Raw genomic sequence first — 71,515 nt, 5'->3', positions numbered from 1 at the left:
TTGTTTTTTAAAAATAAAAACTAAATTTTTGTTACCAATTTAAATGTGGCACCAAACGAAACAGTGTTCCGGCATTCTCCTTTCTACTTATCTCTTATTTAATTCTCATTATACTATACACACTAATGATTCTAGAGAGGTTGTAATTAATGTGACAATTTAATTAAATAATTTAATGTTTACGGAAATAACTCGAAATTTTTAGGGACCTGATGTTTTTCAATTAACATTTTTAATATTGTATAAATACATGATGTGTCGCGAAAGTTGAGGCGGAGCAGTTGAATTCAAACTGCCATCTTTACTCGTCTACAAATAGGTATAGATGGAAACTTGTCTTTGGCTAATTCAGGTAAGTAACCAAAGACAAGTCAAGTACTCGTAAGTGAATCATCGTGTAACCCCTGCCATTATAGTTATCATTTCCTTTATATTTTATTCGACTTTTTTCCCTCGTTTTCCCCTTTTTTACCTTACTGGCTTCTTTTTGACAAATAAGTAAATATTTTATGTATTATAAGTATATTCTATTATATTTCTTATGTTATATGTGAATGAATTAAGTTTATCTTATTTAATTTATCTATTTTTGTAATTTATGTTTATTATTTAAAAAAAAATGTTGTATACACACTAGATTCTTCTTAACTACGAGCCTTTGTTGGGTTGTCTGGTAGATCGCTATTTATAGGCGGCCTTATCGCTTTTAAGGCCGCCTATTCAAACTTTACTTTATTTCTTTGAATAGTGTTTTATAAAGTGTATTAAATTGATTGATTTATTTAAGTTGTAAATACATCTTCAACTTTCGCGACGCATTCTATATTCTATTTCCAGTGCTGCCATTACGTATGTGTTTCCACTGTTAAATGTAATTTAGTAGAATTTTTTAAAGGTTTTGTCATTCTCATTTTTTTTTAATAGGAAATTAGGTTTAAATATATTGTATACGATAACATTTGTAAATTAGAACTTAAACTTGAGGCCTATAAAGTTAAGGTCACGGATGCGAATAATAACGTTCCATCAAATGTATTATATATAAAGACACTTAAATAAAAATATAAATCCATTCAAACACAACCATGTTGTCCAAGAGACGTTTTTTCAGGTCACAAAATACATATTGATTGGTCCAGTTTATAAGACGATGGTTTGGCTTTAGCCCGGTTGTCCGAGCACGAATTAGTTGATCACTAGTTAACCAATAGAGATTAAAATTAGTCAATGGATTGGCTTTGGATTCGACTGTTACCTTCATGGGCCAGACCCAATCATCCGCTGTGGAAGACTTGCTGAAACCGTCCCGTCTCGTCCCGGTCGTTAATTGACACACGCGTGGACTCGTATTGGTTGCATTGGTTTAATCCCCGTAAACCGCCTCAAGTCATAACAAACAAAGAATCTGTTTTGTACAAAAGAATTCTCAAGTAAAATATATAAGCCCTACTTTCTCCATAGATATGTAATTACAAGTGCCAATAATGAATAAATTAACTCATTTATAGACATTTTATATATAAAAAGACATTTTTTGTACGTTAAGCTATCTATGCATGCCCGTATATTTTAAGCTATTACCGAACGTGTTTTGCGGTCGGTTATGATTAGACTTAATTGTTTGTAATTTATAGGCGGAAAAATAATATACTTGTAAACATTTCCCTTTTTGTAAACTTAACAGTTAGTTTCTGATGCGACAATCATTGATCTAATCGACTAATCGATCAATAAAAATCGTGTTACCGATAGAGCGATTATTCAGTTTAAATAATGCAATTTGGGCAATAAACGCCGCTGATTGGCGTTTTAGAACTATATATTATTAGTTTATAGATTTCACAACACTTTCAGAAACTAGCCGTTATGAGTATTAAGCTAGAGACAGACTGGTATTACGTAAGCAACGTAAGCAATGCAACGTGGATTAATCGGTGTGCACATTTGTCACGTGTACTCAACGTAAATACACTTCAAACGCAGTCTTAATTGGTGTGTGACTAAAGGGTATATTGGGATAGCCTTCTAACATCCCTTACACCTTCGTATGGCGATCTGGATATTTATAAATAAATAAATATTTATAGTAGATTCTGGATATTGATAAGATTATCGTCTTATAAATATCCAGAATCCAAATTATACTCTTTATTTGTACACCACAATAAGTTCCCCAAAAAAAAAAAAGGCGACCAAGAATGTAGTTGGATATAAAAGGCAGCCTTATAGGATTAGGAAAGCTAAAACGAAATTCAAATTCTTATAGAAAAATATGTCTTTCACGTAGTGGCGTGCACAGAGTTTTTGACCAGGGTATGCATAAAGAAGTTAGGTGCCATAAAATGGAAAATCCTTCACATTTATGAGTCATACAAAAATTTTAGGGTATGCAGTGCTTTTGTGCATGTATGAAGTGCACGCCACTGCTTTCACGCGTATTTTGTCGTTCACATCGACGTACAAATGTTGAGGTAAATTAAAAAGCGTATCTTATAGCTTTAAACGAGCAATTCTTAGAATCTCGGAATCGGCACAAACGACTTTCATGAAATTTAGTATACAGGGGGTTTCGGGAGCGATACATCGATCTAGCTATGATTCATTTTTAGAAAATGTCATTTTATTCGTGTTTTCCGGTAATAACCGATTTTAGCAGACGAACTTGCACGGGTCATTTAGTTATGTATATGTGTCATCTCTTGTTTCAGTATAGGTAATTAGGTATATATAGAAAAACGTAAATGTGGGATACACTGTTTAAATCATACATACGAATACATAACTAACAATTAATGGTTAGGACTTCGGCTTTACTTTCGCTTCGCACTTCTAACTTTCCTAAGTTATGTTATCTCACACACACATATAGTAGGAAACTGCAACGCTTCCTACTAGATGACGCTACAGTCGCTATAAGACTGATGTGAAAGGCATTTACTAATTTTCGGCATCGACGGTAGGAGAGCCGTAGCTTAATTGGAAAAAGCGCTCAATCCACGATTGCCAGACGCAGGTTCAAATTCTGTCGATACCGAATTTTTTTATATGTATTTTAAATAAAAAAAAAAAAGATGAAATGTTGCAATTGCAAATGTTGCGTTTGTAAGATCAGTTTGGCTCTAGCTTTAAGATTAAAGTTTTCGAGCCTGATTTTTAGTTTTAAAATATTGCACGTGTATCAATTAGATCTGTAACTATTTTATATTGCGCACTAGATTGGGACTGACATAGTTGAGACTGGATTGTAATGCCTTATATACAAGGTAGAGGTTAGATTTGGTAATATAAGGAAAGTAAGGCGCGTTCTTAAGCGAAGTTGTAAAATCGTGTGGCTGTTTCAACCAAAACTGGAGTATAAGCCTGCCCGCGAGTAATATAATGTAAGAGTGCAGAGTTAAGTACTCTGCACTCTTACAGGAAAGTAAAATGGTTATAGCCAAAAACGAGAGTCGTGAAAAAACCTCATCCTACCAACAAAATGTTTTATTTTTCCACGATGAATTTAATTTTTTTCGATTTTAATATTTAATTTAACTGATCAAGAATTTATAAAGTATTTTCTGGTTGCAGCGGATTTCAAAAAATAAAGCGCTGTTAATAAAAATAACATAGTTTTCATCGTAAACTGAATTCTAATAATATACCATTTTCTTTATTTCACAGTTATTTCTATCAGTAGTTTGTTAATTATTAGTATTTATTTAAGAGTGTAAGTTACGCGGTATTGGACTCTAACCACAACGCAATGTTACGTGTAGGCAGTTTTGCAAACTTAAATCGGTAACGCCATCTAGCGTGATCCATTAGAACTATGATTGATATGTAATCTATTGTCTATAATTATTGTAATGTATAAAAGCGAATATTGGCCTGATACGTGTTCATTTTTAATGTGCGCCTCCCATTTTGAGGATTTTGGATATATTTTACAAAATTTTATGGCAATATTAAGCGTTAATAGTTAACTGACGACTTGTTAAGTTTTCTCATGTGTTGTCATTTCATTGGTCATGCGACGCAGCGGGATTTACCCTACCGCCCGGAGTTAGGAAAGTGTGGCTATCCACCGTAATTCCCTAACCCCGTGCCCCGGGGAGCACGTTAAGTCGTCGATTATACATTGGTTTTTCATACAACCTGCACAGGTTGCTTTGCATTGCTTATTGCAAATGCTATGTTTATTATAGACAAATAGAATCGTAATTAAAATCCCACTGCGTCTCGATATCTCATCTCATTTGTTGTTTCTAATGATGTGTGAAATCTTTGTTAAATGTATGTATGCAAAAAATAATTCTGGTATGTGAGTGTTACATAACCAACCTGAAGATTTAAAGTTAAAAAAATCCCAAATGTATTACTTAAAAGTTCTCTAATAAAATAGTACGCGTCCATGCGATGATCGTATCTATATTATGCTCTATTTTTCAGTCTTAGCAATTAGGTTGTTATCAAAACTTAAACGACACTGTAATACAACTGAGTCATAACTATATACGATTCGGTCGACCCAATACTAAAATCAACGTAGTCCGGTTGAATTTTTAAGGATTATTAGCCAATAAAACATGATTATTGCCAAATTACAAAAAAGATTATACTTAAATAAATATAAGTAGTTCCTTCCGAGAACATACCCATTTTATTAAATTTTAAAAATTAATATTTTACTTATCTGGCAACACTATGAACCTAGAGCTCTTGGTAAAAGCAAGAAGTAAAAATCATTCCAATAGCAAAAAAAATGTTGCCCTATGTATGTCTGTCTTGTACCTTATGCTATTTATTATAGAAGTTATATTTTATTTTGGAATGTTATGAAAACAAATTATTACGCTAAGATTAGCATCTGGCATTTTTGTTTTGAGTATCGTACACTGTGACGTCAAAGCAAAATAGACCTAAGTTGTTTGTCATTTTTCACTGTTTTCTCGTTTTTCAAGTGTGGTTGCTAGATTGGCCGTATTAATGCTTTAAAAAAAAAAAAACACTACTTTACCCCCGACGTTACAGATTATCTAAAGTTGAATGCGAGCTTGGGTTACGAACGTATAAACTTTGTATTTACGAGTCAATTTTTTCGGATAAAACCAAAATTGCATGCACAGATATAACGCAGAATGTTGTTCTAAAATATATAATTTAAAGAACCAGCTCTTAATACATCCATTTTGATTAACACCAATAAAGTATAACTTCAAAACTACAGTACATTAGCACACTAACAAATTTTGACGATTTTTTATGTGTATTGCTCAAAAGTATGTTAAACTTAAGGTCCCGTTTTTAAGGCTGAGATCTATAAAGCGTGATTAGCATCACCTCAGATAGAAGCTACAGTTAAAACAAGACAAACGTATATGTCTGATATTAGTCTGTCTTGTTTAACTCTTTCATTTTAGCTGAATTAAGTTAAAGTAGGTACGCTATATTCAGTCAGCCTAAAGACGAGGGTCGACCGAAGCGTCCTATCTTTTTTAGTTAGACGCGTAGCTTGCGTTGTGCGTACGTCCAATCATAAGACGCACGCAATACGCAAACCTGAGTGCCCAGTGTGCAATTTTCTACGTACGTTTACTTATTCGATACCGTAGAAGTTAACTACGGTTAATAAAGTATGGAAAAAGCGCCATCTAGTGTCAACTTTCTTTCCCAGGATTAAAACTAGATGTCGCTCTTTCGATAATATTTAAATCGTAACTACCGCACTATATAATCGTTGTTAACACTCGCGCGATAGAATTAGTAAACGTCGATAGAAAATCTAACAATTTGCACTCTGAACGCTTAGTTCAAATTTTGCTTGCTCGCAATCGAGAACTCGTTTTCGAGTAACTAAATACTTGAACATAAAAGTAAAATTGATATTATTTCATATGACATCAAATTTGCCTTCAATTCTTAAGCTAGTGAGGCAAAGGGCTTTCGGCAGAACGTCGTCGTCGTCGATCGTCGAATGAAAATCTAAAGTACCGGATTTGTCACTCTAAAACGATTGTCATTAGACTCATTTTATTTTGACGGTATAAAGCGGAATGCTGCTAAAAACGCAGGTTATAATGGCCTTTGCTTGAGAGAGGGCTATATTTTTGACACTGTTATAGTGTCCAATTAAGTTAGCGATTTGACGAGGTTCTGTGCGAAAGGTTTAATTTCCAATCGCTCACTATGTTTTATTAATTTATAAGTTAGTTTTATAGACTCTCGCATTTATTTTATTTAAGATATGGGCTCTCGAGTCCGTTTGAAATGAAGATATCTCAAGTGAATTGTATAAATTATGTCAATTCGGTGATTTCTATTATTTTTTAGCGGTTTTATTAATGAATGTAGGTATAGGACAGTTGTGTTTCGTCAAGGAATCAAAGTTTATGATCAAGTTCTTGGAGTTCTTGTCAGGGTCCTTCACCAATAAACATGATCTATATCGGTATAAATTTTGAGCTATATAGAGTTGACGAATTCGCACCCAATAGGGTAGCTTTTGAAGCGGTGATAGCGCATTGGATAGGAGCTCGACTTCACTTTCCGGGGGCCGAGTTTGAATCCCAGCACGCATATCTAACTTTTCTAAGTTATGTGCGTTTTAAGTAATTAAAATATCACTTGCTGCAACGGTGAAGGAAAACATCGTGAGGAAACCTGCATGCCTGAGAGATATGCATAATGTTCTCAAAGGTGTGTGGAGTCCACCAATCCGAACTGGACCAACTTGGTATACCACGGCCTTAACCCCTTCTCATTGTGGGAGGAGACCCGTGCTTTGTAGTGGGTCGGTAATGGGTTTTTGTGATGATGTGGGTAGTTTTGCCTTTTTATTACATCGTCACAATCATCATATCAACCGATTGACTTTCACTGTTGGACAGGTCTCTTGTAGAGACTTCCAAAATCCACGGTCATGGGCCGTCGGTTTTAGCGACTCCCAGAGATTTGCTTCATGTCGTATGTCCACCTCGTTAGTGTGTAGGTGGAATTAAATGGTGTGACTAGAGTACAATACGTTTGTTTGTTTTGAGTCCTTTTCGAATATCGAAACGTTGTAACTTCAAAGCAAAATGGACTTAATGCTACTCGTTTCAAAGTAGCAAATTCTGTAATCCTGCTTTTAATTTAAAAAGAGCGTTTGCTGTAGATGTGTTCCCGAATTCGAGCATTAAAAGGAAAGTGCATACCCTAAGGTTACAGAGATAGTCGAAACTGACTTGGATTAGGAACGTAGAGATTTTATACCACGTAACGCTTTTCTAAAGAACGCATCCATGTGCATTCAGTTTTAAGTAACCGACTATTTTTTCATAATGGATATAAATGTGTATAAAGGTTTAAAAAGTCTCTTGGCATAGTGAATTAAGAATTTGACTTTATTTATGTACAAAGTCTTTGAGCCCACTGAGTTGTTACTTGTTAGCCCGAATGATATTTAAAAATAATGATCCGAAATTTATTCTACCTACGTTTATTATTAAAACCGTGACATTAGTTATAAAAAGTTAGCGACTTTGTAATACCAACTTTATTTATTATGACAGAGCTATTATTATCTGTATGTTTTAGGCTATTAAATTTATATTTTTAAACTTATATAAGGTTTTCAGTTGAAAGCGAATTATATAATATTGATTTTTTTACTATGTAGTTTTATTACTTCAATTTTCATTTATCATCCCTATTTCCCGTATCATTGGGTACATGCTTCGTCTACTGCGGATAGATGGGCCTTAATGATTATTAATGACAACGACTAAGACACCGGGAGGCAACTTTGCATAGAGTCCATGTAGGACTGAAGTGTATCGAAAAAGCAGTCGTATTTATTTCAAAATACCCACGAACTCAATGTCATGAACATTGGTTTTTAATCAAATTTGTAAAAATCCTAATCAATTCAATAAATAAAAAAATGAAATAAAAATAATAACAATAAATAAAATATTAACCAATAAATGGTAAAATCCCTTTAAGGAGCACTGGGTTGGTGCACACACACACCAGGTGCCCAAGAGGGTATTTACCTTAGTTAGGAGATTCCTAATTTTTTATTATTTATATGTTTGGCCAATTTTAGTTTATAATATAGTAAATAAGATAATTGTTATTGTTGTAGCTACGGATTATTATCTGAATTAAACGTTATTATTATTATTATTAATGCAATATCTGGCAGATATCGATTTTTAGATATAACTTTAATTACTTCATGATATATATAATTTTAAACATCTAGTTAGTAGTTAGTGTTAATAACCCGGACCGCAGGCGGGGGTAAATAAAAATGGGAGTACCTACTATAAACTATTTTGTTGGCACCAATACTTACGTTCTTCTCAGTAAGGTTCAACAGTCGAAGCTTCTTTCTCCTTCGATCGCAATCCAATTCGAATGGTATTAATCAAAACATTTAATTTAGTCATTACCGCTTTGCCGTCTTTCATTTCGTGACCAGGTTACTTTTTACCATTTTGGTAAAGTATTCAGAACTTGTAATTTTGTTTTCACGGTATTACAAGGTCTGAGGAAAACAGCGTGACTAGTTACTGACTGGGGTAAATAAATAGAATAGAATAGAAAACTTTATTGGGCACAAAGAAACAAGTACAATTATAATGGTATACAAAAAGACGCATTAAACGATCCAAGCAATTGTTAAATGGGAAAACTTCTGCCCCTATACTAGGATTTAACCTGTATTATAGGAGGCAGTGCTCTTCAAGTGCAACACTTAAGAATAGGTACATAATTGTAATTATCTTTATGATAACAGTGAACCAATGTTTAGGTATAGTTTTAGGTTGATAAATAGCAATACAAAATGTTATTATAGTTGTATGTGTCTAGTGTGCATATGTTGGTATGTTGAATGTATTTTGTGTGTGTGTTTTTGTACGTGCGTCTGTGTTGTGAGAAATTTAAAGGAACGAATGTTATAGAATGAATGATAAATGAAGAATGTGTGATAAGCGTGTCTCAAAAAATATACCTTATAGCAAAGTTATTTCAAGGATTGTAATACTTAACTCTTCAGTTTCGTTATAGGACAATGTAAACAACATTGTCCTATAACGAAAGTTAAGTACTTAGTTACTTCTTTTTTGCATTTAATTTTGTTAAGAGCATAAACAAATACTAATTTATTAATTTTATTGTATACGTGTGATCCAAGAAAAAGGTTTTATATTTATGGGTTTGTGAACAAATATTGTGTTTTCTTCGTTTATCTAAAGTTTTTGGGTCAAAGGTTAAACTACAAATAGTTTCTATTTAATAAATAAAAAATAAATATACTACGCCATCTAGCCCCAAAGTGAGCGTAGCTTGTTTTCTGGATTTAAAGATGACTGATGAATATTTTTATGAATAATATAAATAAATACTTATAATACACATATAAACACCCGGACACTGAAAAACATTCATGATGATTTTCTCATAGCAATGGAAAAAATATGCATGAAAGCATAGAATAAGGAAAATACAGAAACCGTGTACACGACTAATATTGAAGAATCAAAAACCACTTTTCTTAATAGTGTTTCTCGAACAGGTTCTTTCTTCTTTCGATTTAGCAGTTGACAGTAATTATTTTACCAAATAATGTTCTAAACGTTTACCATAAAATGGCGAAAATGGGAAAAGTTTGTGAGCTAGCAACATTCAGCGTGTGTATAGTGAGACGCAAACTGGACACATGCAATAGTGGCTGAATGAGGGTTCTGTATTTTTTTAATAATTCTGTGTATGAAAGATTAAAAATTCAAAAATTCATTTTATTTTCAGTAGGTAAAGAAGTAGGCCTAGTTTATAAGCAATTTTAAAACGTCAAGTCAGTCTATTTGTAGTGACTACCACCGGTTCGAAAGGCAGATTCCACCGAGAAGAGCCGACAAGAAGCTCAGCAAGTTGCTCTTCTTCAACATCGTTTCATAGTTTACAATCTTTAGAATTTTTCTATCTTGTGAGAGATGAGAGCGGCCAAGGTAGATTGGAAGCAGCCATTAAGAATTATCATTAAGGACGCCCATCTAATGTTTAGTTACCTCGATGTATTAAATGTGCTTTTAGACATTGTTTAAATGTATGCTTTTTTATATTATTGGTAGGTCCAGAATAACCTTAAGAATCATGTTGCAAAAGCGTATACTCAACCCCACAAAGGAATTCTGCACTTTTCGCAGACGTTATGCAGATATCACTAATTTATGTCCGTTTCTAGTAAATCGATTGTTAATATCAGCTTTTGGTCTATAAAGAGTAATATTATGTCTCACAAAGACTATATTCATCATCATCATATCAACCCATTGCCGGCCCACTACTGGGCACGGTCTTCTCGCACGATGAGAAGGGGTTAAGGGGGTAAGGTAGTCTCCCCATGCGCATTAGGGGACTCCAAAAATTTTTGAGAATATTATGTAGAACTCACAGACGTGCAGGTTTCCTCACGATGTTTTGCTTCAGCGTTGAAGCAAGTGATATTTTAATTACTTAAAACGCACATTACTTAGAAAAGTCAGAGGTGCGTGCTTAGAACTCGGCCTCCCGAAAGTGCAGTCAAGCCCACTGGGCTATCGGCGCTTCTGGTATAACTATATTAATATAAATATATTGGTTTAGGTTTATATATATCGGTTGTAGGTACAGCTCTTTTCTGTAGTAGACCTAGTTACTTCTGTAGTAGAGTTATTATAACTGCAGATACTATAGAAAATAATACTGTAAAGTGTAAAGTATACGAAATAAACTTGATAAGCTGTCTAATTTTCCCGATTGCATGGGCAGCTGAGCTGAGTAAACTAGCTAGGCTTTCTAAATGGTTCCTTTCCCCAGTCCCAGGTTTATATGAAGACTCGCTTTGTCTAAATAACCTTTGACACACTTACCTATATTATCACTGATAGTAATCGTAAAAGCTCACCAAAACGAATTGGAGCAGCGTGGTGGAACCTACTCCTCATACCTCTCAAATAAGACACTGATGGGTAATGATGATACCTACCTAAAAGGTTTGAAAACATCGTATGGGTACGCAATGCCTAACATAATATGTGAGCTATATTTATACATCAACAACATAATTAAAGAAATATCTACCTATAAATTGACTGAGATGTATTTATTTATTTATTCAATTACAAGTCCATTACAATGTCGTATAGATTACATAATTGTTATATTTTTCAAAAAGAATGTCAATCTAATGTTTACATTTGAAATGGAACCCTGTGAGGGCGCTGTAACCAGGTTGAGAGGCGGACTTTTATTGTCAATATTAAATATTCTTATTCAGGAAGTCGTTTATTTTATAATAAGCTTTCTCCAGCAAGTAATGTTATAAGGATTTTGTAAATAAGTTTATAAACGACCAAGGACCAAGTTGTGTATGCGCATGCGCCGCAATGTATCCTGCCGGGGCATGTCTTGGAATTTTTTTTAAAAATTCGGGATGTTTTCATACAAATTTGCATTTATTACTTTTACATTAGTTTACGCCCGCCAACCTGAATTTTAGCAGCGTGGTATCTACAACCTGTTTCCTAAGACATTTTTTTTTATATAAGAGAGGAAATCCTTAACATGATTTTTTTTAGCAATTTTTGAGTAAATGCCCACCAACCTGACTTTTAGCAGCGTGGTCTCTACAATCTGTTTCCTAAGACATTTTATTTTTTTATATAAGAGAGGAAATCCTTGGGTACCCAGCGGGGCTAGGAAGCCCGACTTTTACTGCCTAAAAATGCGTTCTTGTTTGATCTTGTCTACTTATAATTATCAAAATTTTAAAAATCTTGCTATTTTCGCCAAAGAAATCAAAAACGCAATAGCAACGCATATCTCATGTTCAGAACATCACTAGCAAAGAAACTCACATGATAGCCAAAGTCTGCGGCTATATTTATAATTTATTGGGAAATGTTCACGATAACACAATAATTTGGCTGTTTGGCAGAGCAGCGCGGTCGAGCTAACTTAATTATTGGATTTTGTAAAACTGGGCCAGACAGGTCTCTTCTTTTTATAGTGATAACGATTTTTTATTTATTACCGAATGCTTGCGGTACAGTTTAGGTTTTTTTTATTTGTTCCATTACAAGTTCTACGTGTTAAAAAACTTGTAGAACTTTAAATTAAATTGTGAATTTACGTAATATATTATACATTACATGTGTATATATTTATATATATATATTTTACTACTTCCTAAAGTTTTTGGCCACACCCTCACTCGTTTTTCTCGCACGTCCGAAGGTTGGCTGGTAGAAAATGCTGGAGGATTAAGTCCGCTTTTTGTGAACCCGTTTTTATTTGTTTGTGCAATAAACTGAATAAATATATAGTGCTAAATTTATAGCCCTTGACTGCGTTGCACCTGGTGGTAAGTATATATGCAGTCTGACCAGTGGCGTGCATAGGGTTTTCGGTCAGGGTAGTGTTGCCCAAATTCAGTCTTGGTCTTGCAGTCTTGGTCTTGTTCTTGCGTTTTTGCAAGACCAAGACCAAGAACAAGACCGCGTATTTTTAGCAAGACCAAGACCAAGACTGACCGTGCAAGACTTGAGCAAGAACAAGACATAGCCTGCAAGACTCTTGCGTCTTGCAGCTAGGACTTAGCGCTATTTCACGGAGTAGTTAGGTGTAACAGTTCGGTGTATAGGTAGGTAGGTACGCTTAGGAATTCTATGAGACGCAAAAAACTATATCAAAGAATATGAAAAACTGGACCTATGCGCATTACGACTAATACCATAAACATAGCGAATAAAAAAATATCTATTAAAATCAAACTGAGTGCATGCATAGTTATGTTTTAACCATCGGCACTTTGATAATGCGGCATCAAAGGTTTTGTACTTACTTCTCAAAGAAATTTGCCGCTTTTCGGAAGTACATGGTTATGATACACGCGCCGGCGGCTTCTTTTGAAATCTAAAACAATCGTTGCCGCCGCGCCGAAATCATAACATTTGACACTATTCATGCAAAATAATTTCGAATTTTAAGAGTACCTACAGGTGTTCCAAAGAATAAATAAGTTTCAGAGTGCTTAGAATGAAAATGAATACATTATACTGATCACGCAAGTAGTATTATGATTAGGATAAAATGGTGAGGATAGGTAGTAGATGTCATAATAATTCATTCTAGTAAGTAATTATAATATTGATTACTTATATGGTTTTAAACTAATTACTTAGGTACTATTATTGTACATTTAGTCATTATATTTCTTAAGTTTTTACAAGAAAAAATAGCAAAAAAGTGTTCGAATATCTCTGAGAGAGATGATGAGAGTAAGTATTTACTAGCTGTGCCCGCGACTTCGTCCACGAGGAATAGTAACTTTGGAGGTATAGTGACGTTCAGGATTTATTTATTTATTTTAAAACTTCTGTCATCAAACATACAAACGAACTCTTCAGCTTTATAATATTAGTATAGATGCACGCCAAAACATTCACTTATATGTAAAGAATAGTGATTGGCACTAATTCTTTACATATATTTTATTCACGGGTCGCGTCTGTACAAGTAGGTAATATTTAGTGTGTGTTTGTACGCCGCACGCGGCATCGTTCGATTTGCGGCGGCATCCTTTTCATAGAGCCGGCACGTGGCGAGGCGGCGCGGTAAAAAGCAAGGAAACGTACTATAAATGAAGGAATTATTTTAATTCCAGTCATTTCCAATTGAGCTGTGCTTCGATTCTAACTTAATAATTGTTTTTACTAATTCTCGTTGTTTTCTAAAAACGTATCACGTGTACAATTTAATATGAGTGACGAAGATTCAAATTATTCTAGTCCGAGTAACGAGAGTTTGAGTCACAGATCTAAAAGACCCAAAAGCAAATTTGAGGAGTTTTTCGAAATAATTCATGCATCCCAAACTGCCTTGTGTAAATTGTGCCAACATAAAAAGATTGAAATAAAAATGAAAAACAGAAACACTTCAGGCTTAAGGAAACATCTAATGTCTTTCCACAAAAAGGAATCAGAAATATTTCTTCCTGTTAAACCAAAATTAAGTGGAGATATCACAAGCTTTTTAGTAACCGCTGGAAGAAGTGGACAGGTAAGAATATTTTTTTAACAGTTAAAAGAATTTTAACTCCGCGTAGCTATTCATGCGATACTTTCAAAAACGCCATTAACTTACGTAAGTATTTTTGAGTTAGTGGTGTTTTCATCTAGGGGTGCGACATATTAAGTATGCAATTATCGTCTTAAATATTTTTTATAAACACCCATATTTTCATTTAATCGGCCAGTAACAACTAAGTACTTTATTTTGGTAAATTACAGTACAGTGCAACCTTAATATAACAAATATCAATTTAACGATTTTCTCGATTTAACAACAACAAACCTCCTCCTCTTATACGCTCAAACCTAGTATGTTTTAAATAATAACACAAGATTTATTGTTTTGTTTCAGTCGGAAAACAGCAGTGACAACATCACGACAGCTACAGTTGATTGGGTGGTGAAAAAATATCTTCCCTTCTCATTTTTCGATGACGAAGCTACACAAGTATATTTTCGACGTATTTGCCCTAATATGGTGTTTCCTAAAAGGTCTACACTTAGAAGGAAAGTCAAAGAGCGATTTGAAGAGCTCCAATTGAATCTCAAGGAACGACTTCAACCATTATCATCTAAAATGTCGTTTACCATTGATGGGTGGACGTCAATTGCTGGTAGGAGTTACTACGGGGTTACTATTCATTATATAGACAACGAATGGAAGTATCGATCTGTAGTTCTTGATTTTATACCATCACGCGGTCGACATACTGGGGAAGATATTGCAACGATTTTCCAAGAATGTTTATTGGAATATGGCATAATTGATAAAATACAAGGTATCACGGTCGACAACGCAACTGCAAATACCAAATTTATGTATGAACTGGGCAAACAGCTGCCGCCACACTTTGATTCAGACAATCAACATTTCCGGTGCTTTGCTCACATTTTAAACCTTGGTGTACAAGATTTATTAGCATTACACTGTGAGTCTGACACTAACGCGCAAGATCAGCAGTACGAAGACTATGCAGACGAAACTGAGGATGAGGAAGATGAAGAATCTGCACCAAATATTGCTGACTCGCGTACATCTGTAACAAAGTTACGCAGTATTTCCAGTAAAATAAAAAGAAGTGAGATAGTGAAGAAGAAGTTTCAGTCTGCTTGTGAAGCAGCTGGCGTGCCATCAAATCTAAATGCCATTCTTGACTGTCCAACGAGATGGAATTCCACACATGATATGATTGGATTTGGTTTAAAAGTGAGAGCGGGCATTGACATATTGTGCAGTTCTGTCACCGAATTGAATGATTTTCAAATCACAGCTAATGAATGGCAGGTACTCGAAAAATTACATAAATTTCTAATAAACTTTAAACTTTTAAGTACAAAACTTGGTGGAGACAAATATGTTACGTTACCGCTAGTCATTGTATCATTTAATCTCCTGCTAGATAAAATTGAATCCATCGTAAAACAGTTAGATGAGAAACCTAATCGATCTGAAGTGGATGAAAGGCTCATTCTAGCTTTCCAAGCAGCTCGAGACAAAATGCTTAAACATTACAAGAAGAGCAACTGGATTTATTGTACTTCTTTAATTTTAGACCCAAGGCATAAGGCTCAGACTTTTGACCTGACAATGTGGGGGAAGCAACTTAAAACAGAAAGTCTGCGCAAGTTCAATGAACTTTATGAAGAATATAAAAGTCTACACTCACTGAACAAATCTCTGGAATTACCAGAAAAAGACAATAAAGTATGTGATGAAGATGAAGACGTAATAGACTTTGATAAACTCTATGAATGTCCCTCGACGTCATCTGGATCTTGTCTTCAAGGCTTAGTGATAGACGAGTTGGAGGAGTACCTGAGAAAACCAAGAACTGCCAGCTCGGAAGACATTTTAGATTGGTGGAGGACGCATGAGACAGAGTATCCGATTTTATCGAAAATGGCCCGTGATTTTCTCTCAATACCTGCAACTTCAGTACCTGCTGAGAGGTTATTTTCTAAAGCATCATTAGTAATTAGAAAACATAGAAATAGGTTAAGTGATGAGTCAGCCAGATGGTTACTTTGTATTAATTCTTGGTCAGAAGAATTGATATAAAGTATCATAACCTAATGATAAAGCTGTTGATTTGTGTTGTATTTTATTTTTTATTCAAATAAATGATAAATCGTAAAACTCTTTTATTAAATTTCTTATAAGTTGAGGGTTCAATCTCTTTCTAGACAGATAAGTATTGTTCTTTAAAATACAGTCAAGTTATTGTAATTAATTTGTTTTTTTACATGTTTTAGCAAATGTAAGCTTATAAATCATAAATGTTTATTAAGAAACAGTTACTTCCATGGAAAACGACATATAGGTCAGTTGATTTTTCGAATTTCTTATCAAATCTTCAGTTATTTATTAATCTGCTTGATCTTTACTATGGCTATGTTAATTCAAGCTCACAATGTTCCAATTCTAATACGTTTTTCTAAGATTTAAAGTAAACTTTAATAAATAGTAATAGACTAATAGGTAATTGCAAGACTTGCAAGACTCTTGCTGCAAGACCAAGACCAAGACCAAGACTGGGAGCGCAAGACCAAAACCAAGACCAAGACCAGGTGTATTGGCGCAAGACCAAGACCAAGACTGGCTAAGTCTCGTCTTGTTCTTGCATTTGGGCAACACTAGGTCAGGGTATGCATAAAAAAAAATAGGTACTGAACATGCTATTTTGATGTTACTGTATAATTTTATTTGTGAGTAGGTACCTAAGCTAACATTGTTTGTGATACCCATGTAGATCTTCTCATCATCTCCTATTTCCAGTAGGTATAGTAAGCTCTGAGACGACCGACTAGCGAGTTTTTAAAATTGTCTGCCATTGCGGCAATTACATTAAATAATGTTTTTTAGTGTAAACAATAAACAAGCATAGGTATTATTATAAATAAATAATGAAACAAAACATTGATCACTGCTATTCGCCTGTTTCTGTAAGTCAGTCAGAGCTCTTTTTACGTGCCGCTCCTTGTAGGTGCATTCCTTCCTTTACGAATAATCTCAATTAAACGTTAGTTAAGAATTAGCTCTAAACTTACCTACATTTTCCAAGCACACTGAACCATCAGATCACACGCCGAATATAAGAACTTTCTTACACTAAGAATATTCCTCACAATCATTTACAAACAATACACTGTCACAAAGGTTAATGTTAACAATAATAATTGTAACTATTTACAAACAACCGTACAGCAAACGAAAACACAGTAATTAATTCTAATTCGGTGAATATAAGTTGTTATGACAGAACAACTTATATTCAGCGATCGCCAGCGATAATGAGAATATCATAGTCAAAATATGTCCGTAATATTTTTTTAGTACACAAATGCTATTAAAAGTTGTCATTTGAAGAATATTACTTCATCAGTTACCAATGGCACCTGGTATACGTTAATAATTTATTTAACATAATTCGGCAACTTTTAATTTGGTTATTTTAATATACTTTTTGAACAAATTAGGTACTTATAAATTTCTAAAGACCTTGAATGTAATAAAATTCATTGATAAATTTTTTAACTACAAAAAAGAATTATTGCCGTTTTAAACAATAACAAACAAAGCAAATTACTTGTGCTTATAAAAAAACAAAGCATACATTTGGATTTCAAATTTCCGTAAGCAGTGCTTTTAAGATTTGCACACAAGCGAAACCCCTATACTGGAAACCTGGAAAACTCGCACACATAGAAAGAGCCAAATATTGTGTAAGCACGCACGCGATTATATCACTACACACCAGAACTTCCATGTGTGCTGGTGCACACAAGTAACGACAGATGCATTCAATCGCCGTGCTTCTATGGAGACCGCGGCGGCGCGGCGCATTAATTCGAGCGACGCATAAACGATTTGCCCGGCAATGGATACTTAATCGTGAAAACCCCAGCTAATTTTATGAGATTTAAATTATATTTAAAGCGTTACTTTTTATTTAGGGATACTGTTTACAACTCAAAATTAAAATATAGTCGAAATATTATGCAGTTTGTCTATTTTAGTTCTAAACCATGACACGGGACTTGTCCATTGATTTACAAAGAAGTGCGGCTGGTTTTAACTAGATGGCGCTTTTATAGTTTTCTATAAATTGTTTATTTTTTTTTCAATCTTTAAATTTTAAGTCGTCCTTATGGTCTGAGAGGCCCTGAGGTCAGGGTATGCACTGCTTATTTGCATCTATGAGATGCACGCCACTGAGTCTGACATAAGAGGGTCTAACTTGTTTCCGGTATGGCAGTTAGAGATCGCTTTTAAGCGATAAGGCCGCCTATTGTACCTTTTTTCCTTTATTTTAATTGTTTTTTTTCTAATGCTTGTTTTTTTTAATTTGTTGTACAATAAAGTGTATTTCATTTCATTCATTCATTCATTTCATTCAGTTATGTTAAACCCATATTCTCAATCGTTTAACCTCACGATATCGTACCGGAAAACTTAATCGCTTAGCAGCACGTCTTCATCAGTAGGTTGGTAACTAGCCTCCCATCAGACCAGATCCGTGAAAATTCTAAAATTATATTCCTAAATTTCCCCTGCCGGAAACGATCCTAGGACCTCGCACTTGGATTTACAGTGCCCACCGTTTCGCCATAGAGGTCCGTATATGTTTATATTATTATGATGAAAGGTGATGATATGATATGAATGATGATGATAACAGAAATAATAACAAAAAAAACAATAAGTAGTAAGGTAGAATTGGTTACTTTATCATTACAAAGGTTATCTCGCAGATAAAAGAATATACATAGATATTTAAGTGGTTATGGTAAACAGGACTGTTTATGTAAAAAAGTCTTATTTATAGTATCTTTTGTCATACAGCTTACTCTAATTGTGTATTAGGTTCATAGATGCTTTACGATTTGGATCGTTAGCTAAGACGGTGAGTGAAAAGAGCGTTTGGTTACTTAAGTCGGATAAAATAAAAGGCTGCTTGAAAATTGGGTACTAAGCCGTTGGGCCACTTCATACATGCACAAAAGTACTGCTTACATCAAAAAATTGTTGGTATTATTGTATTTTTAAACAACCAGTAACTTGTAGTTTTTCATTGCATGTATAATTTATTACACACATTGAAAATGAAGCTTATTTTACTATACCCCGCGAAAAGCAGGAGAATCTGTATGGTGTAATTTATAATTTCTTCCATCTTTATACTCCACACCAAGCAGATCTTCGGCAATGTACCCTCTACGCAAGTTTCGCTCCGATACCGCATCCTCAGATGTTGACTTTGAAAATTAGACTAATAGCATATTAGGCTTCATTTTCATAGAAGTTAACTTTTTTATTCCACTATAAGTTAGCACTTGACTGCAATCTGACAGTCTTAAATCGTAGCGGGCTAACCTATTAGGATGTATGGTAGTCATCGCTTAGCGGCACGCCGTTGTCGGTCAGTTGATAACTACCCACGGCCAAAGCCTCCCACAAGAAAAAAACTAAAATACGGCACTAGTTTGCTTAAATAACGATCCATAACGTATACCATAATGATCCAAGGCCTACACTAATAACATGGATCTGGATTAGTGTCTGTTATCACACCGTATAGTACGACAGCAAGCAGGGTAGGGTTTGGTCTTATCCTCCACCACGTAGCAAGGTGGTGCAGCAGCAATTGCCCCGCATCTGAAAAATATAACTTTTACTTCTTCTTGCTCGCGTTTTTTACTCTCTCTCTCTCTCTCTCTCATATCAACCCATAACCGGCCCAGTACAGTCCATGGGTCTCTTCGCACAATGAGAATTGTTTAGGCCCAGTGCGAATTGGTGGACTCCACACGCCTTTGGGAACATTATGGAAAACTCTCTGGCATGCAGGTTTCCTCACGATGTTTTCCTTCACCGTTGAAGCAAGTGATATTTTAATTACTAACGCATCTTTTACTCATAACTCAAGAGCGAAAACAGGGCGGTCAGTTCCCCAAATTAAGAGAAGTTCTGTAAAGAAATATGAAGAGTGGCAAAATCGCTACCTAAAGTTGGGAAAACTCAGAGAAGAACAAAATGGAGACGCCCTGCCCCTGTGCAACTCATGATGTGAAAATCAGATGAGTGAACTCGATTTTAAACGCGTCCATCTTAAAATAAAACCACACTCCAACATAATGTATAATTATGTTGAAGGTACCTTCATTTGTCCTTACTGCGCTCGATCTTTCAGTGCAAAGATAGAATACATCAGTCATATTAGGCTAGGCACACGAGTGAAGCCTTTTTAACAATGCAAGAAGTGTGCAGTTGGTGTATGAATGTTTCACAATATCATAAACGGTGATAGTTCAGTGGTTACGACTTCGGTTTCACTTTCGGTGGGCCGAGTTCACATCCCGACACGCATCTAAGCTTTTCTAATTTATGTGCGTTTGTTAAGCAATTAAAATAATAATATTATATTATTGCAATATTATATTATTATTTACTTTCGGAGCCTTTTTTACATCGTAATCCACACTTTGGTTTACTTACGAGACAAACTGCACCAATGTTTTCCCGCAGCTGTATTCCATACAAGAACTCTTCGAGGGCGCCGATTTACCAAACGGTATTACTGTATCGAGCTCTGCAATGTAGCATCCTTCGATCTCCGCTAAAAAAAAGAAAAATAAAGAATCCTTCGAAGAAGAAAGAAAAATATATAAAAACAAATATTGTTATAACTTTTTATTGAACGCTTGTTCTTGTTATTGTGTGACTTGACACAATTCTAATATCGAAATATACTCGTATGTCTAATATCATTGAAAGTACTATTTATAAATCTTCTATGCCTACCGAAATTATTTGGAAAAAAAAAATTAAGGGTATTTATATAATATCAAAATATCAGTGTTTTTACAATAATAAGAAACCTAACGTCCTTTTAAACAAAAAAATATTTTTAAATTTTTGTCTAGTCTGTCGGTCCGTCTGTTAGTTTAGGTTAATCTCCAAAACGTCTGCATCAATTTAGAGGGGACATTTACAGGCAGGTTGAGGATTAAACAACGGGTAATGAAGGTTACTTTTTATTTCAGTAGATATTACTCTATGCACATACATTATCAACATACGTGCTTTTAATTCTGCTAATTTTTTTATGTGACTGATTATGTCTAGGGGATTTCGAGTGCATTAGTGATTGAAAATAACAGGGACTCACCAAATTTCTTCGGTTTCTCCTCCAGGGGGGCCAACCCAACGGCCGCGTAGGCGACGCAAACCAACGTCACGAAAACAACCGTTTGCTTCAACATGTTAAATGTAAATAGTTACTAATCTCTATGTACTTACTTTCGTTATACTTGGCCGTCTGACCTCGTTATCAGTACCCCTAGTTATAAGATTTATAAGTTCGCAATAGTTTAATCGCTTTCGATCATCGAAACATTTTAATTAGTGAGGACATTTTAACTAATCTACCTTGTTTAAAAGCTCAACGGTGATTGGCCGTTTGTGTATAGAGCTTAATTTTTTTTGCGTTGACCAAATTAATAAAGGTTATTGCTTGTTTTTAGTCCATTTAAGAATATTCTGTGTGTTTTAAATTTCATATTATAAGCAAAGTAAATTAGGACGTCTGGTGATCCAAGAGCTGGCGCTTATTTAGTACAACAGGTAAGTCTAGAATTTCAAAGCGGCAATAGCGCCAGCATTTTGGGTGCAATGTCCATAAGTGAACAGTTAGACGGCTTATATTTATTGTAAATATTAATGTTAGCTTGTAATTGTTAATGTGTGTTTACTAATTGGAATTATATAAAGCAATGAAGATATAATTGTAAGAACAACAATTATTCATTGTAAAGTCAACATCTCCTGAGAATGCTGCGGTTTCGGAGCGAAACGTGCGTAGAGGGTACATTGCCGAAGATGCTGCTGCTGTTCGGTGTGGAGTATAAGGATTGAAGAAAATTTAAATTACACCACACAGATTCTCCTGCTTTTCGCGGAGTATAGCAAATTAAGCTTAATTTTCATATATCACAGATTTCCGCAAAGTAACGCCTGCTTCTATCTATCAAATCTATCCAATAATTGTAAGAAGTTCAGAAATCCAGTTAATATGAAATTGTTATTTTAGTGATCTAAAGTATCTTTGCGGAAAATGCATGTTGTGTTTACTTTTATATGATTTTACATACACTGTGTATGCTCGAACATTTAATGCATATTACAAAGCTTATGTAAAAATCGCTAATAAATAAATAAATTACTTTAAAAAGCAACATCACCTCTCGTTATGATTCTCGTTGGTATTGAACTTTTTGTCTTTTATTGATTTATATGCAATTCACAATTCATGAGGCATCTCCCTCTATACATCAATGCATTAACGACTCTAAAACTAGATGAATTATGTCGTTTCGTTTTTCGAACACGATTCCCTGGTTGCGACCGTGCAAAACATAAACTAAGGGATAATATTTAGATACGTAAGAGAGTATTTCAATTTGTTTTCTTGGTAACCGTCTTCCAAAACACGAGGGGCCTTATTAAGAAAATTGTCATCACGTTGGAGTAAATTATGCCGTCAGATGAATTGTGACAAAACACCGAATTAACTATTTGGATGTAAGGCCGCGTTTTTAATGAACCCCGAGAAGTTTATGTGTGGTGTGACTACGTATCTTGTCTTTTAGGTCCTATTGGCGCAGTGGCAGCTACCCTGCTTTCTGAGTCCAAGGCCGTGGGTTCGATTCCCACAACTGGAAAATGTCTGTGTATATTTATGTATATTATATATAAATTATTCATTCAGTAACTTTAGTGCCAAGCTACGCTTGTGTTATGGCGATGTATTACTCTGGGGTTAGATGGCGATGTGTGTATTGTTCTAGTATACTTATTTATTTATATAATTATTTTTATAAAATAAAGCTTTATACGTACTGTAAATGCCATGTGATTAACTAAAAAAACATTTAAAATTGATATATTTGGTACTTAGAGTGTTGGAAACATTAAATTTAATAATGTTTTATTTACACTTTGAAGCGTGCTGTCAGAATTAAACACGGTTTATTTTATGTGGTTAATTATTTCTCGCTTAACTGTTTAACAAAGGTTATCGCTAACAACTAAGATTTAAACATTGTAGGCATTCGGAGTTTTAGCGATAAGCCACAGTTGTAGCTAATAAATAATATATAATATTCAAGATTCATTTGTTTCAAGTAATTCCTACTTATAAAACATCAAGTCTGTTACAAGTAACTCCGAAAATTATATTCAATCAAATCCCTAATCTTGGCATCGATTATGAAACCTGTGATTATCAAAATGCGTACTATATCATCGCTTAATACACGACAGGGCTTCAAAATTCAGAATTAATTTATTTCAAGTAGGCCTAATATAAGCACTTTTGAAACGTCAAGTCTGTCTGTTTGTGGTGACTCTACCACCGGTTCGGAAGGCAGACTCTACCCAGAAGAAGCCGGCAAGAAACTCAGCAGTTGCTCTTTCGACGGCAGATTTAATTTAGAAGAACTTTTATTTCTATCGTATTCGTACTGTACCGTGTAGATAAAGATCATCATACGAAATCTATAGCAGTCGACTGCTGGACTAAAAGTCACGGCCAACGGGAGGCTTTGCCCATAATCACAACGCTGGGTTTCCTGCCCAGGGTTGTGATCGCAGTCTATAGTAGTAGTAGCACGGAGAGATGGTGCTGCCAGTTTTACGTTATATTCCCTTAGTCGCCTCATATGAATACCGCGAGAAGAGCCGAGGTGGTGACATCTATAATGGTTTATTGACCTGCCGTCACCACCCGGCATAATCACCACTCCACACTACCACTTTCATACAGGGTTCAATAAAAATACCGGAAAGCTCTCTGACTGTAGTTATTTACATTAAGACAACTTTTGTTCTACGACTTTTTTTAACTTGATAGTTTGTGAAATATTCAATATTAAATATTTTGCATGAATTCTCTACTCTGTTACTACTCTGTACCACGCGCGCGAACCACGAATCTATCGTGCATGCTCGCAGCGGTTTCGCAACACACATATATTTGGTTTCACAGCGTAATGTCGCTTTACAGAAGTAAAAAGATTTATTTATTTTATTGTATGAAATAAATTAATATTGAATTTTGAGTCGTAGGATAAAAGTTGTTAGTTTTAATGCTAGGAACTACAAGGCCGAGAGCTTTCTGGTATTTATTTATCCCTGCATCATCATCATCATATTAACCCATTACCGGCAGTGGCGTTCAGTTCATACATGCAAAAAAGCACTGCCTACCCAAATTATTTGATATGAAAGGCCTTATGTATACCCTGGTTGACAACCCTGTGCACGCCACTGATTACCGGCCACTGCAGGGCAGGGGTCTCCCATCCATGTGAAGGCCGTAATCCACCACGCTGGCCCACTGCGGAGTGGTGGACTGTATAAAGAGGTTCAAATAAAAATACAAGAGATGCTTTTCATAATTTATTCGTCTCCTTTGGTAACCCCTGCTTCCTCCTTACAAAGTCGCCCATCACTAAGAGTATTTTATTATTACATTAGGTTATAACTTTGGCACAATATTTGGCGTATAACATGTCACTACCATACAATACTGATTTGCTTTCCTTTTGGCATCACACAGTGGCATTAAGCTGGCTACCGTCGCTTCTAACTAAAGTCTGCTTACAATCGTGTCTTATGACCGTTTTTACTAACGGCGAACAAGGTAACGCTAAGGAGACTCATAGGCAAAGGTTGATATAACCTTTAACCAATAGATATCACCTAGTAGTGGTGAAACTTTTTTTTTTTCTATAGACTTAGTATTCTATAGCTTTAATCGTTAGGCATTCGATTTAGAAGACGCCTATTGAAAACGGGCTGTGGTGCTCGAGCAATGACAAAAAGTACTAATGAATAAAAGAACAATTTAAAACCAAATCCCAAATAATCCATAATCTTTAAAAACACAGAAATCATGTCTGTTCTATGGGAGCTCTCTTAAATGTTTTGTTTTTTTGCTGCTTTTTAGTATTATTTGTTCTAGCGGCAACAGAAATATATCAGCTGTGAAAATTTCAACCGTCCAACTATCACGGTTCAGAGACACAGCCTGGTGACAGACGGACGGACAGCGGAGTAATAGGACCTTACTTTTACCCTTTGTTTACCGACAAAAAGACGCACCCACTGCAAGCGAACTTCCTTTATTAAGTATTTGTTGCACAAAACATTTTAATAAATAATTTTTCATCAGTATTAGGATGTCATAGATCGACCATTAAGACACAATCGTAATAGCATTCTTCGGCCCAGTATTATATTGTTAATGTCGACGCTCTTGTTTCAGGATTATAAACCTTATTTCAGGGAGGTCAAGGTATGTTATAAAGAACTGTTATATTAATATAATACTGCGTTCAGCTATTGTAGTAAGCCCACATAACTCCTGCGCATTATAGGAACTACTTAAGACCAGACGAACGACTATATATCCACTGTGACACGTATGAGGTTTATGAAACCTGTGATTACCAAAACGCAATGCACGATGGGGCTTTTACCATCGCTTAACGCAGTAATATTTTTATATTGTTGAGTTATTTCAAAGTTAAAACCCTCATTTTTAAACAGTTTCATTGTATGTAATGTGAGTAATTTCAAATTAATACTGCAATATGCGATGGTAGTAAGACCACAGGTGTAAATTCAAATCCTATACCTACCACATTAAGTTGTTATCATTTTGAAATTAAAGCTATCTTTGGAAATCAACTTGTTTTCTGTTTATTTTCAATAAAATGGTATGGAAAAATGGATTACTTTTAACAAATTATCTCATTTATTATCAACTTAAGACATAATATACAAAACAAAGTAATACGCTGATTAATATGCTTTGCAATTTCGATCTCTATTATTAGGGCTATACAGCAACTTTTATAGTGCAACAGAGACGTTCACATTAAACGCACTTCCAGTAGGTACCTGTGTCTGATCTAGACCAGCATTAATCGGATATGTACTCTATTAAATAGCGATAAGGTCTGAAATCGTATAAGTTCTTTTAAAGCTAAGGAGTTCTTAGTGTAAGTTTTTGAGTAAACGAACCCGCTACCAGAGTTTGCGTTCATAGCTAGTTAGTTTGCATAGCTCTTCATGCCAAATAATATCACACTCGTAACATAATTTGTTAATTTCAAAGTTTTATTGTAGTCAAGTAAATAATTTATACATTGAAATTAAACGCTCTAATAAACCTACATCGTAAATAACTCACCACACTTTTAAAACAGTCGGAAAAAATTGGGTACACTGTCATTTACCAAAACTTTAACGCAAACTCCAGTGTTAGTCGACTCAAAAACACACACTCGATGCTTTGTTTAGCAATTTATCGCTTGAGAAACATCAGCGTTTGTGTCAAATGTCAACCTACATTGCAAAATTTTGGTCGCAATCTTCGGAAGAGATATCAGCAGGAGACCTCCTTGGCGTTTTATAGAAAAGCAAATACTAAGATGGCATAAAGCGGTGGGCTGAACACAGTAACCCAAAATTTAAAGAAATATTTGATAGTAGGAATCCTCTCTACCCTTCTGTACAGGGTACAGTTGCCTAGAAATGTGTAATTAATTAAGGAAGGTTGCGCAGTATAAGTGTTACCTCGCGTCTTGCTTTACACCTCCTCGGTGCGGATAGAAACTCCACCTGCACTCTTTCTCATACTCACATTTAAAGGAATGTGAGTAAGAGTGTGGGAAATTAGGTATTAAATTAGAAAAAACAGCAGCCACAGTGAAATAAGAGCCACTTTTCAAGCTTATTTATTGCAAGAGTATTTATTAACAATGTAATGGGTACCGGAATTCAAATGTTTATCTACAGTAATGTATGTTTTCATTCGTAGATTAAACGAAATAAGACATCCGGTGATGTCTCTTAAGCGAGGATTTACTTTGCATTTAAAAGGCAATGAATGTAAACAACTAATCATACAAACGATTCGAACATTATTTATTTTCCTGTTTATTTAGGGCCCTAGCACACGTGCGACTCTGTCGCTGTTCGTAGTGAGTAACCACGCAACCAACAAAATTTATGATGGAACACCTGAGTGGTTACACAAAAATTTCAGGACATGCAAAAATTGGCATTGTAGCTAGTTCACTGTCAATCTAAATAAAGTATCGGCGTCTTGCGATTTGGCTTGATATATTTTATTTTGAAATTCCGAGTACATTGAGGCCGTGGAATCGACAGTTAAAAACCTTCGTTGAGTTTGATTTAACATCATTTATCAATTTCTGTTAACTTAAATTTTATGAACACTTTTTCATTAAATTTAAGTTAACAGTTTCTGCATCGGGACTAACAACGAGAGATATACTTGCTAATATAGTTGTCATTTTGACACTGTAAAAACCCTGACAAACAACAATTTAAAATTTTGGCATGGTTCTTATCAATATTTGTTATGATCTGTAGCAAGTCTCATAATATGATCTCCCCTGACCTTTTCTCTCAACCAATGTTAAGTTCGGTATTCTAATGAATTTACTTACTGTATGGAGTGTTTTTATCAAACTATCAATCGCTATCATCGCGGAGTTTAGCTTTTGCTACCAAATTCCGTAATGCGACAGAATCGCTACACGCCGATGCTAAAAGTATCCTGTTTGTTTCGTTTCCTACTTAATCGTTTGCATTCATCCCATTATTTTAATGACTAGATATACATATATTTAGATGTTTATTTTAGCCTCGCAGACAAGAATCAATCACTGATATAAAATAAATGCAATCATAAAAGCTTACGTCTTTAACATCCGTTAAAATTTGGTGTTTTAATAAAAGTAACATCAGACTAAATATAATTATCAGCATCACGACCAATGAAATCCTCGTTTGGTGAGAAAATCTTGGTAAGGATTTCCAAACTTCTGGTGGTGTTTTGGATCCGGTGGTGATTTGGTCCAACAAATTCTTGCCTGGTTTGATTTCGTCTACCACCAACGGAAATTTGTCTTTCGAATGCAGTGCTTCTTCTATTGATTGAATGAATGAAATTTATTATTTACACCACATAAACATATAGAAAAATTGTAAATAAAAATTTAACAGAAAGTATACAATTATTCTTAAGTAAGTCCAGGGAAATTTGAATGTGAGATAAGCTCTGGGTCTTAAAAGACCCGGTAAACATGCTGAATTAATGCCCTTCTGGGATCCCATCGTGCTTGTAAATATTAAAAGACTTTTTATTTGTCTATGTACGCAATAATAAGTGTCCTACTTAATTTTTTTTTAATTTAGTTTCTTAACAATTGACTATGAATTCCCGAAGTATGCTAATTCGTTGATTTTAATGTAAGTAGGCCGGTTTTGGTTTCATCATTTATTGTTTATGTAGGTTGCTTTATTTGTGTATAAAGATAGTTTAGTAGCTTAAGTTTCCTTAAAATTTTGTTTCCTTAACTATCGTTTATGATAAACCATCTGAAGAATTTGCTTCAATAGCGCATTTGAAATATGTATATTTTGGAATTGTTTAGACGTTTTAAGCCGTGATGCAAATTTTGTAGTCTAATATAATTCTGCTGTTATTTTACTGAATACACCAAGGATTACAATTTAAAAGACTCTCATATTTAGCATTGACTTTTGTCCACAGGCTTCCTTAGTATTTATCAACAATGTATCAGCTTATCGGTATATATAATATTATAATATATAAAATAAATAATAATTATAATTTACCTAGGCTGAATAAATAATTAAAATCAATTTATTCAGTGAACACGTTATTGCTATTAACAATAATTATATTCTATTATATGAAACATACATCATACGAGGACAATTTTTTTTTGGTGAACAGGTAATAATTTATCCGATAAATAAATTGCCCTGATCTTACTCATTTACCAGTGCCACCAAATTATCAACGAACTATGCTTTTTATGTTCTCATATACTACTATCATTTTAAAGTGTACTAAAAAAACAAAATTCATTTATTTCAAGTAGGCCCAGTTTATAAGCACTTTTGAAACGTCAAGTCAGTCTGTTTGTAGTCTACCACCGGTTTGGAAGGCAGATTCCACCGAGAATATACTAAACGAGTGAATTCAATTTCATCCCTGGTATCGTAAAAAAAAATCCGTATAATTTAGAAGAGGTATGGCAGTCTATTAGAATCTACACATGGAAGGCCGGTAACTAACCTCGACCGGCAGGCCTTTGATGGAACAGATTTGACCGATAGAAATTCACAAAGTTGACCCGAGCTAATAGAAACCTACACCAACAGAGAGTTTCTAAGACCACAAATAAGAGTTGTTATCTGAAAAGTAATTTCCAATAATTCCGACTTGCGTTTGAATAGCATTTTGTGACGTAAGTTACTGATTAATGTCTCTCTACAACACAGTGTAGTTTCTTGTGTGTTACGATTGTAATCTAAAAGAACACTCAAGTCATTGTTTCATTGTTAGATTCAATTTTAAGATGTAACTTTTTTAGTGTTGTGTTCCGATTTTTTAAATTCCACAGATAATGGTGGCACTGTAAATGGGTTTTGAAGATAAATAGTTGTAAGATTTAGAGCCTCCGCAAACGTCGTCATTTTCAAAGAATAGTACATCTACTTTACTCGTGACTTTATAATGTCCATTTGCAGGGACTCTTGAAATATCGTCAATTTGCTTTACTGTTTAAATCATTACAGACGAACAACCGACACATTAACAATTTTCTCTACTAATAAACACAACAGCTCTCCAACAATTACATTATCTAATACGTTTCCACGTATTAGTCACAACTAGATGTTCTTCAGTGCTACTAGTTTAAGTTTTCAAGTTAACTTACTCGGATGCTCTTGAGCGTTAGCTTTAATCTGTAATTTTATATCCACGTTCAAACGTGACGCCACTGTCACTTTGTTAACTTGAAAACGTACACTACGACTCAGTGGCCATAATTCTTTATTGACATCGAAATCGTCATTATGACGTAAATTATGACAAATCTTTATACAAGAAATATCAAGATTGAATGATTAATCGATTTGAATGTCACACAGAATCTTTCGAGTTCCGCGTCTAAATTCTAAATAATTTTGGAATACTCAAAATACATCTTAGGCCGGAATTAGACGATTCATTAATGGTTTAATTTTCGATGCCTAAAATAAAGCGTCGAAATATTTTAATTCATCTTCATGAAGAGATTTTGTTCATAGGAATTCGGTTCAGTGTCTGACTTTTTGAACTGTAAAAATTAACGAAATCATATAACACTGATGTGATAGCATTCACTTTTATAATTCTTTGTCTTTTGATTTAGATCCATACATTATAGCGAATCATCTGATTCCGGCATTAAAGCATCCAAAATTAGTCTAATCATAGCTTTGAGTTACGCTTAATTTCTTTACAATTTATTGTTATAATTTCCAAAATTTCAGTCGTTTTCGAAAACGTACTTACTACACTGAACACGTATGTTAAACTTCAAAGGAACTTATTTCAATAGTAAATTATGTCTATCATATTAATATTGATGCTGATAATATTGCAATATAAGTACAACTATGTTCATTTATTTGTCTAGTGTTTAACGTAAAATGTCTTTTGGCGCGCAAAAGGTAAGTACGTCAGTGATGCATGCCCAGTAGGAATGCCCGATTTGGACATTCGCAATGGTCTATCTATATTATGTAATTATTATTGTATTTAAATTCCAATTACGATTACTAATCCTACATTACTTATTAGTTCCTTTAATTATTTATTGCTTTATTTTCCTTTTTGGTCTGTCAAATCCTTGCAAGTGAGAAATCGTGTAAAAGATAAACGATGTGCCATCTGTGTGCTTATTCTCAAATATTAGCTAGAGTAGAAAAAAACAAAGCGTTCCTGACAAACAGTTACTACGAGCAGCGAAACTATAAGTAAAATACTTCTAAAAGTTGAACACTAGATATTTCTAACGGGATAGCCGTCACTGTCGACTTCAATAAGGCTTTCGATAGGATTCATCCTGAGATCACATTCTTAAACATTAAGTACATTCTATTATTGCATATTTAGAATTGCACTGTAACGATTACAAATATCGTCAATTAAAGTCTTTGACATGTATCTTACACTCCGCGTAGCAGTCCGGCCGGCGGAAATAGGGTGCCGCAAGGCAGCTGACTTGGCCCGATTTATTTTCTCTTACATACGAACAGAGATTGTCTCCGTTGAAGTCTACACTTCTAATGAGTTCCAGCGCACTTTAGACGGGCGGGTCCATGTCGCGCTGCAACGACGTCAGTCACGTGTGGAATACCCAACCCGGGATCGGAGGTCACGCGTCCGGAACGCCATGAATGTGGTGCTGGTAGTTGTGATTCAGCTTGTTCGCAAACTCGTGCATTATATCTCTGAATATTACGGAATCTAAGTTCTCTCCAAGAATGTAGAGAAGGTACCAGTCACCCATTTTACTTCTTCTGACGATTGTGTCGACGTTGTCTCGTCTCACGAGTCTGAAGCGCATCCTCATCATATACACACGCATGCGTGGCGAAAAGATGATAACTATTCGGTATACAAGGGTGATGAATGTGAGGATACCGAGTATGACGAACCAAAACCAGAGGAAGACGTAGATCTTCTCATTGACGACGTTGAGTGGCAAGATGCAGAGAGCGTCGTGCCTTTCCACCTCACCCGAAGACCCGAATTTATTGAACAGTGTGCATTTGACCATCCTGTAAATAAAACCAAAAAAAAAAAGATAACTTATTTGTGTTTAACATATTTCAATAAATCTTAATTCTTCCGCTTACTTAGTCTTGCTTAAAAATGGCTAATTATTGGCATACAGGCCTACAAATAAATCAAATTATTTCAACCACGTCAACGTGGATTTCTGTAACAAGTATCTATAATATACATTATCGCAAAAGTAGATGAGAATGTTTCTATGTACTTTTTTAAATATGCGGAGTTCCTGAGTTGTTTACATTCATTTTTTTATTAATTTATTTAAGGGGCTTTTGTGGGTGACCTCTATATCAGCCTCATGGTTACACACAGTATGAATCATAAATCTAAAACAAAATGAGAGAATCACAAACAAATCAACAATTTTGAAACTGAATATAATTATTCAGTTCTAACTCTAAATGCTAAAACATTAGAATCATTGTTAAATATTGGGGTTTTCGTCTAATTACTCGTAGAAGGTACCAGCCTGGAGTTGCTTATTTTATCATTTAGAGCTATTAAAGTTCGCATTAGAACTCTCTATTGAGTAAGAAGATCTACACCCGGCGGATGAGATATCAATACGCTAAAGATAATGATTAATGAATTATTGCTCAATGATAAATAGTTGTTACCTCGGAAATATGTAGATCATCGGGTCGATCCGGTCCTCCTGGTCAGACTCCATGTACGCGATGACATCCAGTCCGAACGTCATGAACTCGCCATCGAAGAAACGATTCATGAGGAACATTTGCCCTGGAGGAGTGATAGCTAAATTAGTAATAATAATGACAATAGTGGTTGAATTATATTTAAAACTAGATTCAAAAACAGTTTACGAGATAAACGCATTATGATTATCTATTATAAATAATTTTACAGCTAAAATCTATTAATACTACAAAGTAATAATATTATATCGCCTAATTGGTCCCAAAATAGTCTATGGTATAAATAGTGGAAAAATTTGTGGAATTTCTTTCCTCATTACGTAAAGACTATAAGTGAATTTAATATCAAAAGAGGTGTCCTAAAGGGCCTTCGAGATTATTATTCCATATATGCCTCTGTAGCCAACTTCCGTTTTTCCAATAACAAAAACGGCCCCCTTCGGTGAAGCCAAATTTGCTGGCCATGCAGTCCCGCGACAATTGGGGCCATGCCCTCGGCGATAAATTGGTTAAACATGTATATTTTTTGGCCACCTTGTTATGTAAACAATAAAGAAACAAAATAAAATACAGGAACAATGTTTTGAAAATTTCTTTGTTGAAGATTCCTTTTTGTCTTTGTAGACATTTATATATTCGATTTTCCATCTGTCTGTGACCATGAATTAAAGTTTATAATGCACGGGATATGCTGAGATGTAGACCCGTTAAGAGTAATATTACAGATAGTCATAACTTTCCGGAATTAGAATAGAATAAGTTTTTTTTGAAGTGTTATTTCTTTATAACGAATACATGAGACTTTTGGTTTTAGTTACCATAGAAACAAAAATAAGCTTTACATTCATTCTAATAACGTTTTTCTCGCTCGCTGCCTGATACTCTCTATCCACCTGAATCTCTCGTAGGCTACTTTTCAGAAGTTCTACCGTGTGTCAATTGCACAAGATTTTTGTTTTATTGTTTCTTTTTTCTTTAATCATAATTCATTAGTATCTTTACTTCTGCACCTGCTGGTGCGATGATATTTTAATGATGAAGTTTAATATACCAGTCGTTATTCAAAACATACTTAAATCAAGGTCCTATCAGGTCATATTTATTTTTTAGATAAAATTGAAGCAGTTATAGTGAGTTGGCGCACAATTTAGATGGTTTAGTCTATATATTAGACTATTTATATTTCTTATTAATAATCACTTAATAAGAAAACCAGTGGCACGTAACCCTCAAACTTGATAACCTTGATAAGAGCACCAAATTTTAAGGGTATTAAAAAAAACTCATATTTCCGCTTGTTTCGTGGGCGCGTGTTTTCACAAAGTAAAATATCAGCAGAGCATCTGCCGCGTGCGTTGGTCTGAATCTTCAACTAGTGGCGCGATTGTAAATCAAAACAATGTATTGATATTAGTAGAGACTAGTCCTCTATAATAATAGTACTAGTCCAAATAGAAGATCTTTCCTTCTATTCTACTATAATATCATAGATCCGAAAGCATGCTTGTTGATTATTTAATGCATCCGTTATTCGCGTAGCAACATAGAAACATAGTTTTCATCATGATATCATAACATTCTACTGTTCAGAAGTGGGATGGATATTTTAAGCTATAACCATAGAGTGAGGTTTGTCATACAGAGATCCAAAGAAGCCGTCTTAACAGAATAATCATGTTGTAACTCACTGTCCAAATTTTTAACTGTTTAGTTAATTAATAAATTATTTATATTTTTCTTTATATACAGATTCGAATCACCAATTAAACTAATCAAAAACTTAATGTCACTAGTTTTAAGTTCTCTTGTAAGTGCACAGTATGTTCTTTGGAGATTAAAGTCAAATTCAAAATTCAAATTCAAAATTTCTTTATGCATGTAGGCCTATCACAGGCACTTATGAAGCGTTCATACATAATATATGTTTACATAATTGTAAGGGGATGATGATAACTTCGTTCGCCAACTTAAACGCGCCCTGGGTTCCAAACGCGCCCTGGTTTAAGAAGAGCCCACAACAAACTTAGCCGGGTATTTTTTTTTGTTATCACCATCTCACAGTCTTTAAAACTTAACTAAGTGCGAGGGAAAGATACTTACTGGCCTCAGAGTAAGGGTCTTATAGACAGCTAGGTCGCTGTCTAGCATGTCGGCAGTCACCACGAGATCAAAGGCTGTGCTATTAAACTTACCTATAACGTTGATAAGAGCGAGCCCTTCGCAAAGGTAGTACCGGTAGGCCCACCAGTTGTGGTAGCGCAGGTTCTCCCACAGGTAGTCCAGAATGAGCTTCTTCTTCGTCTTCTTCTCGATCTCGGTGCAGACGCCTACGTCCAAGTCCATCATGAGGGCGCGGATTTTCCCGCCTTCCCAGGATTTCCACAACCACCGCGGCGCGTAGAATAACATCGCCTGAAGACAAAAAAGAAAATTAACAAAAATATTCGTGTCAAGTCAACGTTTTGTTTGGCTCGCAGATACCTAATTGGCTGGACAAAGATAACTATAGTTATTCCACTCAGATTCTTTTTAGTGTTTCTTTTGCTTTGTTTGGGACGATTTGAAAAGAATTAGATTGGTGTCTCATTTTATAATTACTTTTTTAATTAATTACATTAATGAAACAGTTAAACATCAAAATGCTATTTGAAAGAGTCTAGATCTTCCGAATTTCGACGCACCAATGCCAGCTTGCAATGACCACCCTGCTTTCTGAGCCCAAGGCCGTTAGTTCGATTCCCACAACTGGAAAATGTTTGTGTAATGAGCATGAATGTTTTTGAGTGTCTGGGTGTTTATACGTATATTCTAAGGATTTATGTATATTATCATAAAAAATATTCACCTGTCGTCTTAGTACCCATAACACAAGCTACTCTTTCTTTGGGGCACTATATAACACTACTAATTGTTAAGAATATGTAAAATAAAGTATAAAATTATAAAAAGGAACATGGATCACAACTTTGTAGTGCTAATAACATTTGCTTAAACAAACCACGAACAAATTACGGTAAGAAAAACATACGCTTTGAAGGAGCATTAATGTATAATAAATTACCCAACGACATTAAAATAGAACAAAATTTAATATTTTTAAGAAAAAACTTAAAACCTTTGTAATTGACAAAATCTGAGTGCGGTACTAGCTATGTATGACAGTATGAAGTAAATTTACCCTCAAGTTTTTTTATATAATTTCTGATTGCTTTGTACGTGCCGTTGTTTGTAGTTTTAATTTCACATAAAACATTGTGTTAAGAAATCTATGTTCAAATAATAATTTTTACTTAAAATAATCGTAGAAAACAGTGGGAACCTTGAAAACCTTGTTGTCGATAAAACACTCTCCAATCAAAAAGCAATATATCAGAATGCCTCAAAACTCTCAATGAATCTCACGTGAAAGCAACAATTAACCTTATTTCTTTTGCAATACAATCGGAAATGCAACGAAACTAAAGGACTATTTATATATAAGAAATAAATTTATTTGGCTAGACGGTATCGTAAACTGAGTTTAATGGATATGAAGCATAAGGCCAGCCGCACTGTATGCCTGAGAAGCCACCTGTGTTTAGTTTTCGCACAATTTTCCGCTTTAATGTAACCACGTTCTCAGTTCAATACGACAGTGCCAGAGGATAGACAAATATCTGGAAATCATGGACGCTATCAAATTGTGAAAGTTACATTAGTATAAAAAAATTGCAAGAAACACATCCTAAAAGTACCGCCACATTGTCTCCCTCAACCTGAGGCGTACCTAGGTGTTAATCCTCATGTTCAGTTATTCATACTTCCCCGGACGAGCTCTGTGACAAATAGCTCTACTACTAAATACGACATGCTTTGAAGTAAAAATAAAAACACATAACTCAATCCGGTTTTTATACAAAACCGTGTTTAGTGTGCGGCCGGCTTTAGGAAGCTTTCATCGCATGTGTTTAGTGGCGAGATTGGTTTTGCAGTCTACTTAGGAGCTAATATTTCTGAAGATATATCAATTACATCGTTAAAAATTGAACTAAAATGGGACAGAATCACTTTTAAGGGTTCCGCGCCCAAAGAATATATCATCTTTTGTTTATCACTTTTGTTTATTTATTATATGGAAAAGTGACGTTTGACAGCAGTGATTGCAAGATTTACGCCGGTCGCAAGCCTGTCGCGAGATACGTAATGGCCCTGCGGGATTTTATTAATTAGACAAAGCTGTCCGTCTGTCACCAGGGACCTCATATGTATCTCATGACCCGTGAGAGCTAGACTTTTTTATGCTTATAGACGAGCGCTTGTAGGCGACGATGCAGATTGCAGCCTAAGGTGGAGCGCACATGCCTAGAAGATGCATATTCACTCTTGATTTGAAGGTACTTATATTGTAGGCACAGGAAGATGCGAAGCGCTTCGTACGCGTCCGCTTTATATTCACCACGTACGGATGCCGATCCTTACGGAAAACACTTGTAATTTTCACAGTTGATATATTTCTGTTGCCATAAAAAAAAATACTAAAAAGACAATAAAATTAATATCAAAGGGTGCTCCCATAGAACAAATATAAAGTAGCTCAAGTGCTTTGAACTTTAATATGACACCTGATGGCAATCGGAGTAACCTAATCACAGGGTCGTGTTAATTGGGGTATAAGATATCTAAATTATCTAACTAGTCATTAATGGGCGCACTCAGGGGCGTACTCGCTTCGAAATCTCTCATACAATGTATGCACTAGCTTCAAAAATGTATTGCAGCTAAGATACAGACGGACAAATGTATGGTAGCCAAGAAACAATGTACAAATTTCAACCCGTTACAGTATTTGGTGCGTTAAGAGCTTCAGTTTTAAGTTGACGAATTTAGATAACGCCATCAACTCACTTCTATGTTATATTTTACATGTAATGTAAGCATCAAAGGTGAACCGTGGGTTCGATTCCCACAACTGGACAATGTTTGTGTGATGAACATGAATGTTTTTCAGTGTCTGGGTGTTTATCTATATATTATAAGTATTTATGTAAATTATTCATCAGTCATCTTAGTACCCATAACACAAGCTATGCTTACTTTGGGGCTAGATGGCGATGTGTGTATTATCGTAGTATATTTATTATTTTTAATATTTATTATTATAAGTGTAGATACCTATAAAACCGAATCATTTGGGGTTGTGTGTCCCACCACAATATACCTAATTTTTCATGTCACGTAGGTACATGAAACATTTGGTATAGTTAGAGTTTTCTTCGTGTAGTGTGTATGATAAAACAGCCGCGGACGATCTGACTTAAAAAATCTGACTTGGTCCCAAAGGCCAAAAGCTGGGTTCGCCCATAACTGACCATCTAACGTGATGCAGTTAAGAAAAATCGTCACGAATCTTAGTAAATTCTTGCGAACAATTAACATCAGAAAGTCTGCCGAAAGGCGTCAAAAAATATGATTTTCGTAATAGGGGATGAACATTATTGAAACAAAGTAGGGCGTCACACGATCTGGGGATGAGATAACGTATCCCTGACTCATACGTATTCGTAAAAGAGCTGTCGAACGGATACGAGGAGGAATGTTTATGGCTCCAACACCACTAGTTGCGTGTAAGTGCAGTGCCATACTTGGCGGATTTGTAAAAAAGTATAGACATTACTTTATAACTAAAAAGTAACAGCAGGCGAAGGATAGTAGGCGGGTTAATAAATTGGTATGGCCCAAAGTACTTTATATAAAAGAAATGTTATATTACCTCCTACCGACTAAATTCAGTAGTAAAAAAAGTAGCCTCCCACCGTAAATTTTCCAACCAACATGTTGGAAGACAAGCGTCTGCTCCAAAATACAATGGAGTTAAAAAAAACAAGCTCCCACGTCTGTTTGTGTTCTCATAATGCTTCAATGAAGTTCAAAAACTGTCATAGTGTTTCCGTGGAGTTAAAAAATACAGTCTCCCAAGCCTGTTTGTAGTCCCATAGTGTTTCAAAAGAGTTAAATAAATAGTCTCCCAAGCCTGTTTGTATACTCATAGTGTTTCAATGGAGTTAAAAAAACAGGCTCCCACGCCTGTTTGTAATCTCATAGTTTTCAATAGAGTTAAAAAAACAGTCTCCCAAGCCTGTGTGTATTCTCATAGTGTTTGCGTGCCCTTATCCTAAAAGCGGTATTGAGCAGAAGTTGTCGTATTGGAGAATGCAACAAGTGACTCAGTGGGACGGAACACGCAGCGAAGCGTAGAGATAACAGATAGGGAAATAGTGGGGGAGATGGCTCGAAGAGGCTTTGACGTAAGCTAGGCGGCGGCTGAGCGAACAAAGAACATATTTTCACAACCAATTTTTATGGCCGAAGCTAGATGTGAGTTATAAATACCTCTTTGTATTCTTTTATTTCCAAATTTATTCTATTTTTGAGATTAGGTATCTAATTGGCATAAAAGCAGTGGTTTAAAATTTGATTCCCACTTAAATTTCAGACTTACGTGTGTTTTAAAAATTGAAGCAAAAAAATATCACTCGCGGTGGACAGGTGCACACTCATTAATAAACGTGGCATAACATTGGAATTGTAACGCAGTGTTTTGCTGTGACATTTGAAAGTTGCTGTCAGTTTAAATGCGATGAAACATTCACATTGAAACGTCATAAAAGGAAGAATTGAACTATTCCGACGTCATGCCAAGTTTATTAATAAGGGGGTAGGACTGCGAGCCGTACTGATTTGTGACGGTAGATATGAATACAGTTGCCACCACCCTTTCTGTTATCTACTGTTAACAGTGGCGTGCACTTCATACATGCACAAAAGCACTGCTTACCCTAAAATGGATATATAGCTCGTCTAGGAGGAGGATTTTTGCCATTTTATGCAATTTTCCTGCTGTATCCATACCCTGGTAAGAAACCCAGTGCGCGCCACTGACTGTTATGTCCTATTTATTGATTACGACAATCCCGCATGACCGCTGCCCCGACATATATAACTTATCTAAACAAAGTTATATTCTGTCGTGGGCAGCGTTCTCCAACTACTGCGATGACAAACCCTTCTGCCTCGAGTGATTATGATTAAACAAATAAATACTAACATATTTATTTTCTTTAAAAACTGAATAATGCTAGGTCGCATATTAAGAACAAGCTAACTTTCAGACCTAGAATCACTAGATCAAATCTAGGCAGATCCGCTTCACTGTGTAGAATAGTTGTTACCTTCAACAATTTGGTTAGAAGCTTGTTTAGTTAGGCTTGGATATTATTCGACACTCCGCTCCGTTTCAAAAAAGAAGTCAAAAACTTTTAAAAGTACTGCATGATAGTTAGTCATTTTTCTTAGATATTTTATTTTTCTTTTTCTTTGTTATGTAAGTACCTATTTTAGTATTTTTTTATTGTTTAGCGGCTATACATCTCAAAATTTTGGTTGTAAACAAAGAGTGTCTTTTGTGTTATGCATGCGTCAACCTTTAAAGGAGTGTAAAACAATTGTTAAAAGTGTCTATATGTTAAGATAGGCTGTATGCACGTTGGCTTCCTAATCTATACAGTCTGTCTGTCTGTCCGGGCATCACGTGAGAAGTACTGAAAAGATTGAAATAAATTTTGGTATAGTGGTAGCTGATATTCCGGGTCAACATATAGGATACTTTTTATCCCGATAAACAATAAGTTTCCTCCGGGAAATGGGATGAAAATTTTCATAAATTTTACTTCATAGCACCGTTAAATTTTAAGCGATTTTAGTAATTCTTTTTTTATTTGAAAGTGTATGCTATCAAGCATGTATGTATTGTCTTATTTTAATAAGGATCTGATAAATATTGTCGGAGACAAAGTAGGTAGACAAAGTAGTAGTACTACACAACTCTTAACAAAATAATAGCAAGTCGCAAGGCATATGGGACAACGATCGAATGTTTGCGTACCTACTAATATTATAAATGCGTAAGTTTGTGAGGATGGATGTATGGATGAATATATGTATGTATCGATTAATACTTAATAATAATGACTTCTTACTTACTCAGTATACCACGTAAAATAATAGAAGGTACATAGCTAGCCACGATGATTATGATGTTAGCATCATATGCGTACAAAGTCGCGAGGGTCCGCTAGTAAATAAATAAGCCCTCCTTACGGAGTGACCTCTAGCCCAGCAGTGGGCTGTTATAGGCTATTAATGAGGACAACTCTACATGACCGCTGCCCCGATGATAAGAATCCATATAAACGATAAACGAATTGATACTTTGTAGTGGGCATAGTTATACTTAAAATAGGTATACTTACTGTAGCTTCACAATATATTTATAATAATATGGTATATGTAAGACAACATATTAGTCTATTTAAACAAAAAGTGGACATAAACAGTCGACTTACAAGAAATGGTCATAAATTAGTGTCATCTGCATATCGTCTGCGAAAAGTACAGAAGTCATTTGTGGGTAATTTGGACCTACCTATGCATAGATTTAAAGAATATGTTAAAAACATTTATTACAGCGAGGTGAGAGGATACAATCGATGAATTTCTTGATGACAATTTCATCTCTCACAAGATAGAAAAAATAAATGTTAAAATGTAAATTGTTGATGTTGGAAAAGAGCAACTGCCGAGTTTCTTGCCGGCTTCGTCTCGGTAGAATCTGCCTTCCGAACCGGTGGTAAAGTCACTGCAAACAGACAGACTTGACTTTTGTGTTTACATTACTACTTCAAATAAATGAATTTTGTTTTTTTTTTTTTTTTTTGTGATCACAAACAAGTCTGCCCGGCTTAGTGATTATTAGCAAATAAGTGTCACAGGCTATTCGAGAGACCTGCATGATCTCTGCCGCGTTTAATACTAGCACCCATATAAACGAAGTCACACTTTGTAAAACCATAATGACACGTGTATTTTGGCGCAAATTTGATATCTAAATCGTGACTTTTCACGGTCACACAGCAGTCATAAAGTAACTCGTGAATGTAGCAGTAAATTATGAGCAGTCGCCGTTTATTACTAGTGCAGATTTATTGCGCCCTGCCTCCGATTGACGGCCGTGGAATATATTGCGCGGATATTAAGTACCTACCACTTTTAAATGACGGCCGATTTGGGCGACCCTGCTTTCTGAGCCCAAGGCCATCCATGGGTTTGATTCCCACTACTGGAAAATGTTTGTGTGATGAATATGAATGTTTTTCAGTATCTGGGTGTTTATATGTATATTCTAAGTATTTATGTATATTATTAATAAATATATTTTGTGTTTGTATTATCATATACATGGATTTAAGGTTATGAAAGAAAAAGAAAAACGAATTCATCTTCTTTTTCATCTGTCAAGTTTCAGTTTACGAAACTTTACGATCTGTGTTGTAACTTTAGACGGCATCACTAATTCTATAATAAGTTCGTGAAACCTTTTATTGATCTAGGAATAACCTAAATCACTGGGCATCTGATGAAAGTTATTCCTAGGTTTAGTGAAAGCGGGCATAAATATTTTAATGGGCGGTCCTAACTCGAGCGTGTGTGCTGCAGTCACACTCATAACTCTAGACGCCGGAAACGTTGGCAGCGCGATATGTTGCTGCAAGTTCGCGCCATGATTGATACTTCCGTCCGCTGCGCCTGCTGTATTTGGGTTATTGCTATTGTGTTAAGAACTTTATTAGGTGACCTGTGTGATGCGTATGCACGGGTCATATTTAAAATGAAATTATTCAAATGCAAGCTTATAAACGTAATTTATATTGAAAAAAACGAGATAAAAAAAAAACTTTCACAAATTTTATCTTTTGCCTTATACGATATCTATTACATAAAGGAATATAATACATTGAAGGTTTTATTATAATACATTATCTAGTTATCTCATTATCGGTTAACCAAGTTTCACTCCACATTAAAATTTGAGATTTTTGTACAATTGAATTAATTAAATCGCCGGAATGAGCCCACAGATTTTGACAATTGAAAGTGTACACTATCAAACCTTTTTTTGAAAAACTAAAATGTTGACTATGGCTAACTTTAGGGGTGTCGTTTTATTTTGAAGGCGCATCGTAAAATTTTACTCTCATAATTTTTCCCTAACGCGACGAAAGAAGTGTAACTTCAAAATATTTTTTGTGTCTTTTGGAGTACAGACCTAGGGGCAACCAGGGGTTTCAATTGTTTATAAGGAAATAAAAAGAAGTTCCTAGAGCTGGCAGTTCCAGATAATGCATAATATAAGCCATAATGTTTTTTTGTTTAAATAAACACAGGCAAATAAGGTTTTGCTATTCATCACCATCGCTGTTCCGGTGTACGGATAAACCCGATTGGGTTTTGCTATTCGTCAGCATCGCCGCGCTCTTCCGGTGTACGGATAAACCCGTTTGATTAAAATCAGTCCAAGATGGCCGCCGCCAAAAAAAAAAGAATTACATATTATTTTACAACTCCCTCAGGGTTTTAAATGAACGGCTTGACTAATAGAATAATGCACACGATATTGAAAGGGTATAAAAAATATTAACTAACGAAATGAAAATTAAAAAGTGATATTTCTAGATTACTAATTAAAGTGGGGTGGTGACGACCTGGGACCCAACTTTGTATTTAGCTTTTAGTACATTGTGTCGGGGGTTATTTAAAATTTTAAATGAAATTTTCCTTCAGGCCGTTTAATGATGCATATGTACGAGTATAGTGTGCAACGAAGCACGGCGACTTCTTCGTCACGTCTGCGTCTCAGCGGGAGGGCCCTCGGCACAAGTGGCGCAAAATGTACCGTGAGCTAAATATCAGTTGCTGAGGGGTCTGCGACCTGTATACCAACAAGGAAATGTGGAGATCACTGATAATTTAAAGATGAAAAATATCGTCATACGTCCAAGCAAGAAAGCCCTAAACTGATACCCGACTCTTTGTACAATGAAAATTCAATTCAGTTCATTTATTTCAATTAGGCCTAATATAAGCACGTTTGAAACGTCAAGTATATCTGTTTGTAGTGACTCTACCACCCGTTGTGTAGGCATATTCTACCGAGAAGATGCCGGCAAGAAATTTAGCAGTTGCTCTTTTTCAACATTCGCTTTACAGTAATTATTCTGTCTTGTGAGAGATGAAAGCGGAGCGGTGTGCTTTCTAGGAACCCTGTCATTAAGAAGTTTATTAATTGTAGGAGCTCGATTTCGCACCCCTGACTTTTATTAGTTATATAGAAAAAGTTATATAGATTATTGAAATATCACTTGCTTCGACGGTGAAGGAAAATCGTGAGGTAACCTGCATGTATGAGAGTTCTACATACTTTGTCAAAGGTGTGTGGAGTCCACCAATCCGCACTGGGCCAGCGTGGTGGACAACGGCCTTAACTCCTTCTCATTGTGAAAGGAGACCCAAGCTCTGTAGTGGGGCTCGCTGTGACTAATGTGTTTAGACACATTGTTTAAACGTATGTATTGTAGGTCCAAAAGTACCTTGGAAATCAAGTTATAAAAATGTATACTCAACCCCTCTAGTTTATGACCGTTTCTAGTAAGTTGGTGTAGGTAGGTACTACCACGTAAAAAAGGTTATTTTTTTGTTCGTAGGATATTTGGTCCTCCGAAAGTGACATCTGCCCGCTGGGCTATAACCGCTTTACATCGCACCACCTTTAACTGGTGGTGGAATTTAGAATAAAGGTGTTTTTTAAATTGAGGAATAGTAAGATTAAATAAGTCCTAATGCGAGAAATTATTATTATAGCTTTGAGCCTACTAATCTAGCTAGTAGTAAAAGTAGGTAATAATAGTAGGAGAGTTATTATTATAGCTCTATAAATAAAGCTATTAAAAGCTATTAAGAGCTTTCCACTTGACTACAGTAAGGAAGCGACTTACATATAAGGAAGTTAATAAAAAGCTGGAAGTTAAAGTGAAACGTGTCACCTTTGTAGAGGAATAAAAAGTATGAAGGTAAAGGGGATTTTTCCAGGATTTCACTTTCAAAGCCGCTTAATCCGACACGTGGTGATCCTCGACGCCCGTCGCAACTTCATCACGCACCGAGGGTGCTCGGCTCTTCAGCTGCGGCGCTATACTAACTGTAACTTCATTATGATACTTTCGCGACTATGGTAAGCTTATGGTTGCCTAGTACATTAGCCAGATATTAAAAAATTATAGTAGTAGTTAGTTAGAGCTTTGCATGAAGGAGCTCGTCCGTAGTAGTACTACTGCTATGCTTATTTATGTTAAAAAGCATAGCTTCCGCCAAGCGGTATTTCTGTGTTCCGGTATTAAGGGTCCGGTTGCCGGTGTAATAACAGTGTAACTTACTTTTTAATCCAACGTGTAATTCAATTTTTTTTTAAATATATGTATAACTGGTATATATTGAGTCACTTGACTTCATAAAGTGAGACACTGTCTAACAGGGCAGCGAATTGGGTGCGGTGCGGAGGACGTTATACAACTTTTTTTTATTTATTTATTTATTCCACTTCAAGGCATTATCACTTACACCAGGTGAGAATGCACTTTGCATTCTCACCTGGTGTAAGTGATAATGCCGTCTAAGATGGTAGCGGGCTAAGCTGTTATAGAGTTTGGCAGTTAATTATATTAAACCCATATCACTAATCGGTTTCTACGCAACATCGTACCGGTACGCTAAATCAGTTATTGGCACGTCTTAGTCGGTAGGGTCATAACTAGCCCCGACTGAAACCTTCTACCAGACCAGACCAGAGAAAATTCTAAAATAATAAATTCCCTAAATGCCCCCGCTGAGAATGGAACCCTGGACCTATAAAATTTACTGAATAGAGTTCTACGCAACTGTAGATATATCAATTTATACTAATACTAGCTGTTGCCTGCGACTTCGTCTGCGTTTGTTTTTTGATGTGGCATTAAATTGCTGCTGTCCGCCGAGAAGTTCTGTCAGTTCAGGCAAAGTTAAACACATATACCTCTATAGTACAAAAATAATTATTTAAATCGGTTATAATTTGTCGGAGTTATGGTGTAAAATCGTCAAACACTCATCCCCTCTCCCAAAGGAACCGAGCTTAGAAACGGGATAAAAAGTATCCTATATTACTTCTAACACTTCCAAGAATATGTGTACAAAGTTTCATGAGGATCGGTCAAGTAGTTTTTGTGTGAAAGCGTAACAAACAAACTTACATTGACATTTATAATATTAGTAAGGATAAGGATTATAAAGAGGAAAGATTTTTTTAATGGTACCCGATACATTCCAAAACTACTGCACTAACTTCTATAGAAAATTAAGCTTAAATTGAGAAAGAAGTTTTGAACAATGAATATAAACATTTTATATTTAATCATAATTATTTTATTCGCTCATTTGCAACCTGGTATTAAAGATATATTGGTTTGCGATAACGTCCACACATACATATTATATAGTAAAAGTATATACAAGCCTTCTTTGCGAAGTCTGGAAATAACTCATAGCACTCAGTACTGACCGAACCAAATTCATAATTTCATCAGGAGTAAAAATGTTTAACGCCCAATGAAGTGGGCACGGGTCAGCTATAATGTTATAAAGCTTCTGAGTTTGTTTGGTTGAACGTGCTTATCTCAAGAACGGCTGGTTCGAATTGGATTTTCTTTGTGTTAGATAGTCTAGCCGATTAGGCTAAGGCTATATAACATCACGCTGCGACCAATAGCTACCACGACCACGCTACTAAATGAGAAATGTTGCAAAAACAGCAGAAGATATATCCTCTTTGAGAGATGCCGATGCGTGCGATGCGTAAACGGTAGACGTTACGCCAAAACGACGGAAATAAGTAGTAAGAATGACGGACTTGTTCTGAAATACGACGGCCGGTTGGCGCAGTGGGCAGCGACGCTGCTCCAGCCTGAGTCCAAGGCCGTGGGTTCGATTCCCACAACTGGAAAATGTTTGTGTGATGAACATGATTTTTTTTCAGTGCTGGGTGTTTTTATGCATAGGATAAGTATTTATGTTTATTATTCATAAGAATATTCATCAGGCATCTTAGTACCCATAACACAAGCTACACTTACTTTTGGAGCTAGATAACGATGTGTGTATTGTCATAGTATATATATAATTTATTTATTATTTATCATAAAATATGTACTATCTTATAAACTTGACTCATACGCGGAGGAAGTCGCGAGGGATCGCTAGTATTATATAAAGCAATACATTGTTCCAAGTTTACAATCTTAGCGATATAACGATGAAATATCGGCTCCCAGGTCACTCCGCGTTGCTAATGAAGCGGTAAATAATTTGCTATTTGTATTTTGTAAATGAATTGGAGAGCGTGGGAAACATGAAATTTCGATTTTCGCATTCATTGTTACTACTTCCATTGTTTATATGGAACTGACAAAGTATATTCAGTCTGTGTAACGGCTGTTTGGATTCCATTTTACATAATTACTACTACCCATTGATGTACCCAACATTATTTGTTCTAGGCATGGTAGGATACAATGAGCTTAGGGTAAGGAGAGAGCTTACACTCGTAACGTATGTTTTTAGAGTACTGAGGGGACAAATATGTAATGCTGATGTGTTACGCCTGGTAAGCCTGCGTGCGCCGGACCGGTATGTTTGGCGGAGGCACCGGCCATCGCTGCTGGCGGTGCCGAACGGGCGCACCAAGCTACTGAAGGAGGCGCCACTGACGCGCGCACTCCGTACCCTCAATGTGATAGCCGAGAAGACGGATTTATTTTGTTGCACTCTGAGTGAACTCACAAATATAGCGATTTGGATTTTATCATATACACTATAGTTATATATATTATTAAAATTTACATAACATGCTGCATTGTCGTATTAGGATAACTTTTTCCTGTAATGACAAAAATGTAAGATGGGAATAAATAAATAAATAAATAAATAATTAGCAGCATAAGATTTTGACAACCCCCTGTCTGTGGTTCCCAGCAGAGAAAAATGACAATCAATAATGACTGAATTTTCTCTGTTCTAGCAAAAAGACTAGCTGCAACGCGAATTAGCGTTTTAGTAAGATGCCGCGCAGAAACCGATAAGGGGTATGAATTTAATTGCACTGCCGTACCCCTAACAGGTAAGCTCGCTTTAGCATCAACATCTACCACCGGATGAGATAGCAGTTAAGGGCTAAAAAACGTGTGTTTACTTATGTACACGCGTTAGAAGTTATACTTCTTTGGCGTAACCAGATAAAAATCTTTCCAAAAATTTTATCTTTCGCCTTATACTACGTTTGTGGAAAAATTTACAATAGAAAAAAGGTATTTAATACATTGAAAGTTTTATTATGACGCATTATCTAGTTATCTCGTCATCGGAAAACCAAGTTTCACTGAACATTAAAATTTGAGATGTTTGTACAATTGAATCAATTAAATCACCGGAATGAGCCCACAGACTTTGAAAGTGTACACTGACAGACCTTATAGCTAACTTCAGGGTGTCGGTTTTTTATGTCGGCGTGCGCGCGCATTGTAAAAATTTACACTCATAATTTTTCCCTAACTCGCCAAAAGAAGTATAACTTCAAAATATTTATACCTACTTATTTTCCTACAATACAATACAATCAATTACAGACCAATACGTTTTAGGCTAAAACTTCTTAGCCGTTAAAGCAAGGTCACTTGCTTTAACGGCTAAGAAGACCTCGTGATAGCACCTGTATGCCTGAGAGTTCTCCATAATGTTCTTGAAGGCGTGTAAATTCCACCCATTTTAACTTTGCCAGCGTGGTAGGCTACGGCATAGACCCTTCTCTATTATAACAGCGTTAGTTCTACAAAGTGCCGCTCTGCCTGAATAAACCTGAGGCGTATTTGTTAAGCCTCGTGTGTCGGGCTTAATAATCAAAATCCCATGGCATTTTTGTCGGTATCTAAATGCTCGCAAAGCCTTGACCCGGGACTCGAACTCGGCATATCCCACTTAAAAACACACTAATGTACTAGTGAGATCATCAAATATAATATTCATATTCCGCAATAGCACTTGGCTCATCAAACCCAGGGCTCGCATATCTTTCACCGGCGCAAGCGCATTGATCTAATTCACGTGAGCGCATCTCGCTTTATAACGAAAATATATCCGAGCGTTATCTGTCTGAGTGCTTTCAGATGCTGCGCAGTGGATACCCTCAAGATTAAATCTACTTCCATAAGATTTTATCGAGTTTCTAACTCTGGTATCATGCGTCGTAGAAATGAAAGGAGTCAAATCCAACTAAATACGGGGAGACATCCCAAAAAATTCAGATGACTCCAAATTTGCTAACAGACACTGTTGTCTAAACACAATTCTTTTAAACCAAATTAAATTGATAGATCCAAAAAAAGTCAGCAGTCCTTTTACATTTATGTCTTGTAGAAAAGGACTTTTAGGGATTTGTGATAAACAGAATTGGTCAGTAACGAGTAATAACTAACAACTAACAAAGTCTCAAGAAGACACTTGATGCAAGATACGTATGAAAAAACAAGACAAAAGTGTGGAAATGCTACAAAAATGAAGAGCTACGCAAATAATATGCTGTTCCAGGAAAGTGGCGAGCCACAACCTTTTAAGAAAATACTTTTATAATACTTTCATACACTTCAGTACACCCGGTAGCGTTAAGGCCGATCTACATGGCGCGTTGCGGTATTTGTGTGGCATTTTCGGTGCATAGTCGTCTACACGGGTAGTCCGACGCGACGCGCGACGCAATGTTGCTACGGCGTTGACAAATGAACGCCGCGGCTTCGCAACGCGTAGACCCTTCCCCACCTCGTCCCGTTGGTTACAAGTTCGGAATGCATGTGTGCAAAGGATTTCTATATGTAGAAAGCTGCAGTGGCAACGTACCGTGAACCAGCCGTTACGGCGTATACCAAACAGTGCATTAAATATATAAAAAAAATATATCATCATTTTTGTGTTCGAAAACCGATGAAACCTAAAAACGTGCTAATATTGAAGCATTCAAACCACTCCGATTTAGTAGTGTTTCTTGAACAGGCAGTCACTTCATGCCATTTAGCAGTTGACAGTAATTATTTTACCTCTAATGTTGCAAATGTTTGCCATAAAATGAGGAAAATGGGAAATATTTAGAGCTAGAAACATTCCGAATTCTGTGGCCACCATAAGCAATTGTTAAAATAGTGTTTTATTTAAATATGAAGCTTTCATCATCATCATTATCATATCAACCCATTACCTTCCCACTGAATGGCACGGGTCTCCCACAGTGAGAAAGGTAAAGGCAGGCTTAGTACACCACGCTGGCCACGTGCGGATTGGTGGACTCCACGCACCATTGAGAGCATTATGGAGAACTCTCAGGCATGCAGGTTTCCTCAGATGTTTTCCTTCATCGTTGAAGCAAGTGATATTTTAATTATGTAAAAATATATGTATGCACATTTCATAAGTGTCCTACTTGAATAAATAATTTTTGAATTTGAATTGAATTGCTTAAAACGCACATAAATTATAAAAGTTAGATGTGCGTGCTGGGATTCAAACTCGGCCACCCGGAAGTGAAGTCGAAGTCCTACCCACTGGGCTATCACAGATTCAAATGACTTAAGAGTAGAAAAAAACAATTGATTTTCAAACACTGTTTCCTACAGTATATTTTGTTTTCTAACAAGTATGAAGGAAAAGTACTTTCGGAGCAGGCTAAAGTAGTATAAAAGTTACTGAGTGGGGTATAAGAGTTGTTGTTTGGAAAATCCTGGAGTTTTAGCCGGTAAGAGTCCGACTGAACCACTGCGCTCCCCCATGGTATGGTTTTATGAGTTAATGGGTACCTATAATAATCATTTAGTTAGTCTTCACCCATTAGACATTGTATATCAATTAAAATAAATAAATTTAGAATTTAGAAAAATTATAAGATATATATGTCAAAAATATATAAATAAAATTAAATCCAATCAAAATCAAAATTAAAGAACAGTTCTAAAATCTATAACCTGAACCTATATTGTTCAGTGGGAGGCTTTGGGCGTGGCTAGTTACCACCTACAAAGAGTTGGATGCCGCGATATAAGTTTATTATTATTGCTTTATTTCGGTTATTATAAGGTGAGTCCGGCACCATTTTAGATCGTAACATAACCGCAGTACTATCGCCATGTTTATTTCTGCCGCTAAGCAGCATTGTTGCAGTTCTTTGTTCCGGTCTGAAGGGTGTGGTTGCCGGTGTTATGTACATGAGGCTTAACACCGATGCCCCAAATTTATGGACACAGGGCGGCATGTTGCAGGACGTGCACCTTGCATGCCCTGTGAAGTGTTGCTCTGGTTATAGACTTTCCACTTACCATCAGGTGAACCATCTGCTTGGTCCGTCAATTATTAGTATAAAAAAAAAAAAACTTCCCACAGGTTAAATTACATTCAAGAGCTAACTTGAAGTGGAATCCATGTTTATATTACAAATTTTTTAATGACAAGGTTGCTTGGAAGCATCCGGCTCCGCTTTCAGCTCTCACAAGATAGAAAAATGAATGTTAAAATGCAAAATGTAAAATGTTGATGTTGGAAAAGAGCAACTGCTGAGTTTCTTGCCGGCTTCTCGGTAGAATCTGCCTTCCGAACCGGTGGTAGAATCACTACAAACAGACAGACTTGACGTTTCAAAAGTGCTTATATTAGGCCAACTTGAAATAAATGAAATTTGAATTTGAATTTGAAATGCGAAAGCTCGACTCAACTGCTGCACCGGTTTTGATGTAATTTGGCACAAAGATATCATTGCCATTTACTTATTAAAGTATCATTGTTTATCCCGGAGATGCACGCGAGACATACTTTTTAATCCCGGAAACCCGTTTGACCTTTCCTGGCAGATTTAAAAATAATAATTCGTGACTGCATAGAAATAGCCTTGCATTCTGGAGACATAAATAATACATAAGATACTTTTTAGCCCGGAATAGTAAAAGTTTCCTGCGGGATTGTTAAAAAACCGTACAGAACGTGGACAATACGTGAACTCTCGTAGTTTCGTTTTAAGTTTACGAATGTAGTGATCGCCATCACTGATCACTACTATGTACAAATACTCTATGTAAGGAACGCATCAAAAGTGCCACCTGCAAGTATTTGAATAAAGAAATATTAAAATTAAATGAAAATGAAAAAAAAAATTAAATTAAATAAATTTCTTATGGTAGAGTTGAATTCGGGTATTCCGGTGTTGTGTAAAAGATGTTTCGAATTATGAAGGAATATTAAAAAAAAAAAACAAAAGCAATCATCCTCTCATACGCACCCGTTTATTTTCATATTAACGTATTGATGTGCGGACATGTTTGTTTGTATCTGTTTTTATTGTCAGTCTGTTTATAATTACGGAGAGTAAATTACGGCTTGTCCAAACATCCATGCTCAGTGCATCACGCTGTACCAAACAAAAACGCGTTCACGTCGGACGTCAATATTTTTACTGCTTTACAATGTTGACCCGTTTTTTTTTTCGTTGAACAATGTAAAAGCGCGTTTAAACGTTTCGCTAATGGCGATCTCCATCCTGGGATGTTCGCGGTGTTTTATCGGGTCTGTTTTACAATACTAGGCTGTGAGAGTTTGAAAATAATGCACTAAGTATTAAAAAAAAAAAAAACTAAAATAAACAAAAAGGCATTCCTTTCAAAACTTGACAATTTTTGTGAAACATTCAATATTTAGGACATATTTCCAGAATACATTTTAATTATTATAATGTTTTAAAGCGATGGGCGATAGCCTAGCGGGTAAAGCTTCGGTTTTCCTTTCGTGGAGACCGGGTTCGGCAAGCACCACTGGCTTTTAATTTAAGAATTTTAAATATCAGTTGCTTTAAGCGGTGAAGGATAACACCTGAATGCCTGAGAGTTATTGATAATGTTCTCAACGGCGTGTGGAGTCTACCAATCCGTACTTGGCCAGCGTGGTAGACTACTGACTAAACCCTTCTCATTGATAATTCTGAGAGGCAACCCGTGCACTGGGTTTCTTACCAGGGCATGCGTACAGTAGGAAAATTGAATACAAAGACAAAAATTCTCGTCCTATACGAGCTATATGAATCAATTTTAGGGTAGGCAGTGCTTTTGTGCATGTATGAAGTGAACGCTGCTGCGGGTAATAAATAAAATAAAAATATCCCCATCTAGCCCCACAGAAAGCGTAGCTTGTGTTATGGGTACTAAGATGACTGATGAATAATTTTACGAATAATATACATAAATACTTATAATATTCAGATAAACACCAAGACACTGAAAAACATTCATATTCATAACAGAAACATTTTCCAGTTGTGGGAATCGAACCCACGGCCTTGGACTCAGAAAGCAGGGTCGCTGCCCACTGCGCCAATCGGCCGTCAAAGTAGTAGTAGTAGTAGTAGCACAGAAGACGCTGCTGCCCGTTCTCAGTTATATTCCACCACACGCGCATACACACACGCAGCGGTGAACACTTCGGTGGTAACTTTCTATTACAAAAAAAAAAAAAAAACTTTTTATTTAATAAACTTCCAAACATTCACAGCCTAGATTGTATCGCAACAAAAACCCGTAGGATAGTGGCATATGACGTAACACCCGGCTTTGTCTGTAGCCAATTTGGCGAAGCAGCGTCTACGGCCCTCGAGGGATCCGCTTGTATTTGGGCTTATTGACTTTTGTATTATACGGAGTGTAACATATTTCATTTGTCTACGCCGCATATATGCACGGTATGTTCTATATGTTAACGATTATTATCTACTCACTTTTACCTGCGGTTTCACTCGTTTTTAAACCCTCTCACAAAAACGACGGGGTGTTATAAGTTTGGTGGGTCTTTGTGTGCGTGTGTCTATCTGTGGCATCATGGCTCCAGAACGGATGAATCGATTTTGATTTTGCTTTGTTTGAAAGGTAGACTAGTCGGTTGTGTTAAAATCAGTCGGAGAGGGCCGCCGCCACATGGCGATATACAATTTTTGCTCTCAACTCTCTCTGTCAAATTAAAGGGCTTGACTTGTATAATAACGTACACTATATATTAATGCTTATACTCGGATACATAACGTCGGAATACACCAAGTTTATTACCTACTAAAGGGATATTAGATCTTATTAATATAAAAGGCATAATGTTGGAATAGTTTTGTTAATTTAAGGCTATAACATTTGAAAAATGCTATCAGTTAAAGTGCGACAAAACATATCATATAACGTACAATTTTTATTTCAATATTCAAAATTCATTTATTTCAAGTAGGCCTACTTTATAAACACTTTTTAAACCTCAAGTATATATGTTTGTAGTGACTCTACCACCGGTTCGGAAAGCAGATTCTTCTACAGAGAGAGCCGGCAAGAAACTCAGTAGTTGCTCTTTTCAAACATCATCAGTGATGATACAGTCTAAGATGGTAGCGGGCTAACCTGTTAGGGATATGAGTATATGAATTATACCCATTGAATTTAGAATTTGATCGGACTTGAGATATTATTATATTTTTGTGGATCGCCACTAGAGCAGGGGTTCCCAACCTTAATAAGTGAGCGGCGCACTTACAAGTTAAGAAATTCGACGCGGCGCCCGCGCGCTAACCTAGCTAGTTAAAATAGATAGGGACTTGCTTGTTAGGCAGAGAGGCGAAAGAAATAAAACATCCTCATTATGAAAATAATAAAAGTATAGTAAAAAAAGTATGTGTCAGCTCCGACGCACGACTGGAGTTTACTACTTAAGAACGATTGTCTAAACATACGCGGATGTACGTGGATGTAGAGTATCAGAACTATTAGGATAAATGTAATGTTTAATATTTAGTTTCCATGGTAACTAGAATAGGAAAAAAAAATTATAATGTTTTCTTCCTCACTCTGTCCCATACATTTTTGTGTTTGTTTCTTTACCTAGAAAATATTCGGTTTCCTTGGTAACTTAAATAGGAAAAATAAGTTAATTAAACGAAAGCGACGTTGCATGCGCATCACAGTTGCCGGGCATGCAACGTCGCAAAGCGAAAACGTAACGAGGTCATTCATCAGAAAATTTTACTCCTCACATTTTTCTCATACCGGGCGCCTTATGTATGAAAATCGATTCTTAAGGAGTAAACTCCAAAAAAAAAACGCGTTAAAAGTTATACTTCTTTTGAGTAACAAGATAAAATTTGTTTTACAAACGTTTGTTGTTGTTAGTGTAACAATAGATTTAGTATTTAATATATTGAAACTTTTATTAGAATGCATTATCTAATTATCTCATTATCGTACAAGTTTCACTGAACATTAAAATTTGAGATTTGAATGAGCCCGCCTTTGACAAGTGAAAGTGAACACTGTCACACCTTTTTTTCAAAAACTAAAATGTGTAATTTTTATTATTTTTGTAAATGTGTTTCTTTGTATTTTGTTTTTGTGTGTGCAATAAAGAATTTATTATTATTATTAATATTATGTCGACTATAGCTAACTTCAGGGTGTCGGTTTTATGTGACAGTGTGGAGTAAAGTCATATCAGATATTTTTAGCTGCTTTTTCCCACTAAAAGTGTCCTACTTTTTAAAAAACAACTTTATGTTACGACCCTTACGAGCAGCTAGTGAAACATATATGACTCGTCCTTATTATGTTAGGAGCACACTCGATCCAGGTCTCACACAAGTGGCAGGACGTGCGACGTGAACGGCTAATGTCGATTGGCACCTCACTTAACGAGCGGGTTATTATATGGCGGAATACCAGACTCAAGAGAGCAGCCTTTTCTTTGCTATTTTTCCTTCAAGAATAAATAATAAATACTAAAAATAAATATACTACAGGCGCCTACTGATTGTTCTCAGAATTCTATAATACTGCGTCTGGCAAGAAACTATAACAAATTTTATTCAAAACTTGATATATTCCATTTATCGCAAACACAATTAAAGAATGAATAACTAAACTGCATCGCGAGTTATAATAAATGATGTGAATTCATTCATTTAAGATTGCACTTGTACATAAATGAAGACTCACAGACGCACCCAAGCACATACATTTGCACACATATACACACACGCACACACTTACGCACACACACACACACCTTTCATTCATGCTGTTGTGAATATCGTAACTGATTGTTTTGTATATTTTGTAACTTTCCCCCATTGCTTAATTGTCACAGTTTAGATTTGTAATCTAGATTTGGCCTTATTTTAGTAATTAGATAAAGCCTTAACCAAAATAGTTTGTAACGCTGCTGGATTACTAATAAATAAATAAATACTATAACAACGCACACATCGCCATCTAGCCCCAAAGTAAGCGTAGCTTGTGTTATGGGAGCTAAGATAGCTGATGAATATTTTTATGGTTTTTTAAAACATTCATGCTCATCACACAAAAAAAATTCCAGTTGTGGGAACAGAAAACGGGTTCGCTGGCCACTGCTTCTGTCTTATTTAGAAAATTAAATATTGGATAGAAGCATATTGGCGTTACTTTGCGCAATTCCATGATATAAAATGTACGATAAGCATAATTTTCTATATTAACGCGGTAACCAGGAATGGTGCATTTTTAATGTTACATTAATCTATGAAAATGCACTCTCAACGCACGTTTATTTGTACAGAGTTATTTTTATGTATATATTATTAGTTTATTTGTATACAATATACCTTCATTGAACAAGAAAATTAAATACTGGATAGAAGCAGGTGTAATATACAATTTGCTATGTTCCGCGAAAACACTACATGATAGCCCTAGAGTGCAATCTCACCTACTTATAAGTAATGATGCAATCTAAGATGTGAACGGGCCAACTTGTTAGGGATATTGCATTTACATTAAACACGAACCCCAATCAGCTTCTACGCCTTCAGAGTGTCGGTTATTAGTGACGATGCGCGAGCGCGTCGTTAAAATTCACTCTTATAATTTTTCAAAAGTATAACTTCAAAAAGACCGTAACGTAGTAGGAATTAGTCATGATCGTAATAATTGTAATAATTGTAAAAACAGCAATCAACTATCAAGAAAATTATTTAAATTAAGAAGGCAATAAAACTATAATTAGTAAGGAGAAGTGAAATGTTAATGATATAAACACTAACGAGATGTGGTTAGCGATGACCCGCTATTGTATAGGGAAAAATTAGTGTACTCAGATCGTTTGAACAAACAATTTGATAGCCTCTGTACAGATGTAGCTCAGCGGTTTACAGGGTCGTCTAGAATCCCAAAGGTTTTTTTATTTGAATTGTTTTAATATTTTATTAAACAAAATAAGTAGTACTAGAGCTTTTAGTGACAGAGCTCTTCCAATTTACAATTATTAATGAAACTAACCACGACGTTCAGACCGCAACACGACACACAACAGCACGCGGTGGCAGGAATCAGCAGAAGTAGTACTTCCCTAGACGAGCTCAGGTCGGGGGTCTTTCAAATTCTTGTTTCATTGAGGAAAATAGTAAGTGAATGAATACACTTTTATTGTACACCAAAGAAAAAAAAGTAGTAACAGAGATATAAATACATATCAAGACAGTAAAATTTGGCGGCCTTATTGCTACATAGCGATTTCTTCCAGGCAACCAATGGCGTAAAAGAAAAAAACATAGAAAAGAGGTAGAGAGAAGGAGGTGGTGCAATAAATAATATTTAAAATTATACAAATATACTAGCGGACCCCAGCGCCATCTGCCGGTCTGATTTGTGAATCTAAACCATCCAACGTGCCACCAAAACGCATACCGAAAAATTCATTCAAATCGGTCCAGTCGTTTAGGAGGAGTTCAGTGACATACACACGCACACAAGAAATATATATATAAAGATAATTAAAATATATATATAACTATAATGTATATATATAAATATATTACATATAAAAACAAATAAAATATATAACATAAATACCTATATAAACAAATAACAAATAACATCCTCAATTTATATGAAATACATAGATAATTAAAAATACACACTTAAAATGATCCGCGTCAGCGATGTTCGGCTGATAGAGACAAATAATGATCCTAAGTAAGTGTAAGTGATTAGTAGATTCATAATTTAATTTTATCTACACTAATATTATAAAGAGGAAAGATTTTTTGTTTGTTTGTTTGTACACAATAGACTCCGAAAGTACTGGACTGATTTTAACCTTATTTTCGCCAAAGGAACACTAAACTATCATGCTATAATTTATATATATAATTTATTTTCAAAAACATTAAAATTCTTAAGAAAATTACGACAATGTAACCCAAGTTAGTATAATTTTGGACGATTACTGAATGCTAATTTAACCGCACACCATATATATCTTGGAGTTGAAAACGCTCCTTTGGGAAGTTTAAAAATAAAGCAGCTTATTATGGGAAGGAATAATGGGAAAATTAGGTCGTACTTATAGACCGAGAGCTAGGGTGCAGATTATGGTGGCTATTTAGAAAATAATGATTTCGTCGCTATACATAGAAATATGCATGCCAGAATTAGGCGCATGTACTTTAAGAGTTCCCGTGGCCCAGCCATCAGGCGACTGGTAGGGGAACACCATGGGGTTTAGTAGGTACGAGTCCGACATAATCACCGTGCCTCCGCGTGGCGCGGTGGAATCCATGAAGCTTTCCCCACGAGAAAAAAAAGGGGCATGTAGTTTTCTCAACAAGTTTGTTGCTACATAATATCCAGAAACTTCCAGCAGGAGTGACATAAGTAAAATACATAGCAATATGTGAAAATCTAAAAAAAAACATCAATAGCATAATGGTGGCATCCATTTAGGACATCTCATGAACAGAAAATGATAATTCTACGCGATATAAGTAGTTCCACAAACGCAGGCTTTAAGAGATGTTATTCAGAAATCTTGTGCACCCTGAATCACATCGAATAATGCAATTGCGCCCATTTACAAACTACCATCAGCGAGAATATACATGCTTTAGGAAAAATATACTTATGTACCCAAGTCTGTGTCTGTAGAAAAGCAGTTTGAATTAGTTACAAGTAATTAAATTTAGACTAAGTATGACTTAAACTAGATTAGTAAATACTTTTATTTTAAATTTTAAAACCTAGGCGTGGCTGCAATAAATCAAATGTAAGTATTTGATTTGTAGCTTCCCTTATAAAAAACTATATAATGATAACGCGAGATGGTGATATCAAAAACAACACCAGGTATAGTTTAATGTCGGCTTTGAGCTATTCTTAGACTAAAACGTGTTAAAAAACTCGTAGCTTTAGTTTTGAGTTTGAATTTAGTTTGACTTTGACTATAATATTCGTTTATTTTATACCGAGGCTAGTTACCACCCTACCAACAAATATGTGCCGCTAAGCGAAGATAAAGATAATTGTTATTGTTGTAGCTATGGAGTTTTATCCGAATTAAATGTTATTATTATTATTAAGCGATTTAGTGTTCCGGTGCGATGTCGTGTAGAAACCGATTAGTGGGTATATTGCCTAACAGGTTAGCCCGCTTCCATCATAGACTGCATAATCGCTTACGACTAGGTGAGATTGCAGTAAAAGGCAATGTGTCATCTCTTGTTTCAAACGTGTCTCATTGTAATATGATAAACCCTTAAGACCTTTGAAAAAGTAGATCAAAAATGCAACGTTTCCTACTAGATGACGCTACAGTCGCTATAAGACTGATGTGAAAGGCATATACTAATTTCGGCGTCGACGGTAGGAGAGCTGTAGCTTAATTGGATAAAGCGCTCAAACGCGATTGCCAGAGAGTCGCAGGTTCAAATCCTATCGGTTCCGAAAACTTTTATATGCATTTTCAATTTATAAAAAGGCTAACCTGTAGTAGAATAAAAAAAATCACACTCATTTACAAATTTCAAATAATCATGACCGTCTCTTTGACTATTATATTAGTTCTTGGGCGGTCGGCGTCAGTTGGTCGTATGCAAAGCGCGGTATTAAGGCGGTGATTTTCGCTTCGTTTACGCACATTTTTATACTGATGGTCGCTCGCTTAAGGTGGTATTCGCTTAACCCGAATTTACACGAGAACAGATTACTTCAGGTTTTGAAAAAAGAACACTTAAATCATTCCCTTTGTTAAAACAATGATAATATCCCAGGACTATCTATATATATAAAAGAAAGTTGTGTTAGTTACACCATTTATAACTCAAGAACGGCTGGATCAATTTTTATGTTATTTGATTTTTTGGATTATTCTTAGTCCGGAATAAGATAAAAAGTATCAAAATATAGTACCTATTCATAAAAAAAAATGATTGGCGGTACGAAGTTCGCCGGGACAGCTAGTTTACTATAAAATTATACAAACCAGGTGAATTCAGGGTTTAATATGATTTTTTTTTATGTCTCAAAGAAAGGATATTGGAATCGTTTCGTAATATTCAGTACTACGATAAAAATATACGGCTAGAAGCGGTGATAGTATAGTGGGTAGGACTTCGACTTCACTTAAGCTCGGTTCCTTTGGGAGAGGAGATGAAAGTGTTTTAAGATTTTAAACCATAACTCCGATAAATTATAACCGATTTAATGATTATTTTTGTACTATAAAGGTTACTATAAAGGTTATATGTGTTTAATTTTCCCAAACTTTGTGTAGATCTGAATGTGGTTGGAGATAGAGGACAGAACTTCTCAGCAAACCTCTTATTTAAGGCTCAGCGATGCTGAAGACTTTAATTTTTTTTAGAACTACAAACACATAAAAAACAAAATCAAACGCAGACGAAGGCGCGGGCAACAGCTAGTTATAGTATAAAGGACTACGTAATCAATAAAAAAGCTTGGTGGGTTTTGTGTGAATTAATGCTCTAACCAGGTTGCTCTTCTAATAATTTTAACTGACACTGTGAGATGGTGATAGCAAAAAAAAAACATCCGGCTTAGTTTGTTGTGGGCTTCTTCTTAGACCAGGACGCGTGTGAAACCCTCGTAGCTTTAGTTTTAAGTTTACGAATATGGTTATCGCCATCATCTAACTACCGTGTAATTCTCATGTGGTGGTCATGTGTGATCATTCAAAGGTGCCAACTTTGGGCCTACTTGAATAAAGATATTTTTGACTTTGACTTTGGCATTGTAGGAGGAGTTCTGGGCCCTTGACTGGGCCCTTGAATGCGTACCGATTTATCAACTCAAAATTGGCATAATCAGTGTCCCACTGGGTACAGAACTTCCTGCTATTAGCTGGGAGAGTTTCAGCGCATGAACCCACCATGCTTCTCAAATGCGGTTTTGTGGATTTCTTGCAGGTAGGTTTTAATATTGTGCTATTAGAATTAATAACGCAATATTCTTTCACAAAAAGACACTTCACATATAGTAACAAAATTGTTAGCACACCTTCTACACAAATAACTAAATAAATAAATACTACGACAATACACACACCGCCATCTAGTCCCAAAGTAAGCGTAGCTTGTGTTATGGGTACTAAGATAAATGATGAATATTTTTATTAATAATTTACATAAATACTTATTATATACATATAAACAATCAGACACTAAAAAACATTCATGCTCTTCACACAAACATTTTCCAGTTGTGGGAATCGAACCCACGGCCTTGGACTCAGAAAGCAGGGTAGCTGCCCACTGCGCCAATCGGCCGTCAAAATAATTAAAAAAAAATATCACAGTGGTCATTACTCATTACATATTGTGACCTACTTCCAAAAAGCTAGTTCAAAAGCCAGCCGCCGCAGAGCGCTATAAAGCGTGATTTAATTAGCACAATACATTGATAAGCAAATCCTTAAGTGTGCATAACTCCACACTCTAATGAGAGTGACCTGGTTCGGCACTGATCCAACACTTATCTTGTATCTCACAGGCATGTGGTGTTTGTTGACCACCTTCTTTTGTTTATATCACAGTTTCTCAAACTTTTCTCTCTAGTAGATCACTTTCAAAATTATACAGGTTTCAGTAGACCGTACCCAGTTGCGTGCATAGAGGGTATGCACAGGGTATACAGAGGATATAAAATGAAGAAAATCTCTAGTACAAGCTATATAAAACTTAAGGATAAGCATTGTAAGAGTTATAAAACTTATACCCTCCCTCCCTAGTATTTATACTCATACTGGAGATTTTATTCATTAGTATATCATCTGCCTGTATATTAGTATTAGTATAGCATAGTACTGACCGTACCGTATGGTAGAATGTAGCAGATTTCCACCATTTTCCTCGGCCAAAAATGTGAAGATTCAAGGCATTCTGTCTATAAAAAGTTTGGATCCTGTAAGAATTTGTGCCCTATAATATTTGGGTTCATAAGTTTAAGCTGCCCCTTTGTAATTTTTACCCAATTGCCAAATGCACGATGATAAATAATTTTGACTTTTTGACGACTTGACGAATTTGATAAGCACAAATTTTGGACTCCTGCAGGTTAGGTCAAAACCTTGGGAATCAGTTCAAAATTAAAATTCATTTATTTCAATTTGGCCTAATTTAAAACGTCAAGTCAGTCTGTTTGTAGTGACTCTACCACTGGTTCGGAAGGCAGGTTTCACCGAGATGAAGCCGGTAAGAAACTCAGCAGTTGCTCTTTTCCAACATCACTGAAGATGGTTTAGATCGTTGTTGATACTCTACATAGGTTGATGATAATGACTTCGCCAATGTATTATTTATTGTAATTATCTTGACACTAACGAAAACATGACTGGTCCCGACACATAGTGAGTGGAGCCGGCGTTATTTTTTTGTGAAACCAGTTATGCATTTATTTATCTAAAAGTTATCTCTGAAAAAAATACTGGAACAATGTTTTCATTATCATAACTTTTATAGTCAAAGTCAAAGTCAAAAATATCTTTATTCGAGTAGGCCCATAGGTGGCACTTTTGATGCGTACATAAGCATTACACGGTAGTGAGATGATGGCGATAACCACATTCTTAAACTTAAAACTAAAGCTACGAGGGTTCCAAACGCGTCCTGGTCTAAGCAGAAGCCCACAACAAACTTACCTGGGTGTATTTTTTTTGTTATCACCATCTCACATTGCCATTTAAAATTATTAGATGAGCAACCTGTTTAGAGTAATAATTCCAAGCTTTTTATCGACTACGTAGTCCTTTATTCAAAGAGAGGTTATCGTCGACTGTGCAGATACGAATTCTCAAGTTCTTTGGACACATAACTAGGAGTAAACACTCCATGGAACGACTTGTTGTCCAGGGGAAAATATAAGGCAAACGGTCACGCGGTCGATCACCCACGCGTTGGACAGACGTAATAAAAGCTGCAATACAAATCTCCATAGTCCAATGTTCCAGAAACGCTGAAGATCGTAACAAGTGGAGGCGCATCGCGGGGGCTGCTGTAGCCAAAGGAAATGTATCATCGTCAACCACGACCACTCTGTCAAGAGTGAACGACTAAGGAGGACTCCTTTATACTATAACTAGCTGTTGCCCGCGACTTCGTCTGCTTTTGATTATGTTTTTTGATGTGGCATTAAATTTAGTCGTAGTTCTAAAAAAAATTATAGTATTCAGTATCGCTAAGCCTTGAAGTTTGCTGCTCTCCGTGTTGTTGATGTTTTGTCCTCTATCTCCAACCACAGTTTGAACAAAATTAAACACATATTATAACCTCTATAGTACAAAAATAATTAATTAAAACGGTTATAATTTGTCGGAGTTATGGTGTAAAATCGTCAAACACTTTCATCTCCTCTCCCAAAGGAACCGAGCTTAATGTCGGGATAAAAAGTATCCTAACTTCTAACTTCTTTCTATCCTTCTATTAATCTTTTTCTTGTATTGTTAATGTGGGACAGTTTCTCGGGTTTTTATTAACATTGTTTGCGAGTTAGCGTATTTTAATTAACGACCCAGATTAGAATGTTTAACGAATCATTACTGAACGCCTGAACGGATAATAAAAATTTCGGAGCCGGTTTTGATGTAAACAGTCCCTGGTCTTTGTTATAGTTGCGCCCGTCTGGTTCGAGCTTGCGACATCATACTCTCATCTCACCTGCCTTATCGAGCTAATTTCGTATTGACCTGAATTTCTACTTTCCCTATATCTGGTATCTTATGTTTGTAAATAGCTGAAGCGTATGAAAAAAATAATTGTTGCCCTTTTGAGCGTCTTTAGCGTTTTTAGCGTTTAGGGAGAATGATAGTCTAGGTCTTAATAGATTTATCACATATAACTGTCGGAAAAATAGAGGGTAAAATTGGATAACCGCTTTTTTTTGGACCGAGAATAAGTTTTTGGAAAAACTAAAATAGTGGTACTCCAGCTATACATTCGAGAGGCCGATTTCGAATCCCAGTATGCACCTCTAAAATATAACTTGCTTCATCAGTTTATTTCTATTTAAAATATATAACGAATATATATGCACTTAATAACATGTACACCAAGAACAATACTCAATCGTTTTATTTTTATTTTATTTTATCTTGTCTTTGCTATAGAAGAGTGAGGCCTCCTGACACACAGGTATTTTTATGCTTACTAGGAGGTCTCCACAAAATGTATCATTTACAATGTGAGAAACGAAATAAACGATTTTATTTTCTTTTTTTTTTTCAACGGTTATGGAAAACATCGTGAGGAAACCTCAATGCCTAAAAGTTCTTCATAATGTTCTCAAAGTCGTGTTAAGTCCACCAACCCGCTAACATCTTAGCCTGCATCATCAAGCGGTGCATCAGCAACAGGTGAGATTGAAGTCAAGGGCTAACTTGTATTTCAATAAAAAAAAAGAAAATAAAATTGCTACGTCCTGACATGGCGTTTTCTTTCTTTCTAAATCTATGTGTAAATAAATATATATTAAGTCGTCATATCAACCCATTTTCAGCTGGTTACAAGGCACGGGTCTCCTGCCGCAATGAGAAAGGGTTAAGGCCGTAGTCCACCACTCTGGCCCAGTGCGGTTTGGTGGATTGCACACCTTTGAGAGAATTATAGAGAACTGCAGCATGCAGGTTACCTCACGATGTTTTCCTTCACCGTTTAAGCAAGTGAAGTCAGGTCCTACACACTGGGCTATTACCGCCTATATTAAGTATATATATAAATATTAAATTTTACCGCCCGTGTGTTTACGGCAAAAACTTATAAATGGCATTTTTTATTTTTTTTATTTTGTGTATATACCCCAATAAATGGTTGCTTTCCAACAAAAGACAATAGAAAAAAATCTTGTGCGTAGAATTCCTACTTTAGATTGCTTTCAATTAATGATGGTGGTAGGAAATACAGCTACATATTTGCATTAGTCATATTAAATCGTATAGAGTTGAATTCCAATAAGTTATTTCTGGTGTTGTAGAGATCACTCGCAGGTGCTTAACGGAATTGATCCGTCATCTTAATGGATCGTCGGGGCATCACGGATATACGCGTCGTTTATTCGTTCATCTGATAAAATAAACCGAATTGAACTAGTTCCACGGAAAACCACCGGAAATACTAAATGTATTAGAAGACAATTGATTGAGTCTAGTGCATTTTAGCCACACCTTTTCGCGATCTACATGAGTCACGATAAAAGCTAGCGTACGTTTGCGGTTTAACTCGAACTTGTGTTTTTTTTTACAAAGATCTTGATTGGATTAACTTACGGGCTTTCTGAGAACGATGCACGGAGTTTACGAGCTGTGGGCCCTAATTACTCACGACATTCTATTCGTAGTATACTCTTTACCACAATTTGTAATGTATAAGTTTGCAGCCCTTCTTATAGAACATATGTGTCAATTTAAGAGTTGGATAGAAGCAGGCGTTAATTTGCGGAAATCCGCGAAAAGCAGGAGACGCTGTATGGTGTAATTTATTTCTTCAATCCTTATACTCCACACCAAACAGATCTTCAGCAATGTACCATCTACGCACGTTTCGCTCCGATCCTCCATCCTCAGGAGATGTTGACTTTACAATGAATAATTGTTTAGCCAATTAAATAGCGCAGGGAATTAAGAGGCAACTGAAGAGTGCAGGACAGGTAGGCGGAATTAGGTTTACTAATGAGACTAAGCGACTGATTCGAGAATTAACATTTTATAATTAAAATGTGTTATTTTTTATAATTAAAATCTTATGACTGCAGTCTCTTATGCCGATCTATAGGCAACAAACGTTTGGACCCTTGATATTACTGGCTTGCACCACCGGTTCTATACAAGTTATTAACGTTAGTTAGTTATTTTAATACCTTTTACACAGCCGCCATATAGTACTGTGCTGCCATTTGGACCCTGATATAAACGAGCAGTAATTTTTGAATAAAACTTGATTAATGTAACTATTGGAAGCTGGGTAGACATTTTTTAACTAACCTAAAATAAAAAGAAAAACTTCGATAATATAATGTAGTGCAGTGTACTAGGCTGCATAAAATTAGTAATTCATTTAAGGGTAATTCTATATCTTTTTATAACAAATTACCAGATGAAATCCTTGAGATGTGTCTCAATAAATTCAAAGTTTATATAAAGCGTAAGCTTATAGAAAAATCCTATTATATATTTCGTATGAATTGCTGTTACTTCATAGCTCAACATTAACTAGACTGTGAGAAGGTGATAACAAAAAAAAAACCTGGCTAAGTTTATTGTGGGCTCTTCTTAGACCAGGGCGCGTTCGGAACCCTCCTGTAGCTTTAGTTTTAAGTTAACGAATGCAGTTATCACCATCACTAACATTAGTGCAACATGTTAAAAGACGAACGCGTCATAAGTGCCTGTAATAAGGTCTACATGAATAAAACATTTTTGAATTATTTAAAAAACACCTTCCACAAAACCTATGAGAAAAATAAAGATTTGACTTGCGTTGAATTCAAATACTCTTAACTCATTAAAAGGTTTATCGTAGACACCTAAACCTATGGCAACTGCGAATTGGGAATTTATAATAACTGAATATTTCAAGGTTGCTTGGCAGAGATAGCTACTAAGCGATAAGGCCGCCTTTAGTATTCTACTCTTTTCATGTTCTTTTTTTTTTCAAAAAATTTCAAAATTCATTTATTTCAAGTAGGCCTAATACAAGCACTTTTGAAACGTCAAGTCTGTCCGTGTGTAGTGACTCTACCACCGGTTCGGAAGGCAGATTCTACCGAGAAGAAGCCGGCAAGAAACTCAGCAGTTGCTCTTTTCCAACATAAAAAATTTACATTTTATATTTTAACATTCATTTTTCTATCTTGTGAGAGATGAAAGCGGAGCCGGATGCTTCCAAGCAACCTTGTCATTAAGAAACTCATCAATTGTATAATAACCTCGCTGTAATAAATGTGTTTTAACACATTCTTTAAACTTATGGATTGGTAGGTCCAAAATTACCTTAGGAATCATATTATAAAAGCGTATACTCAATCCCACAAATGACTTCTGCACCTTTCGCAGACGATATGCAGATGTCACTAATTTATGACCATTTCTTGTAAGTCGACTGTTTATATCCACTTTTTGTTTATAAAGACTAATATGTTGTCTTACAAATACTATATTGTATTAAATTTCTGTTAAATTGTTATAGTAATATTCTCTGGTGTGGTCTGGTTGGAGGCTACGTGACAAGCGACTAAGCTTTCCGGTACGCGTAGAAAATTAGTAGGTATAGCTGCGGACTGTTTGACACCAGGTAGGTTAGCAGTCAAGGGCTAACTTGTAATGAAATAAAAAAGAAAATAACAGTTAACCTAAATGAGAAATTTGAGGACTTACCTGAAAAAATAGGCAAAAGCAGACCCATTGATAGTACTTGTATATCTTGCGGTCACTCATGTCTTCTTTCCCCTTCTCCCGGCTGTTCCCGATCCCGGGGTATGGCACCTCCACACCAACCTTCTTCGTGAAGAAACTCTTCAGGGTGTACGTGGAGTGAATCCAGCAGTACGTGTTCAATACGTCCTCTGGGATGTCTTTGGTGTGTATACAGTCGATCGGGTTGCCAACGTACTGCCTCGTGGTGACGATCAAACTGAAGGCTATCAGTAGGATAACGGTGATGGAATAATGCAGCCTAAACACTGGCGAATCGATGTGTACATAGTTCACCTTGATAAGATTTTTTAATCCGCGAAAAACGTCTAACATTTTAAACGATTCGGTCCAAACTCGCACAGTTTTTGTCCGACCGTCTTCACTAACATTATTTCGATACGCTATTTATTGTTTCGAAGCACCAGTTATTTTAATTAATTAACATTTTTTTTTTTTGGTTCACATTTGTTTTATTTTTTAACGTTCTTATTGTTTGTTTTTACAGTTCGTTGTTTTAAGGCACTTTTTAATGGCAGTGTGACGTTGTATCACAGGCTTCGTTTATGCTGGTGTACTTTTTTTGGTATTTTTATAAACTTGAGAAACGATACCATTGTGTCATATTTTCTACGTTTCATAATTGTTATTGTTTCTCATTTGTTTTGCGTGCCCATGATCGCTTCATCTCGACGAACGGTGTTTAATCATCGGGCGTTTTTATAATAAATCGCAACTGTAACATAAAATTTCCATTTTCTTACGTTACCTTACAAATCCAAAGACTAAAGGTTCCATGGCGGTCTTAGAATTTGAAGCCAATTTTAACCTTTTATCTTTGGTCTTTAATCTTTGTAAGTTAATAGATTTGCGAACCGTTGTCATTCACCGGAGCACTGGCAGGTAATGTCGCGAGTTTTATATGAGTAAGAAATTTTGGAATGGTCAGTCGTAAAGAGTTAGTTTTTTAATTTAAAAAGAAATACTTTAAAAACAAGATGCAGTCCGAAAACCAACTATGAAGAGCTTATTTATGGGCTAATTAATGTTACTTTTTTGTGCTAGTACATAGAAATCAATCTGAGCCAATATTACATGGAGTGGCGGGCTCAGGATTTTTGACCTTGACCTAATGAAGGAAGATAGAATAAGATGGAATAATCAACCCCCTTTATGCAAAAATTTTAGGGTAAGCAGTGCTTTTGTTGTTGTATGAAGTGCACGCCACTGAGTGGGTCGTATAAATACTAATTCGGTTTCTGATTGGAGATTTTTTTGCTAAAAAACTATTCGACCTCTACCATAGTTTCCAGGTGTTTTTAGTGTCATCATAATTTCCTGTTAGCTATAAAAGAGACTCTATATTCCGTATATTCGAGTTCGGAGAGATGCCAACGGGAGCCTGTTACTGTTGCCTCCGCTGTCCATCTGTCCGTCCATCCATCCGTTTGCCATGAAAAGTAATATGTAGAGAGTTGAACTTTGCACAAAAAACTTATACATCGCCGCCTTAACAAAAATTATATAATAAACTATAAAAGAAAAAATTAGAAATTTAACGGAGACGTAGTAAAAAAAAGTTTACATACTTCGATTGCCGCCGAAACAAATGAAAAAAAAAAGTTAAAAATTAAACGAAGACATACAAGAAGTTTGTTGTTTTTGGTGTAATCGCTCGCAGCTTTTTTTTTTATTCGTTCCATTTATAACCTAGTGCCTATAAACTGGGCCTACTTGGAATCAATAAATTTTGAATTTGGAATTTTTGTTTTTTTTTTTATTTTAGGCTCAGCACACAAAAACTGTGCAACTAAAACCGCAGCCAGGTCAAGTTAGTGTAGAAATACTCTATGGACTATTTCTTTGTTTTTAATTCTTCGCCGACTACGTAACAGTACAATCATAATATTATCTGGCAGTGGGTTAACCATTCAGGTCTTTGAATAGTCATAAATAGGCCCTGGCTCGCTTTATCCGGGATGTATAGCAGCACCACTTAAGTGGGCACTTTCTACATACTTCAGTTCCTCTGTACGTCCGCGTTCTTCTCGGTTAATTTTATGATGTTTTTTATGAAATGTAATTTACATTGTTAATTACAGATCTCTATAGTTACTCTATTTATTATATATATTTGACGGCCGATTGGCGCAGTTTGCAGCGATCCTGCTTTCTGAGTCCAAGGCCGTGGGTTCGATTCCCAGAACTGGAAAAAAAATATGTGATGAACATTAATGTTTTTCAGTGCTGGGTGTTTATCTATATGTTATAATTATTTATGTAGATACATTATTCATGAAATTATTCAGAAGTTATTTAGTACCCATAACACAAGCCACGCTTACATTGGAACAAGATGGCGATGTGTGTATTGTCGTATATAACCCTATCGTACCGGTTACTACTTCCAAAAAGAAACACAGCATTGCAACAATGCTGCTTTGCTGCAGAAATAATAATGGTGCTTGTCCGAACGAGCTCTGTCAAATTAAGCTACTATTTATTTATTAACAGCACAAGTTTCTTCTTCATCATCATCATCATATCAACCGATAGACGTCCACTGCTGGACATAGGTCTTTTGTAGGGAGTTCCAAATTCTACGATTCTGGGCCGCTTGTATCCATCGGGTCTAGCGACTCGCTTGATGTCGTCTGTCCACCTGGTTGGGGATTGACGTACGCTGTACCGGTGCGGGGTTGCCAGTTCAACACCTTGGAACCCCAACGTCCATCGGTTCTCCGAGCTATGTGCTCCGCCCATTGCCACCTCAGCATCGCGACTCGTTGAGCTATGTCGGTCACTTTAGTTCTTCTACGGATCTCCTCATTTCTGATTTGATCAGGTAGAGATACTCCTAACATAGCTCTTTCCATCGCTCGCTGAGTGACTCTGAGCGTTCTTATGTGGCCCATAGTAAGTGACCACGACTCTGATCCGTAAGTGATCACTGGCAACGCGCACTGTTCAAAGACTTTGGTCTTCAGGCATTTTGAACGAATAGATGTCACGAAGTTTCCCGAACGTTGCCCATCCGCATTGGATTCGGCGGTTTACCTCTTTATCTGCTGCTGCTGCTTTCGAGCACAAGTTTATTGTTTAACTAGCTAACCCGCGCAACTTCGTCTGCATCAAGTAGGTTATTATCGGATTTAATATCTTTTAGCATTTCTATACCCGTAGTAACGTCTAAACGATAGGTCCAAATTGAATAATTTAAAGAAAAAATATTATTTACTTGGATCTGATAGGAACGTCACCATCTTAACCGTTTGTACCCGTGTTTTGATTGAACAATTATAACAAAAAGCGGTTATTGTGTCCTAACAGTTAGGCATTTAGCCTCTTAGACTTTTTTGTAGGTAATAATGATTACTTTAAACATGTCAATACATCCATCCATACATACATACAACTATCCATCCATACATCCTTACTCACAAACTTTCGCATTTATAATATAAGTAGGACGATATGCATGCATTCGATCGCTGTCCCATATGCTTTGCGACTCGCTGTTATCTATGAATAGTTATATCCTTTATCTCCGACAATATTTATCCGATCTTCATTAAAATTACACACTACATGCTTGATAGTATACACTTTAATAAAAAAAGAATTATTAAAATCAGTACAAATTTAACGGAGATATGAAGTAAAATTGATAAAAAATTTCATCTCATTTCCCGGGAGAAGCTTATTGTTTATCGGGATAAAAAGTAGCCTATATGTTGACCCGGGATATCAGCTTCCACTACACCAAATTTTATTTGAATCCGTTCAGTAGTTTTTACGTGATGCTCGGACAGACAAACAGACAGACAAAAATTAAATAAAAATCTGTTTTGGACTCAGTATCGATTATAAAGCATCCCCCGGTCAAAATTTTCAAAATATATTAAATGTACAGAAATCTTCCAGTTACAGTTTTATTATAACTATAGTATAATATAATAATAACACAAGCAGTAGTTAGTTTAAATTTTTTATAGTGATGTTTTTATTTATATAATTTAATAAATGATATAATATAAAACAAGTAGGTATGTAATTTATTTTTAAACGACGTTATAATCATGATACACGAGCGTTGAGTGACGCACCATTATTTTATTAAATATCTATCATTTAAACATCAAAGAAAAAATTGAAATACGAGCGAAAATATTGCAGAGTGAAAAAAAAAGACTTGCTGCTAATCGTGAAGAGAATTACCAACCAAACTAAAAATGTCGAATGCTTTCCGAGTCATCAAATATTTTATTTGTGTTCAAACTTCAAAGTGGAT

The 71,515-nt window shown here is 35.7% G+C and overlaps 2 protein-coding genes across 2 annotated transcripts; both read right to left on the bottom strand.

Moving 5' to 3' along the window:
* Positions 1–18,785: 18,785 nt before the first annotated feature.
* Positions 18,786–21,350, bottom strand: LOC120623378. Its single transcript, XM_039889378.1, has 3 exons — positions 21,251–21,350; positions 20,578–20,698; positions 18,786–19,737 (listed from the first exon to the last, which is right to left on the bottom strand). The coding sequence occupies exons 1-3, from the start codon at positions 21,342–21,344 to the stop codon at positions 19,635–19,637; spliced, it is 318 nt and encodes a 105-aa protein (XP_039745312.1). The 5' UTR covers positions 21,345–21,350; the 3' UTR covers positions 18,786–19,634.
* Positions 21,351–28,958: 7,608 nt separating this feature from the next.
* LOC120623456 (innexin shaking-B-like) lies at positions 28,959–67,651 on the bottom strand. The gene is made up of 4 exons (XM_039889491.1): positions 67,189–67,651; positions 34,686–34,905; positions 32,455–32,578; positions 28,959–31,821 (listed from the first exon to the last, which is right to left on the bottom strand). Exons 1-4 carry the CDS (start codon positions 67,558–67,560, stop codon positions 31,416–31,418), a joined length of 1,122 nt encoding a protein of 373 aa, XP_039745425.1. The 5' UTR covers positions 67,561–67,651; the 3' UTR covers positions 28,959–31,415.
* Between the last annotated feature and the right edge of the window lie 3,864 nt (positions 67,652–71,515).

Source organism: Pararge aegeria, chromosome 4 (genome assembly GCF_905163445.1).
Source record: "Pararge aegeria chromosome 4, ilParAegt1.1, whole genome shotgun sequence".
NCBI lineage: Eukaryota > Metazoa > Arthropoda > Insecta > Lepidoptera > Nymphalidae > Pararge > Pararge aegeria.
This window is presented reverse-complemented; position numbering and strand designations above follow the sequence as displayed.

Coding starts and splice junctions, on each gene's coding strand:
- LOC120623378 (XM_039889378.1), bottom strand. CDS start 21,344: ATGTTGAAGCAAACGGTTGTTTTCGTGACGTTGGTTTGCGTCGCCTAC. Junction 20,699..21,250: donor GGAGAAACCGAAGAAATTTG/GTGAGTCCCTGT, acceptor TCTTTTTTTTAG/CGGAGATCGAAGGATGCTAC. Junction 19,738..20,577: donor ACATTGGTGCAGTTTGTCTC/GTAAGTAAACCA, acceptor TATATTTTTCAG/ATGCGGGGCAATTGCTGCTG.
- LOC120623456 (XM_039889491.1), bottom strand. CDS start 67,560: ATGTTAGACGTTTTTCGCGGATTAAAAAATCTTATCAAGGTGAACTAT. Junction 34,906..67,188: donor GCTTTTGCCTATTTTTTCAG/GTAAGTCCTCAA, acceptor TTTTGTCTTCAG/GCGATGTTATTCTACGCGCC. Junction 32,579..34,685: donor CGCTCTTATCAACGTTATAG/GTAAGTTTAATA, acceptor TCACTCCTCCAG/GGCAAATGTTCCTCATGAAT.